This window comes from Panthera tigris, chromosome C2, assembly GCF_018350195.1.
Source record: "Panthera tigris isolate Pti1 chromosome C2, P.tigris_Pti1_mat1.1, whole genome shotgun sequence".
Lineage (NCBI taxonomy): Eukaryota > Metazoa > Chordata > Mammalia > Carnivora > Felidae > Panthera > Panthera tigris.
Window position 1 is genome coordinate 97724607 of NC_056668.1, and position 72089 is coordinate 97796695.

Genomic DNA, 72089 nt, shown 5'->3' on the forward strand with positions numbered 1-72089 from the left:
ATTATATGTTTGGTATGGTGCTAAGTACTAGAGACTAATATATATAATCCCTAATAGTATGAACATATAGTTATTGAATAATACAAGTAAATGCAAGAATGGTGCAAGCTGGGTATTAAGCATGATTTTTTTTTTCTAATGAAATTGAGCATAAAGGATCAAGTATAGTATACATTAAGAAAAATCACCTGTGATGGTAATGAAATGTGGTATTGTCCAGTGTCTTAGAAAAGATGAGTAGTGTCCTTGAGACAAGGGTTCTATCAGGGATGATATGGAAGTATGTATGAGGAAATACGAATTAAAATTAAACAGAGGAAAATTAGCGCTGAAGCATCATGTAATTATAAGAGCTATTCTAGGTGGTCAATAAAATTTGTGGCAAAATTTTTTTATGATTGGCATTGAAAGAAAGTATCTTCTTCAACAGAACAATTTTAAAAGGCTATATCTTATAGTAAAGATTTAGATTATTACAGAAATAGATATAAGAATACCGATACAAAGAATACACCTCTAGACAGAGTACAATGGGGCCAGAAGAGAGTAAGGGCACAGGACACACTCAAGAAGAATGCCAAAAGGAAGGAAAGCAAGAAGGAAGCAAGGGAAAGAAGAAAATCTACTGTGAGTAGAATAGAAATTTTCCTTAGCCACACTTAACTATACATTTGCATCACTTTCTTATAATTAATATGAGAACTGTATAGTACAATACAAGTGTTTTTTTTTTAATAATTATGCAGTTAGCTATGTAGAGTTACATAGAACTTGAATCCCATAATATTAATCTCAATTAAAATTTTATTGCATACAATTGAGTTAACAGATTAGGGTACCATTATGTATTAACTAGACCAGGTAGAGTTTCCTAATGAATACAGTAACTATTCTAGTGTGTGCTAGTGACAGCCTTGGTAAAAATAAAATACCTTTCTGGTATGTTGCCTTACATAGTCTTATTTCTGTCTTGAAGTGCCAGAAGGAATCTGGGTTTAATTTCCACTGGGAAATGGGAAACCAACGAAAGGCTTTAAGAATGTAAGTGGCATGGAAACATTCTATTTTAGAAATAAAATGGCTTTGGTAGTTTGTGGTAGTTGAAAGAAAAAAAAAAGCCTGGAGACAATTTTAGGAATAAGAAATTATGAAAACGCTAGAGCTAGGGGAGTAGATAGCTTTATAAGATACAAAATCTTAGTTCTTTAATTTGGTAAGGAAGGTTGTCTGTACTTTGCTCTAATCCTAATCTTTAACCATTCATTATTCTTCTGTTCATTCATTCATTCATTCAACAAAGAACATCTACTATATGCCAGATTCTGTATTAGGCAGTGGTGATATAGCAGGAGAAAAAAACAGGTAAAAATTCCTTCTATCAAAATGTTTACATTTCAACAGGGAAGAAAAAGACAATAAATATAATAAATAGTATGTATATTATGTCAAAGGTGATAAATTTTATGAAGAAATAAAGAGCAGGGAAGGGGATTAGGAAGTGCTGGGGAAGTAGAGTTTCAGATAGTTGGTAGGCAAGGTCTCATGGAGAAGAAGATGAGATATCGTCAGGGGACTTTTGAGCAGATGCCTGAAGCCTGGCGAAACTTGTTAGGGTGAGACATGTAGATATCTAGGGAAGTAGTATTACAGGAAAAAAAAATAACAAATGAAAAGACCCTAAGGTAGAAGGGGGCCTGGCATGATTGAAGAACAGCCACGAATCTACTTTGGTTAGAATGGAGTGGGCAGTTAGTCAGCTATTAGTCAACCAAGTCATATAAACAATAGGGAAACTAGAAAAATTCAGGACCCTATAGATTTTTGTAAGAATTTTGGTTTTTATTCCGAGTGTAATAGGAAAAAATTGGATTGTTTGAAGCAGAATAATAACATGATCTGGCTTAAGTTTTGAAAGGATCATTCTGGATACTAGTCTACAGAGCAGAGCAGTGAAGACAGGAACAGAGACACCACTTAGGAGCTTATGGTATAGGCGAAAGATGTCTTAGATCAGGATAGTAGCAATGGGGAAAGTTTTTGGAATATATATTTATATATAGTTATGAAATATATAAATACAATTATAAAATAACTAACACTTAGATATAATTTTTATATATCATATTAATATATATTAATAGTTTATACAGTATAGTTTGACCGTGGAGTTTAATAGCTGAATGAAGAGTTTGAGAGAAAGAGAAGAATCAAGAATAACTTCACTGTTTTTGGCTAAGCAACTGGAAAGATTATTTTACTTTTATTAAGATAGGAAACATTGGAGGAGGAAAAGGTCTGAATGAAAAAAATCAGAAGTCTTGTTCTGGACATGTTGACACTGAAATATTAGATGTTCATGTAAAAGTGTCAACATTTTGGCTATTAGGATTGTCGTGTTTGGATTAGTATTAAGAGCTTTGAAATTGGATAAAATTATCTGAAAAGTAAGCATACAGAGACAAGATAATGTATATGAGGACCATGTGCTAGGTGGGCATTTTGGCATCTAGACCTCAAGAACATGAGGATCAACCAGAAAAGACAATGAGAAGGATTAGACAGTGAGTGAGGAGAACACAGAATAATAGAAATTGAGACTATGAAGGTATTAACTTTGTTCTCTCATTAATGAGAGTGAGAAGCTAAGAAAAAGTTAAGAACTATTTTATTAGAAAGGAAGACATCAGTGAGCTCAGAACCCAGGATACTGAATATATAATCTGTGTGAATATTAGAATGACTAAGAATTGAGAATGAGAACTTTGCCAAATAAACCAACCGTGACATTGGAGCTAAAAATCTTTGTAGATGTGATCTAAGGTGTCCGTAGTGATTGCAACAGGGAGAGGTTGTAGCAATATGATGTTAAGACATTAGATTAAAAGCTTTTTTTCTTTTTTCTCCTCTCCTCTCCTCTCCTCTCCTCTCCTCTCCTCTCCTCTCCTCTCCTCTCCTCTCCTCTCCTCTCCTCTCCTCTCCTCTCCTCTCCTCTTTTTTCTTTTCTAAGCCAGAAGAAAATCTAGAAGTAGCATGGGAAATAAGTTTTGTTTATTTTTAATGGTTATTCATTTAATTTTTTTTAACATTTACTTATTTTTGAGAGACAGAGAAAGAGTACAAGTAGAGATGGGCAGAGAGAGAGGGAGACACAGAATCCAAAGCAGGCTCCAGACTCTGAGCTGTCAGCACAGAGCCTGATGCGGTGCTTGACCCCACAAACCATGAGATCATGACCTGAGCCAAAATTGGTCACTTAACCAACTGAGCCACCCAGGCACCCCTAATGGTTATTCATTTTTGAGAGAGAGTGAGAGAGTATGGGAGCATGTGAGTGGGGGAGAGACAGAGAGAGAGGGACAGATGATTCAAAGAGGGTTCTGCACTGGCAGCAAAGAGCCCAGTGTGGGGTTCAAACTCACAAACCATGAGATCATGACCTGAGCTGAAGTTGGACACTTAACCAACTGAGCCACCCAGGTACCCCAAGGTTGATTTCTATCTCATCTCTAAGCTCACTAGTATGAGTGATGAGGGAAGAAAATCAGAAACCACCTGAGAAGGTTTCTTTTTCTATGAAAAAGCCCGGTTTGTTACAGGAAGACTGTGAAGGAAACATTCAGGGAAGGTGAAGGGAATAGAAGGGATTTGGCTGTGAATTCCAGAGAGTGCAGCAGAAGGTCCAGGCAATGGGAAGTGGGAGTAAATGGGGTATAAGAGAGGTTTTTTCAGAACTTTGTTGGGGTAAGAGTCTGGGGTAAAACTTCACTGGTGGACCTAAATAGCTATAGAAATACTTTGCCATCTTGCAACATTCTGAAATAATTTCTACTTGAAACGCATTTTGCCGTTTTGCACCTAGACAAATGTTATCAATACTCTCTGTCTCTTCTTCTCTATGTGGTATTTTTTGGCTCCAATTCACATGACTATCTTCCTTTTTCTTTCTTTGCAGACCATATACAATTAACCCCACTCTTTTGGTTACATAATTTATGAATGTGCTCATTCAGAATCTTTACTGGGTATTTGTTATGTGTTAGGCACCCTGTAAAGAAGTAGTAAACAAAAAGTCATTAACTGTAGCCAATGGGGAGTGATTGTGTTTGTATAATTTATTCATTTATATTGTGTATTCTCAAATGGCAAAGATTGTATTTTGCGATTTTGCCCCTATGTAGTATACCTCTATAAAGCTGGCAAGTGTTTCATAACTGTTATGAAAAGATTAAATGAGTAGTTTTTGCCTTTCTTGAAATAGATACATAGCAAACATAGTATGCTTATAAAAGAATATGATCATAGAAATATCTGAAAATTTGCAAATCAGCCTTTTATGTCAGCATTCCCAAATTATTTTAGTGCTAATAAGGAAAAGTTTTATATACTGTACATTTTTATTATTTTTTTAAATAGTTATTGCCATCTTGAATACAAGGCCCGAGGAAAATGATAATAATAGAGGCACCGGAATCAGTTTAAGAAGATTCTTGTTTTGGAAAAAGAGTTAAGTAGGGAAAAATTGGAGGAATTAAAAAAAAGACATGTAAGAAAAGATACATTGTTAGGGATCAAGAAGATGTAACTGAAAAGATTATTTCATAAATTGTTTATATCAAGGTTTATTAACTTCTTAAACAATTAACTGATGAACCCATCCTTCGGAGAAAGCCTCAACAGGGGCATCTTGGAAAATGTAAGATATTAACATTTGAGTAGGACCTCAAATTCTGATATTTCTCAACCACGAAGATGAGGAAAAAGGAAGTTGGGCAAAGCCACATTCCTAATAAATATGAAGTGAACCAAATGTCTTTTAACACTGTTGGTTAGTTCTCTTGAAATGATTATTTTTTTTATGGCAAAGGTACTGAGATGAATAATGAGTGGAACGTCTTCAGAATTCATGAATGTCTTAACTTCTACTTTAGGATTAACTCAAGCACAGGCCTGTATTAAAGAATGATGGCAGTAGAAATGGAACCTTCTATCAGTAATAGAAGATGAAGGTAGAAAAAGATAAATGGAGATGGTGAGTCACAGCTGGGTTATAATTCCATCTCTGTTTTTAGGTATATTTGTTATTTCCCTGATAGGATGCTAAAGAATGTATTCCAGGGATCAGCTCAGGGAGCACCACCCAATTTCTCAGAACTGAAGTTTTGGGTTAAAATCACTATGTGAGCCATCACAGTCAACTAACTTGTCATCTTCCTGACAAGTACTATGAGGACACACTAGCAGTGGACAGAAGATAAATAGAATCAGATGTCATGGATGAAGAAATTAAGTTCACAAGGTAATGAGTAGAGATGAGCTTGACTGTCCTTTCTGGAACATATGGCATATGATTACTCTCCAGTGATCCATAAAAAGTGGCAACAACAGGGCGCTATTATTAATAACTTGCATTTTTTCATGTGCTTGGAATGTAAAGAGCTTTGATATAAATTGTCATAGTTGAGTCCCATATTTTTCCAGTGATATTGGCAGGAATATATTTTCAAAGAAGTAAACTGATAGTCATAACTATGGAAAGATTATTCAAGGTCATTAAGCTACTAAATGGCAAAGCTGGGAGTTGGACCACAATGTCCAGCCCTTCATCTCATGTCTTCTCTGGTAAATGTCACATTGACCTCAGTCTGACTCAGCTGCTGATCTGTTTTCAGACTTCATAAAGTACATCTAGTCTATCATAAACATGCCTCTTCAAATTCAATAAATTATTAAAAAACAAATCAATATTAAACACATATATACATAAATTAGTGGTTTGTAACTTGTGATCCTGTTTCCTGAAGTTTTCTAAAAAAATTAATATTACCTATGCATATTTTATACATGTTTTTTACAGCCACTAACTGCTGAATAGGCATATCAGGTAGGCATAGCTGAACATTATAACATAAATAATGTATCCAAGAAAACATATTTTAAGTACAAAATAGCAGGTGCTACACATTCATTTCCATAAGTAATGTGAAATATGGTGATCAAGACTTTAACATAAAAAAAAATATTCTCAACTGTATCCATGACTGTTGACTTTCTTTAAATGTTGCCTCTCACAATGTTGTGGGGTTGAAAATGATGAAGCACTCTGAAATGCATAAATGGCAGGTATTGCAATTAAAATTAATACTTATACTCAAGCTCATGTGATGTCCTTCAAAAAATTATGAGATTGGCAGCCAATTTGAATGAGTGAATAATAGCCTATTGATCTTAATGCTTAAATTAATGCTTCCTTCCTAATTATTTAAACCCACAACAGGCAACTTGGTGCACTGGCAGTGTTATGTCAGTTTGTGTGAATTTGTGACCTATGGTTTCTGTGTAAAATAAGCAACTTTAGGTAGTTGTTAAAAAAGTTTACTGAAATCCTCCCAAAGCAACTGGTATGTAAACCTTTCAAATGTTAGAAGAGTTCAGGGAACCAAAGTTGGTATTTTTATAGAATGTTTAAAGCCAGACATAAATATTTTAGTGAACTGAGCTGCTCAGTCATCTGAAGTTTATGACTTGGTTCAAAACCATTTATCTAGTCAGAAGCTAGTCCTAAAGTATAGTTTAATATTTCTCTTATACAATTGCAGCAATGAAGTATTACTGATTTTCAGTTTGAAGAGTTCTGTGTTGCTAAAATATAGTTAAAGAATGTAAAAAATGGTTTGAGGTGATTAATAAAACCAGTATAAACCAATAAAACCAATATAAACATATTCTTTTTACTGAAGAATAATCATTTACTTTTCAGAAGTCTCAAAATTATATGGATTTAAGTATTTTTTTCCCATGACCAAAATAAAGACCTTTGCTGAAACCTCATGAAACAAAGAAAGGAGGTAATAAATATTAACAGAGCTGTTTACATGGTTCTGTGGCTGAATTTATGCTTGCAATAATACAGGTACACTCTCCAAATTGCTAGCAAGGGGAAGAAATAGGCTTTATTAATGTCTACAATTTCCAAGTGTGCTCCAGATTTTACTCAGGAAATTATTGCTTAAAATCAGTGGAATGTGTAAGACTGTTTTCCGTTAGTTTCCATCCTGAAACTTATTTCTATTACTCTTTCATGTTGAAAATTTCAAGGTTAAGCAACTAGCTCCTTTGTGGTACCACACAATAAATTGAATGTGATGAAATTACATGAAAAAGTAAAGTTTTGGCTAAGATATTGGATAATGCCAAGGTATCAACGCAATCACTGTGCTACCGTAACAATGAAGAATCTGCAAAATGAAGTTACCATCTTCATGTCCTAGAAGAAAATTAAATGTGCTTTTTGTGACAGTGAGCCTTCTTGAGGACAAGAATACTGGTGTATCCCAAGGCCCCAAATGGTGCCTGGAACAAAATAGGTGCTTGAGAGAAACTTTTGAATGAATTAGTAATTAAAATAAATCCGCTGCAATCTGAATTTACACCATACAGAAGTATAAAACTGTGATATTTGCTTCACACTTTCATCAAGACACTATGCCAACACACCCAACTCAATATGTCTAAAACCCAACTTATTCTTCTATTCCACAATAACTTTATTACTGTCAATTCCCTATTCCGGTTAATATTACCATATATTTCTTGCAACTCTGTGTAAAGTCTCAGTCATATATCGCTCCATCTTTAAAGACCAATGTGTTACCTGTCTATTTTACCTCTACAATATTTTTTTTTTTTTTTTTTTTGTATTTAGGTAACAGTCTCTTATCTGGTATCCTTTCCTTCCATTTCTGTGCTTCTAAAATCACCCTGAGGTTATAGAAATTGTAAGAAATTGACTACGTAAGTTGTATAAGTTTGTTCTAGGTTGTGCTGAATGTATAGGAACAAAGAAACAAACAAGCACACAAAATAAAACAAAGGTAGTTTTTATTACTTGCACATGGAAGTAGTCCTGAGGAGGGAGGAGAAGAACATTGTGAATAGAGACTTGGATGGATTCTGTATTGCTGCTCTACTCTCCTTCATGAGCTACCCCATGATTCAAGATGGCTACTTGAGCTATACCGAACATGAATAGCACATTCCAGCCAACAATACTCAGAAAGAAAAGATGAGTGTACCCCCTGGAAGGATATTTCCCATAAATCACACATAATATTTCTGGTGAACTTTATTGTTTAGAACATAGGCGTGTGGCCAGAACTTCCTCTATAGAAGGCTGGGAAATATAGTTTGCCCAGGAGGAAATGGTTGCTATGGTAAATTGCAATCTCTGCCAAACCAAATGTTTTACAAAAATTATCATATTTAGCACTGACAACACGTTATATAAACCCGATGTTAATATTCTTATTTTTAGATGATGAAACAAACATTACTGGAGAGGTTATATAATTCTACAACTTTATTGTCCTCAGCCCACATTCGGTGCTTTCTGCTACTTCATGCCTGCTCTTGTACTACCATGCTGCTCCTTTCTGGAAAGGACTGGCTCTTAAGCTTTTTAGATGCTCAACAAAATCTTGATGCCTGGATGAATCATTAGTCAAGGGCTAGAGGCAGAGAGTTTAATTCTATCTGAAGATCTTGTGGTTCTAGCCTAGCACCAGGGAGTAACTAGTTTTCAGGAATATGTATCTCTTCATTCAACCATCGTTATCATGAAAAGAACACACTTGTCTCCACTGCCAAGTCAGAAACCAAAAGATTAGGATACAGGAGTATGACAAGGAAGAAAGGATTTTTATAGTATAAGACTTAGGCTCTTTAACCAAAAAAGGTTACTTTTTCAATCTCTTTGATCAACTGAACAGTTTGAGCTTTAAGAAAAGGGTAAAGTATTACTAGGCATGTGAAGAGGACCGAAGTACTCAAAACTGAAGAAGGATTAACTGAATAAGTGTCACTGAATGAAGGTCATGGATCAGATACATTCGTCCCTTGGAGTACTCAGAACAGTAGTATTCCTACTTGAACACTAATTACACTAATGTTGAAAACTTGGAAGAAAGGAAATTCGGTTGTAGCAAAAGCCATACAACTAAACTAGATCTAGTTGAAGATTTTTCAGTTTCCTGCACTGTCCACGTCCTGCCAGAATATATGTTAGCCTAAATTTTTTGGTGTTAATTTGTAGAAATCACTAGTTCAAGAAATTTTACCTAAAATTACTCATGTCTCAGTCCATGCTCCAGGTATTCCTGAGTATTACTTTGCTTATCCCAGAGGAAGCCGTTTTATCTTCTTCACTAATTAACTACTCACTTTCCTTGTCCAGAAGGAGTGATGCTTTACTGACTTACAGCCATATTTTTTCATATGAAAGAGATACATAATTGGTAACACTTAAGGACACAGGTAATTAAATAGCATGGTTGAATACCCAAGTTTCTTAATTTACTAGAAATCATTAATGTATGGCACTGCTTTAATTGGTTATATTTTAAAATGATAAAATTATGGCATTTAGAGTAATTGTTTCTGGTTTTTGTGATTACTCATTCCTCTGTGTATTTGTCTTTATATTTAATTGGCAGGAGAATAGTTTGTTCTTTTTAATAGGTAGCCAACTTATATTTGTGTACTTAATTTATTAACACTTCTATTAATTTATTCAACAATATTTATTGGTGAGGGAAGACTAGTTCATTTTGTAAGTATCTTTTGCAAGACACTATTTTAGACGGTTTAGAAAATGAAGAAGGCAAATTTCCTATTCATAGCTGGAGTGTTGGGGGAAAATCTAGGAATAATTATCTATGTACAACACGGTATATAGAATTAAGGGGATTTTTGACAAACTACTAAGGGACCACAGAGAAACAACGAACAGTACCTAAGACAATTATAACAAATAGATAAAATTTTATTTGATATGAGAGATGAGTAAACGTTTATCAGATACAGGATTTGGTTACAGCATTCTGTTTAGAGAGTGCTTAAAGGTAAGCCCATGATGCATTGGATAATTATCCAGATATATCCAGAATGTAGGGTGTGTAGCAGTAGAAACAGACCTCATCTATACTCTAGAATAATTTACCTTATATCATATCTTGTGATCCACAACAGCTATTTGAATAGCCAAATGCTTAATGTCACAAATGCTGCCATTCAATGCTCTTATGGAAAATGCCCGGATCCATTTCCTTTCCAGTGGTCCTGCAATATCTTTTCCACAGACATTACTGTTCTCAGTCCATGTCCAGGCTGGTTCTCCTACTATTGCCACCACAACCAAGAATGCCCATATTCTGCCCTTTGGTTTCAAGTCCTTGATCCCAGATTTGGAATTACATCCCTCCCTTAATTAATTGAGCTTTTTTTTGACCAACTACAAAGAATCTGGCATGTGAGTAAGTGGGAGAAAATCCCTTAAAAATTAAATTTTTCTACTCTAGTCTTTGTAACAGAACATGGGTATATGGCTTTAAGTGAATTTTCCCCAGGTAGTCAGTATTAAAATTAAAATTACTTCTTCAAATTGACTCAAGTAAGTGTCCCCAATAGGGCATGTCCCTTTGATCTCAAGCATGTTTCTTGTATTTCCGGACTTTCTATTCTCATAGTCCAACTGATACATTACTTGCTTTCTCCAAACTTGTTACATATATTGACTGCCAAAGAAGCAAACCTTTAATCAATATTTCTTTTTATTCTTTTGTCCCTACTTAGCTATGTGGTATCATTTACTAGGCACATTCATAACCCTTCTGTCTGTCCTCCTAATGGTATCTTCCTTGGTAGGTAGAGTGACATAATTTGGAATCAAATAGAACAGGACTTCAGTTTTGACCCTGCCATGCACTTTCTCTGTGATTTTGTGCAAATCATTTAACTCTCTGATGCTCAGTTTCCTCACCTGTGGAGATAGTGATTCTGCCTTGCAGTGCTTTTGTGAGGATTTGATAAACATAAAGCTCTTACCACAATGTTGGCCATCGGTAGACACTCAACAGTGTAGCTCCTGTTTTTGAAATTATGATTATTACTACTTGCCTTCTGCTCTACTTTCAAAATATATGCTGTCTTGATTTTTTCCATTAGTAATCTCTTCACAACCTCAATTTAACAATTAATTTGTTAAATCAGTTAAGAAATCAATGTAAAAAATCAATTTTAGCCAAAATTTGCAATCTAGCCTCTCCTCTACATCAGCTAGGATTCTGACAAGAAAATTAAAAGCTACACTGAACATTTTAACAAATGACTTTGATAGAAAGAGCTGTAGGAACATAGGTATGGAGGTTCTGAAAAAATGAAAAGGGACTTTTGGGTAATAACAGTAGAAAGCGGCCGTCACCCCAGGGAAGAGATTGGATTGCTCAGAACCTGGTATCTTGGGGCAGGGGCCCAATGAAACAGGAATTCAGACTTTTGAGGAAGGGTTTTGCCACTACTCCTCTGTTGGAAGGCATGCAGTGAGGCTGGCTCTGAGTCCAAAAGAGGCTGCAGGATGAAGTCAAGTGTTGCCATTGCCTTCACTTTTCCCTCTGGTACCCACCAGTTGACTGAAAGCTAGCAGTCCAAAGAAAAATATGATTGTCAGAGTCCCATCCCCAGACTAACAAAGCATAGTCTAGAGTGGTGGATTTAGAGCTGAGACATAAGAGGTTAATGAATAATATGGTCAAACATTGGTTACGGAACACCCATAATTATCCTTCTATAGATAGCTGAATTTCAGTATAACTGTAGTGATCACACTCAGTTCCTGCCTAGCAGGATGGAACTACCCTATGGCAAATGCAGATACTCTTACCCTCTCTCTCTAAAAAGGAGACACAGAGTCACAAAGTCATGGATCCCCATCGGATTTAGTAAAAACCAATAAGGTGGATCCATAATCACCATGTGCAGTCTGAATTAGAGAAGATGAAAAGTTCATAGGCCAGAGGTGATTTCTTTGAAGGGGATATTTAGGAGTAGAGGGTGCCTTGGGGAATGGTATGGGAACTTTTCCTGTACTCAGACCCAGGTCAGGGGATATAGAGATAGGCCCTCCAGTTCAGACCTGCTTCTTATTACCATCAATGCTGGACTAGAGATTTCTTAGAAGACCTTAATATGTGTAGTGGTAGTCTGAATTCCTTTGTCTGAGTCTTGCAGGCTGGTTGAAACAATCCTGCAATGGCATCCTGAAAAGAGAGGGCTCCCAGTGGACTTCTGTACCTGAAAGCTAACAATTGTGTTTACATTTGTAAATGGTTACATTTAAATGGTCATATAAGCACCTACATATATTTTTGATTTTCCCTTTCCAGCCTCAAAGCCTAAGATATTTACTACTCACCTTTTACGGAAAAAGTTTGCTGACCCCTGGTGGCCCTTTCTGAGAGTGAGTAACAAAGGATAAAGGTCTTCTGACTATCCATCCCACCTCCAAAAGTAAGTAAACCAATAGAACAATTATTCTTCTCTAATAATTAAAATAACAAAATGACCTCTGCAAATGAGCTGCAAATTGATACAAAGTGTTATTAAATATCATACCAAAAAAAAAAAAAGTGAATACAGTCTGATAAAAGAAATTTAGAAACCTTTTTAGAATGATCTGGGTTGGTCTCCAATGCTTTTGTACGGTCTAAAAATCAATAACATGCTTTAAATCAAGTAAATTATCTAGATGATAATATGTTTCTGGCCGAAACCTCTCAACTGACTTACATACGTAGGCTGGGGAAATAACGATTTTGATTGAGTTTTGATAATTTATATGCAAAATAGTTTTTATCTTCAGGGATAGTAAAAGGAAAGGAGATGGTTTTGATTTTGTTTCATATATCAAACACTTTAGGATTTATGTAAAATTGTAAAATGGATCTGATGATGCCTCTAGTTCCTGCACTTGTACTACTGGTAGATTTTTAAGTAAATATCAAAAATAATTACTTGCTCTGGAGAGATATTTAATATGCTGGGACAGCTGATGAATAATGAATCCCATTTCTTCCCTTCTCTCATGCAATATAAAAAGAGTTGTGGCGGGGGGGCGCCTGGATGGCTCAGTTGGTTGAATGACTGGGCTCTTGATTTCGACTCTGGTCATGATCTCATCGTTCCTGGGATTGAGCCCTGTGTCGGGCTCTGTGTTGATAGAGTGGAGCCTGCTTGGGATTCTTTCTCTCTCCGCCCCTCTGCTGCTCATGCCCCCCCCCCCGTCTCTCTCTCTCTCTCTCTCTCTCTCTTTCTCTCTCTTTCTCTCTCTCTCTCAAATGCACACTAAAAAAAAAAAAAAGACGCAAGGAAGTGAAGATTCTGTTTCTAGAAAGATAAACATTAGTCTTAGCTCCTTTTTCAGTCACTGCATATATTTAAAAACAAAAAACTCTTGAGGCTCCCGGGTAGCTCAGTCGATTAAGCCTCTGACTTTGGCTCAGGTCATGATCTCACCCTTTCCGAGTTGGAGTCCCACATCGGGCTCTGTGATGACAGCTCAGAGCCTGGAGTCTGTTTCAGATTCTGTGTCTCCCTCTCTCTCTCTACCCCTCCCCCACTTGCACACTGTCTCTCTCTCAAAAATAAATAAACATTAAAAAATTAAAAACAAAACCAAACCCTTTATTCTCAATGATTTTATGTCATCAATTGTAAAATTGATAATTTGTGGGAGGTAGCTCAACGGTTGGCCAATGAAGGGTTGGTCCACTCTGTTGAGTCTATTGTCAATATCAAATGAAATAATGCACATGAAATTATTTTTTCAAATATATACCACAGCAGCAGGTCAACATTACCTAAGAGGAATAAGAAAATTGGTTCAATTAAAATGATACATTTTTTAAAAAGGTACATATCAGGGTACCTGAGTGGCTCAGTTGGTTAAGCGTCCAACTCTTGGTTTTGGCCCAGGTCATGATCTCATGGTTTGTGGGTTCGAAACTGGCATCAGGCTTCATACTGACTGTGTGGAGCCTGCCAAGTTCTTTCTCTTTCCCTCTATCTTGCCTCTCTCACTCTCCCTCCATTTCAAAATAAATAAATAAACTAAAAAATAAATAAGTGACATGTGTGTCATGGTAAATGTGAAATTAAAAGATTTGATAGAAAGTTTTCACAAAAAAGTATAAAATATTTTATATAGGTAGCATATAAAAAAACCTTTATGGAGGATTAATTTTTTATCCTTCATTTTTCAAACAAAATGCAATTGCAGTTTCTTAAAATGAAATTCAAACTGTGAAAATAAGCCAAAACCTAAAATTTAATTCTGCTCAAAAGTAAATGACTATAATAAAGATGCTTTTATTTCGCACAAAAAGTGTTCGAAATTTTGGGTCAGTAAAATGATGAAAAGCATAGCTGAGCAGCATAATATATTGCATATAAGCTTCATACAATGTGTCCAAAAAAAGTAGAATTACAGTTTGCACAAAATAACAGAATAAAATGTATAAAACAGTGAAGAAATGGGTATCTCGGTTCAATCCTGATGGGTATCTTTTAGATAAAATAAAAATAAATGTCTCAAAGCATACGTTTTTATTTATCTTGAAATATTTATTTATCTTTAATTTGAATATTATATTTTAAATAAATATAATATGCCGCTACACATTTGGAAGAAAATCTAAGAGCTTTAGGGAAGGAAATCAAGTAGCTTCAAGGTTACTGTTATTAGGGGCTACAGGAGACTATACAGGTGTCAAACAGAAGACAAAGACAGCAAGCCATACTTCATTCTTTAACCATGTGTTGACAAGGATATAGACTTACAGATATCATTTGGGTATGGACTTTTAGAGCATCCTGAGGCAACATGGGGAGGGTAGGTGGCAGGGAAGATGTACCACTTTAAGGAAATAACAAGTGAAGAGAATGAGAAATGATTGAAATATGGTGTGTTTTTTTTTTTTTTTTTTTTTATCGTGGAAGTCTGCAAATTCAAGTTTGTGTATTTGAGAACTTCAGATTACTATAGTCCTATTGTGTCTCCCACTGGCTACTTTGCCGTTTCAGTGTAAATAAATCAGGATTTGCAATACTTTGCCTCTGTTATCACTGCAAATTAATTCCTAGATGAGATTAGGGAACTCACAGTCCTCAGAGGCACCAGGGAAGCCTGAAGCACCTGGGAAGGGGAAAGGTGAAGGAGAGTCGAGAATTATTGACCAATCTCTTATGTAACATTTTTGAAATCATATAAATTTTAGCTTTGTATTTTGATCATAGCACGTGCTAATGCAAAATCTTACACACATAGGAAAACAAACAGCTCCTAAATGTCACATTGCTAATTTTACTAGATGAAGAAAGTCTTGTGTTAGAACATTAGACTTTAACTCTTAGTCATGACTTTGTGTTGAACAATTTTCTTTGTAAGCTAGTGACGTCATGTTTGGAAAGGTTTCTTCTCTTATCTAGAGCAATAAGTAAATGACTGTAAATCCATATTTCAAGTTTAATTTTGTCTAGACATAAAATTTCTTCAGCATTTACAAGTTCTATAGATTTCCACTTGGGGACAAAGAGATACAGCTTTTGTTATTCTGCATATCAGCTAGCCAGAAACTCTTTTTTGAACTTTGGGAAGTTCACATAATTATCTACTTCCAGCATCTAACACAATGGAGCAGTGTGCCAAAAACCTTGTTATTTTTCAGTGTCTGATAGTTTCAGAAGAGACATGATTCAGTGACTTACCTTGAAATTAAGAATTTATAAAATATCTACTAAGAAAATGAATCTATGAATGAATCCCTATCTGTTGTTTTGAGTGTAGACTCTCCTTTCCTCTTTTTACCATAACATATCTGATCAAAGTTTAATGATATGGTTTTTTTTCGTGGTGAGGAAAAAAAAATAATGAAGACAAGATTTTGTGTAGGCCCTGCTTCCAATAAAGTCGAATCCATTCTAAGCAGGGGATAAATTTCTTTCAGGAATGTTGGCAGTCTTTGGTACCAAAGCATGGAATAGAGAAATAATGACGTATGAATCATTCTTCACCAACGCAGAGAAGCCAGATGTTGTCAAAAGAGCTTTATCTTCACAGAGAACTGGGATATTTTTTCCAGTTAAATTTGGCTGCTAAAACACACAAACAAAAAATTATAATTTCAAAGAAGTTGACAGTCCTTGAAATTTCAAAAAGGAGTTCTTAAAATAGGGAGGCTTTTGTGACATCATCAGCACATAATGCACTAAGCCAGGAAGTGGCTAGAAGGAGAGAAATCAGTAATTCCAAGTTACTGCCCACTGCAGGAGAGTGGCAGGGTCGATAGCTTCCTTGATACTTTGCTTCCATGCTGTGGATGAAACTTCGGAGGTATTTAAGCTGATGACATTATAATACAAGCTGTACCTTTTTTTCCTCTGCTCAAAGCTACAAACAGTTCAACCTTTCCTGGGATACATAAATCAGCATTGGCTGTTATTTCTTTTGTTTAATGATAGGATAAGCAATGTAATAGGACACTGCTGGGTGAATGCTTTTGTTTTTGGATAAATCAAGGAGTAAAGTTCCAGGCTGTTTAATGTGAGCTTTCTTCCTGTTCAGAATTTCATGGTATCTAATGCAGAGATGTGAAATTGTTCTTCATTTCCTTTATGCTTCATTGGCAAGGAACTTGACATTCAAAAAGTAGTTATAAAAATAAGGAAAATGGAAAAGGAAGGAACAACCAAGGAACTATAAAATGTTTATTATTTGAAGGAAATAGATTAATTGTTGTATTAAATACAAATGGTCTGAAGTCCTCTAGTGAAAGGCAGAGACTGACAGCTTGGGTTGAAAAAGAAAACACCTATGTGTTGCATACAAGAAATACACTTAGACAAAACAAACAAACAAAGTAAATGACCAAAAAAAATCTCTTAAAAGAAGCAATGAAGTCTCTGTGCCCTTTTAAGTTTATTGATTAAAGAAAAGCTGATAATACACAAGCTTCGTCCTACTTTTTTCTTCTGCAGTTGTATTTATTTTTATTGTCATTTACTTGATGTTTTCTAACTAAAGCTAAGTACAATGTCAAGCTATTTTTAAAAATGAATTCCCAGGAAGCAGAAATTCTTAAGTAGTAGAAATTGGTGAAAATAATGATTGCATATTATTACCATATATATGGCCACACATTTGTTTGGAGTAAAACAATAATTTTTTATAACATAATTTTACACAGATTTTAGAGTCACTTTTCTTAAAGCAGCAGAAAAAAGTTTAAGAAAAAAATGTTTATGATCACTTTTTGAATGACCTCCATGAGACCCATCATTTCCTGTTGTACTTGCTGATATTTTAATTATCTTTTTATGCATACTTTCACATGGCATGCTTTTAATAGTAGGTGCTAGAAAGCTTTTGAATGAGTGGACTGTAGTGGAATCTTATTTTAAGTTGGGATGTTTTGTTTCCTTAGCATGGGAAAATTGCTTTGTCCTTAGTATGGAGTAAGAATTCAACATATAATTTTTATTGATTAATTTGATTCAAACACGAAAAGCCAATTCACTGAACTTTGCTAAGAATCTAATTTTCTATATATTTTTGGAAACATGAAATATCGCCAATAATATTGGAAGCTTTCTAACAATAAATATTTTGATGTACTTTTCATCTTTCAGTATAGTTGCAAAAATAATACACAGAATTCTCATATAATTTTACCCAGTTTGTCCTTGTGTTAACGTCTTATTATAATCATAGAAAATTTATCAAAACTGGGAAATTAATCCTGGCACAATACTATTTTTTTATTAATTTAATTTAATTTTTTAAAATTTACATCCAAATTAGTTAGCATATAGTGCAACAATGATTTCAGGAGTATATTCCTTAATGTCCCTTACCCATTTAGCCTGCCCCCCTTCCCACAACCCCTCCAGTAACCCTCTGCTTGTTCTCCATATTTAAGAGTCTCTTATGTTTGGTTCCCCTCCCTGTTTTTATATTATTTTTGTTTCCCTTCCCTTAGGTTCATCTGTTTTGTCTCTTAAAGTCCTCATATGAGTGAAGTCATATGATTTTTGTCTTTCTCTGACTAATTTCACTTAGCATAATACCCTCCAGTTCCATCCACGTAGTTGCAAATGGCTAGATTTCATTCTTTTTGATTGACAAGTAATACTCCATTGTATATATATACCACATCTTCTTCATCTGTTCATCCATCGATGGACATTTGGGCTCTTGCCATATTTTGGCTATTGTTGATACTGCTGCTATAAACATTGGGGTACATGTGTCCCTTTGAAAAAGCATACCTGTATCCCTTGGATAAATACCTAGTGGTGCAATTTCTGGGTTGTAGGGTAGTTCTATTTTTAGTGTTTTGAGGAACCTCCATACTGTTTCCCAGAGTGGCTGCACCAGCTTGCATTGCCACCAACAGTGCAAAAGAGATCCTCTTTCTCCGCATCCTCGCCAACATCTGTTGTGCCTGAGTTGTTAATGTTAGCCATTCTGACAGGTGTAAGGTGGTATCTCATTGTGGTTTTGATTTGTATTTCCCTGATGATAAGTGATGTTGAGCATTTTTTCATGTGTCGGTTGGCCATCTGGATGTCTTCTTTGGAGAAGTGTCTATTCATGTCTTTTGCCCATTTATTCACTGGATTATTTTTTTTTGGGTGTTGACTCTGATAAGTTCTTTATTGATTTTGGATCCTAACCCTTTATCTGCTATGTCATTCGCAAATATCTTCTCCCATTCTGTCAGTTGCCTTTTAGTTTTGCTGATTATTTCCTTCACTGTGCAGAAGATTTTTATTTTGATGAGGTCCCAGTAGTTCATTTTTGCTTTTGTTTCCCTTACCTCTGGAGATGTGTTGAGTAAGAAGTTGCTGCGACCAAGATCAAAGAGGTTTTTGCCTGCTTTCTCCTCGAGGATTTTGATGGCTTCCTGTCTTACATTGAGATCTTTCATCCATTTTGAGTTTATTTTTGTGTATGGTGTAAGAAAGTAGTCTAGGTTCATCATTCTGCATGTCGCTGTCCAGTTTTCCCAGCACCACTTGCTGAAGAGACTGTCTTTATTCCATTGGATATTCTTTCCTGCTTTGTCAAAGATTAGTTGGCCATACGTTTGTGGGTCCATTTCTGAGTTCTGTATTATGTTCTATTGATTTGAGTGTCTGTTCTTGTGCTGGTACCATACTGTCTTGATGATTACAGCTTTGTAGTATAGCTTGAAGTCTAGGATTGTGATGCCTCCTGCTTTGGTTTTCTTTTTCAAGATTGCTTTGGCTATCCGGGGTCTTTTCTAGTTCCATAAAAATTTTAGGATTATTTGTTCTAGCCCTGTGAAGAATGCTGGTATTACTTTGATAGGGATTGCATTGCATATGTAGATTGTTTTGGGCAATATCGACATTTTAACAATATTTGTTCTTTCTATCCAGGAGCATGGAATCTTTTTCCATTTTTTTTTTTTTTGTGTCTTCAATTTCTTTCATCAGCTTTCTATAGTTTTCAGTGTATAGATTTTTCACCTCTTTGGTTAGATTTATTCGTAGGTATTTTATGGTTTTGGTGCAATTGTAAATGGGATCGATTCCTTGATTTCTCTTTCTCTTGCTTCATTGTTGGCGTATAGGAATGCAACCAATTTCTGTGTGTTGATTTTATATCCTGAAATTTTGCTGAATTCATAGATCAGTTCTAGCAGTTTTTTGGTGGAATCTTTAGGGTTTTCCATATAGAGTATCATGTCATCTGCGAAGAGTGAAAGTTTGACTCCCTCCGGGATGATTTGGATGCCTTTTATTTCTTTGTGTTGTTTGACTGCAGAGGCTAAAACTTCGAATGTTTATAATGAATAATAGTGGTGAGAGTGGACATCCCTGTCTTATTTCTGACCTTAGGGGGAAAGCTCTCAGTTTTTCCCCATTGAGGATGATGTTAGCATCGGGTTGTTCAAATATGGCTTTTATGATCTCGAGGTATGATCCTTCTGTCCCTACTTTCTTGAGGGTTTTTATCAAGAAAGGATGCTGTATTTTGTCAAATGCTTTCTCTGCATCTATTAAGAGGATCATATGGTTCTTGTTCTTTCTTTTATTGATGTGATGAATCATATTAATTGTTTTGTGGACATTGAACCAGTCCTGCATCCCAGGTATAAGTCCTGCTTGGTCATGGTGAATAATTTTTTTTAATGTATTGTTGGATCCAGTTGGCTAATATCTTGTTGAGGATTCTTGCATCCACATTCATCAGGGAAATTGGTTTATAGGTCTCCTTTTTAGTGGGGCTCTATCTGGTTTTGGAATCAAGGAAATGCTAGCTTCACAGAAAGTTTGGAATTTTGCTTCCATTTCTATTTTTTGGAAAAGCTTCAAGAGAATAGGTGTTAACTCTTAAATGTTTGGTAGAATTCCCCTGGAAAGCTATCTGGCCCTGGACTCTTGTTTTTTGGCAGATTTTTGATTACTAATTCGATTTCCTTACTGCTTATGGGTCTGTTTAAATTGTCTATTTCTTCCTGTGTCAGTTTTGGTAGTGTATATGTTTGTAGGAATTTGTCCATTTCTTCCAGATTGCCCATTTTATTGGCATATAATTGCTCATAGTATTCTCTTATTATTTGTATTTCTGCTGTGTTGGTTGTAAACTCTCCTCTCATTCTTGATTTTATTTATTTGTGTCCTTTCCTTTCTCCTTTTGATGAAACTGGCTAGTGGTTTGTCAGTTTTGTTAATTCTTTCAAAGAACCAGCCTCTGGTTTCATTGATTTCTTTTTTGTTTGTTTGTTTGTTTGTTTTGTTTCGTTTTTTTGTTTTTTTGTTTTGATAGCATTAATTGCTGCTCTGATCTTTATTATTTCCTGTCTTCTGCTGGTTTTGGGTTTTATTTGCTGTTCTTTTTCCAGCTCCTTAAGGCGTAAGGTTAGGTTGTGTATCTCAGATCTTTCTTCCTTATTTAGGAAGGCCTGGATTGCTATATACTTTCCTCTTATGACCGCCTTCACTGTGTCCCAGAGGTTTTGGGTTGTGTTATCATTTTCATTGGCTTCCATATACTTTTTAATATCCTCTTTAACTTCTTGGTTACCCCATTCATTGTTTAGTAGGATGTTCTTCGGCCTCCAAGTATTTGTTACATTTCCAAATTTTTTCTTATGGTTGATTTCGAGTTTCATAGTGTTGTGGTCTGAAAATATGCATGGTATGATCTCAGTCTTTTTGTAATTGCTGAGGGCTGATTTATGTCCCATTATGTGGTCTATTCTGGAGAACATTCCATGTGCACTGGAGAAGAATGTATATTCCGCTGCTTTAGGATGAAATGTTCTGAATATATCTGTTAAGTCCATCTGGTCCAGTGTGTCATTCAAAGCCATTGTTTCCTTGTTGATTTTTTGTTTAGATGATCTGTCCATTGCTGTGAGTGGGGTGTTGAAGTCTCCTACTATTATGGTATTACTATTGATGGCTTTCTTTATGTTTGTGATTAATTGATTTATATATTTGGGTTCTTCCCCATTTGGCACATAAATGTTTACAATTGTTAGGTCTTCTTGGTGGGTAGACCCCTTAATTATGATATAATGTCCTTCTTTATCTCTTGATACAGTCTTTATTTTAAAGTCTAGATTGTCTGATGTAAGTGTGGCTACTCTGGCTTTCTTTTGTTGACCATTAGCATAATGGTTCTCCATCCCCTTAGTTTCAATATGAAGGTGTCTTTAGGTCTAAAGTGGGTCTCTTGTAAACAGCGTGTAGATGGATCTTGTTTTCCTATCCATTGTGTTACCCTATGTCTTTTGATTGGAGCATTAAGTCCATTGACGTTTAGAGTGAGTATCAAAAGATATTAATTTATTGCCATTATGTTGCTTGTAGAGTTGGAGTTTCTGATGTTGTTCTTGGTCCTTTCTATTCTTTGTTGCCTTTGGTATTTATTTATTTATTCATTCATTCATTCATTCATTCATTCATTCATTCATTCATTCATTCATCTTTTCTCCCCTCAGAGAGTCTCCGTTAATCCTGGCACAATACTATTAACTAAAGTCCAGAACTTATTTAGATTTCACTCATCTTTCCCCTGATGTTCCTTTTCTGTATCAGGATCAGTTCAGGATCTGCATTTTATTGCTGTATCTCATCAGTCTGTTCCAATATATGACAGTTCCTCACTTTTTCTGTCTTTCATGACCTTGACACTTTTGAAGAATACTTGTAAGTTATTTTGTAGAATGTTTTTCAATTTAGATATTTTCTCATAGTTTGATTAAGTTTTGTATTATTAGGATTTTATGGAGGTGAGGTGTCTCAGTGTTTTATACCAGAAGGCATATGGTGTTGGAATATCTTTATGCTTATGATGCTACATTTCATCCTTTTGGCTAAGGTGGTGTCTACCAAGAGCCTATGCCATAAACTTATCAATTTTCTCTTTGGAATTACTAAATATATTGGGAGAGGTATTTGGCAACTATACAAATATTTTTTTTCTGGCTAAACTCTTGCCTACCCATTTTAGCATTTTCAGTGTTTATTGTTTTTGACAGTTATTCTGTGGATATTATTATTCTAATGGATATTTTTGGGATATCTGTGTCCCTTATTCCTTCTATGTTTATTAATTGAAATTCTTCTGTAGGGAAGGATTACCAATTGTTTTCCCTTTATTTGTCAGTTATTTGTATATATCAATATGGACTCATTCCTAAAAGTATGTCTTTGAGTTATATTTAATACCATATTTATTTAGTTGCTAAGTTGAAACTTTTGTTGCTAAGTTTGAAACACATTGTGGTGAATTCTTTCAGATTGGTTTTTATGCCCCTTTCTTCCTTTCTTTTTTTCATTTTAGAAATTTCTGATTTCCTAGTAAGATGTCCCAGGACCTGAGATCAACCAATTTCTCATTAGCTCTGATTCCCTTTTTTCGGAAAATGGTATTTAGAAACCAAGATCTAGTTGCAAGATCTGATTTAAAACTTAGAATGTTTTTTTTTTTAATTTAAAATTTAATTTAATTTTTTTTTAGAGAGAGAGAGCATACAAGACAGGGAGAGGGGCAGAGAGAGAATATTAAGCAAGTTCCATGGTAGTGTGGAGCCCCACAACCCTGAGTTCATGACCCTGAACCGAATTGGAAGCTCAACCGACTGAGCTACCCAGGCATCCTACTTTAAACTTTTAAAATTTATTTTATTGAGGTAAAGTTTATATACACTAAGATAATCCCATTTTAAATATGCTGTTCAATGAGTTTTGACAAATATTTATACTTTTTTAACCACTACTCAAATCTATATTTAGAACGTTTCCATTATTGCCTTCAAAAACACTTCTCCCCCCTCAAGATCAATTTCCCTACTCATAGCAAGTCCCTAGACAACTGTTTGCTTTCTGTCACTGTTGATTAGTTTGTATTTTCGAGACATTCATATACATAGAATAATACAGTATGTATTCTTTTGCATCTAGATTCTTTTAGCTCAATGGCTTTAGAATTTATTGTGTTAGAAGCATGTATTACTAATTTTTTTTTTTATTGTTGGGAGGTGTTCCATTGCAAGAGCAGTCCACAGTTTGCTTATTCATATACCTATCAATGCACATTGAGATTGTTCTTTATTGCAAGTAAAGATACTATGAATATTAGTGTACAAGTCTTAGTGTGGAGATAATTTTAGTTTTCTTTGATAAATTTTAGGGGTGAAATTTCTGGGTCATATGATAGGTATTTGTTTAACCCTTTAAAAAAACTTTAAAAATATTTTCCAGCATGGTTGTGGCATTTTATAATCCAACCAGAAAAATATGACAGTTATGAAAAAAAGATTGTTTTTATAAAAAATTCAATCACATTTTATCATGCAGGTAAGCTAACTTTTGGTGTTTTATAAAGAACAATAAACAAGTATTAGATTGCTTATTTATTACAATGTCTTATTGTTTGCTGTACTATATTCAGAAAATTTAATATCGATGCACGATGAGAGTGATTAATGAGGGTTGCTTTATATTTATTGTTGTTGTTTTAACAGACTCACATTCATATTCAGGCTTTTCTATCTTCACTGGAAATTAAGGTGTTATATCCTGACGCCATGGTTAAGAATATGGACAAAGCACAGAAAATAGAATTAACTATCTGATACACTTGTAGTAGTATCTGAAGTAGTATCTGATACTAACAAAGAGCATCTGATTTTTTACTTTAAGAAACCTCTCATCAATATTTCTGTTTTTTCTTTTATATACAGTAGAACTATCAATTTGTGGCGGTGGGGGGTGGGTTCTATGGGCTTTGACAAAGACATTGAGCTACATCTCCTCCGTCACAGCCATGCTGCAGAACAATTCCATCACCCCCAGATTTCCCCGTGTCCTTTGTAGTCAACTCCCCTTCCCACTCCCAGTTCCTGGTGATCCCTGTTCTGTTTTACAAAACCCATAGTTTTGTCTTGTCTATATTTCTTATCCATGATATTCCTTCTATATCCATATAAAATTATTTACATAAGCATTGGTAAATATTTTGTTTCTTAGGCTTTTGTTCTGAAGCTTTTAAAAATCATGATTTCTTAATATTCAAATTTCACTGGAATCATTTAAATGTAGAGTTCTCTGTATTTTTCATTTTATGACCTGTTGACCTTTACTGCTTGTAGGTACCAATGTGCTACAAAGTATTTATTGAATGCTATTAAACATACCCATAGAAGCTTGACTCATCATATTTGTGAACCAGAACTGAAACGTGCTTCTTCGACTACTGAGGTCCAGATGCTCTGATTGTTTTCAGAATGACCCAAATAGATTTGAATTTACTTCCTACTTTAAAAAATACGATAAATTAGGGGTTAGTCAAAATAAATATGCTGAATAGTTCTGGATTTTCAAAATATGTCTCTGGGGCATTTCAAAATAAATCTGTAATTCTGATGGTAGAGAAGAACCAGATCTATAAGAAATGGTAACTTTCTTTAGTGAGATTATTTTAGATGATATCAAACTGGTTGAAAATTTCCTTGTGGAAGACACTTTGAAGATTGTGTGTAAACAAACAAACAACAACAACAAAAAAAAACACTGTCCAAATGTTAGTTACTAGAATTGAGGCATCCACTATGTTTAATCAATCTGATTGTATATATTGCATTTAATATAACAGGTAGTATTTTAAAATATAGACTGATTTCAAGTTTATCAGTTCACAACTGATTTTTGAATTTAATTTAATGTGAGGCTTAGCCCACTATAACTCACATATACTTAAGATTCTCTTCTAGGTAATTTGACACTAATTTGAGCTCATAATTTCCTTCTTTATAATAATAGAAAGCATTGCATGTTCAGGAGTCAATTTTTTTCTGTTTTTGTAAACATATTAGGAAATTCTTTAATTTTTTAAATTAATTTGTTAATCTTTATTTATTTTTGAGAGACAGAGCACAAGTGGGGGGGGGGCAGAGAGAGAGAGAGAAGGAGACACAGAATCCAAAGCAGGCTCCAGGCTCTGAGCTGTCAGCACAGAGCCTGACCACGGGGCTCAAACCCACAAACCCTGAGATCATGACCTGAGCTGAAGTTGGACGCTTAATCAACTGAGCCACCCAGGCACTCCCATGTTAGGAAATTCTTAAACGTGTGTGTGCTGAGATGTTATCTTGTTAAAATAAGATAGCATATTTTTTTTGGAAAGAATAAATGGAAGAAAAAGAAAGTCATGCTTAGATTCTCTACATATTATCCTTTTGAAATAATTTAAACAAAATTTCTGAACTGTAGGATTACAACAGAAGTCAGTGTCAGTGTATAGATTTGAATTTTTATATTTAGTTTGAGAATCCTGGCATCCTCTGATTCAAAATACCAATTACTGGAAACTTGAGAAAACAAGTGTGTTTGTTTGTTTTCTGGAAAGGGAAGTTTTTCAGATATTTCAAGAGAGATATACAAAAGATAATCTAGTTTTGAAATACACAGATGTATGAGACTATAAAATCAGTTTGCTGCCCTAGTATTTATAATGAAGTATGAACAAGAGTCAGATTTTTGATTCCTTGCTGAACTGATAGAATTACTAATGCAATTGTACAAAAACCAGTTTCTGAGAGAGCAGGAAAGGAAAATAACAGCTGAAGAACAATTGATTCAGTGATTGTTTAGAGAGGTGGCCTACATTTTTTTTTTCCCATCTGTAGCCTCCACTTCTCATGGGCAATACAGTTCTATTGAATCTGTAAGTGTTGCATGAAAAAGAAGAAATGAGTTGGAGACTTGGCTGGGAATTGTTAAGATATTAATGCCAGTCAAATCTTCTTATCTTGACAAATTTTTCTTTTGTCAGTTTTTGTTTTAAACATGCTAATACCCTGTGTACCGGGAAACATCACTTTGTGTGTTTAAAAATAAAAGTTATTTTCATATCTAAATATTCTATTATCTCATTCCATTTCTACATCTGTATATTAATTGTTTGTTGATAAATACTAATATATAACAATAATTTTTCTCAAATTTCTATTTCTTCGTTTCCTTTGGTTCCTTTATAAATCCAGTATTGCACAAGACTTAGCTCAAATTCAAATTCCTGATGCTCTCTTTGCTAACCTTAGTCTGAACTGATAATTCCCTTCTGTAATTTCTTACCAGTATTTATCTGTACATTTCAAATGACATCTTTCCTACAGTTCTGAATGGTAAGTATTTTGTTGTTCAACCCCTATCATATTCCATGTTGTCTTAATGATGGATCATGTCTATATCTCAGTGATATCTGGCACAGTGCCTTGGCATGGTAAATGCTCTGTATATATTACCTGGTTTCATTTATCATTTTCTTGAGCATACGTCTCTGTGAGTTTCATAATGATATATTTAGTTGCTCGTTTCATTGGGTATTTACTTTGAAAATATTATAGATGTCTATGATTTAAAAATAACATCCCACTTATAGTTCTCTAAACTACTTTAGTGAAGAAAAAGTATTTTGCTATGGTAGTATTTATCTTCCTGTTAATAAATTTGGATGAACTAATTACCTGTCTACTTTTCTGTAGGACATTATATTTCTTGTAGTATGAAAATGACTACTCCATCTTTTTTTTCATATCTAGAAAACTTCTAGATGCTTGGGACAGTTAGAGGAGGGTTAGCATTAATTAAATTGTGGGTAAGTTTTCTGTCCAAAAGATTATGGACACTATGGGTTATACTAAAAGCATTCTTGATATCTAGCATAATTAAACTTACTATAGAGATTATAAAAGTATCTATAAAATGAAAGGGCAATTGAAATGAGCAAATTGAAGATGGTATATTATTTTTACTATACTTTGAATAAAATTTTAGAAAGCAAACACCATGGAAAAATGATTTCTTTTTATTTATATAGAGGGGAAATGATGATTAAAACTCCCTGTCTGATCTTTAGAACAAATGTTTACTGGCAAAATAGATCACACCTGGGACTGTATCTACCAAGACCAGACTTTTAGAATGAAAACTGGGGGAAGTGTAGAAGACTATTCAAACTTTTTGATATAGTAAAGAAAATAAAGATAAACATATTTAAAGATATGTACAGGGGCACCTGGGTGGCTCAGTTGGTTAAGCATCTGACTTTGGATCAGGTCATGATCTCACGGCTCATGAGTTTGAGCCCCCTGTCCAGCTCTGTGTTGACAGCTCAGAGCCTGGGGCCTACTTCAGATTCTGTGTCTCTGTCTCTTTCTCTCTCTGCCCGTCCTCTGCTTGTGCGTGCGCTCTCTCTCTCTCTCTCTCTCTCTCTCTCTCTGTATCTCTCTCTGTCTCAAAAATAAATAAACATTAAAAAATTTAAAAAATATGTGCATATTTCCAAGTTTCATGGGCATATAAATAAAACTATATTCCCTCAAGTATCCATATATAAAATATTCCTACCTACATATCATGTGCAGGATCCTATGACTTTACCCAACCTCCATAGCTAGTCACCTGGTTTTTTGCCTGGAAATTGATCAAGAGACATTTTAGGATAAATTAGAAGGACTCTGTGATATATATGAATAACTGGTAAAACCAATTTGGTGCTCTTAAAATAGGGATGACAGAAGAAGTAAATTGTATAAGAAAGAGAATGAATTCTATTTTAAATATGTAAAATTATATACTCATATTAATGTCCAACCTACAGTTAGTGGAAAGTGATACTGAAATTTGATAGAGTTCAAATATGCATGTATTCTACTTTTCTTGTTGATTTATAAATAACATCTTTGTTTCTTTCAATCATGATGGAAGTGGCAAAAAAGAACATTTAAACCAAACGATGGTTCCCCTTTTCCAAGTAAGTAATAAATCAAGCCAATATACATAGCTAATATAGCTTTGTTTTAAGATGGTCTTATTATCAGGCCAAAAGTTGATGCAACCATCTCCCAGCATGAAGTGTGTCATATTTTCAAGACTAAACCAAAGATTGTTGAGATAATTGTGAATTATATAATTTATAGTTATTTTGTTTTTGATATTATAAATCATCAGAATAAAAAAAACATGTAGTTATGAGAATAGTTTTCTATAAAGTGCATGCATAAATTATTTTCAAGGACTAACTGTGAGAATAGTTTTCTATAAAATACATGCATAAGTTATTTCAAGGTTTATTTGTGAAGCTATTCAAAGCAGTTAACACAGGTAACCTAAGAGTTGTATGTATGCAAATTGTATGTTACATATAGTAAGTCTTTAATGTAGTTAGAATTCAGTTTAGATCTTAATTTTTCTGCTGACTGTAAGGAATACAGTTAAATTTTATGGGAGGCATTCGTAATGGGGAGTATGTAAAAGTACCATGTTAAAAAATATATAAATATCTGTTAACTAAGTTTGATCTAAAGATAAAACCCATAATAGTGAAATCTGTGGATACCTATCTTTCTCTGTTTTATTGAGTATATCCTTAGTAGTAGAATGGCCAGGTCGTATAACAACTGGAAAGTCTACATATAACATTGTAAGAAACTGCTAAATTGTTTTTAAAAGTGTCTGTACCATTTTAAAATCACACCAGTGATGTATAAGAGTTCAGTTATTCCACATCTTTGCCAACACTTGTTTTTGTCTTTTTTATTTTAAACATCTTACTGGATATGATATGGTATCTCCTCATGGTGGAGACTTATTTTTACCTGATAACTAATGATGTCTGGCAATCTTTTTATATGCTTATTGGCCATTTGTATATCTTTGTTGGAGAGATGTCTGTTCAAATATATGTTAGCCATTGTGTCATCTTCTCATTGTATCTTCTCATTGTATTTCACTGTAAACAGGGAGAGAGCTCTCTGAGGTCCCTTTATAAGGGTACTAATCCCATTCATGAGGGTCTATCCCCATGGCCTAGTTACTTCCTAAAAGCTATATTTGGGGATTAGGATTTCAACATATGCATTGGGACACAATCGTTCAGTCCGTTGTAGTAGCCTTTTAGTTCAGTAATTGAATGTGTTCATACTGAAATTATTATATTTAGGAGATTTATCTATTCTCATCCTATTTATTTAGTTATTTAGTTATTTATATCAGCATGGGCTCATGGATATTTTCTATTTGAGATTATAATCCAATACTACTTTATTTTGTGGCTTAAATTCTTCCAGATTGGCTTTGGGAACTCTCTTAGTTGAATTATTTATTCCTTTGATATAACTCCATCATTGTGGGAATCTTTTAAGCACTTCTTTACTTTCCGTTACTACAGGATACTTCAGATTCATCTTTTGTATTTTCTGTTAAGTCTTAGAACCAGCCATTTCTCTAAGGAAACCTAATTTTTCTTATTGAAAAATGGTATTGGAAACAGGGTCTGGGCACTAGAGTTGCTCATTGTTTTTGGGTTGTAATAGCCTCTAGGCTCTCACAGTTAACAGAGCAAAGAAATATGTATGTCTATACTAACCCAATATCTATAAATATTTCTGTATTTATCTTAGGGCAAATGTGATTTGATATTAACGTGTTCAACTCTAATCCATTATTGCTTACATCATTATAGCCTCTACCTCTTGCTTATTTGTAAATTCCTACTCCCAACAATGAGAAACTATCCATTTACTTAATTTAATTCTAGTGTAAAAGTATGGCAGCATTTGAATTGTTAACCTATACACCATTGGGAGACAACTTTACTAGAATACAATGCTTATGTAGGTTTCTTTTGCATTTATATCTTAATTATGTCAATATCTTATTCCTCTCCATGTTCAGTGGTGTTATGCATTTTAATATCATTGGATTGTTTTTCCAGTTTCTGTATTCTATTATGGGATTTCCCTAATCTCTGAAATGATTTAAAAAATCTGTATACATCAAGATTCACTCTTCATGCTGTAAAGGTATGGGTTTTGACAAATGTGTAGTATTATGTATTCACCATTATAGCTTCATGTTTATCTAGTCATCTATTGAAGGACTTTTGGGTTTCTTTTAGTTTGGGACAATTATGAATAGAACTGCTATGAACTTTCACATTTTGATTTTGGTATGGACATCAGTTTTCAAATCAGTTGGCTAAATCTCTGGTGGTATGACTGCTTGATTATTTGATAAGACTATTTCCCAAAGTGGCTATTCGGTTTTGCATTCTCAATAACAGCAAATGAGATTTTCTGTTGCTATATTTCCTCAGCAGCAATTGGTATTGTCAGGTGTTTTGTTTTTTGTATTTTAGCCATTGTAATAGGTGTATAGGATATCTCATTTCAATTTGAAATTTCCTAGTGACAAATGATGTTGAGCATCTTTTAATATTCTTATTTGACATCTGTATATCTTCTTTGTGGGATGCTGTTTATATCCTATGCTCATTTTTTTAAATTGAGTTGTATAATTAGTAAGGATTTTTAGAGTTCTCTATCAAATATATGTTTTTCAGGTATTTTCTTCCCTGCTTTTTGGTCTGTGTTTTGCATCTCAGAACAGTGTCTGTCACAGAGCAGAAATGTTTAATTTAAATAAGATGTATTTTATCACAATTTCTTTCATGGATCATGTTTTTGGTGTGTCATCGAAACCACAGATCACCTAGATTTTCTTGTATATTTAGTCTTGTTATTTTATAGTTTTGTGCTCCACACTTAGATATATGATCCATTGCTAATTAATTTTTATGAAATGTATAAGATCTCTATCCAGGTTTATTTTTTAGTAAGTAGATATCTAATTCTTTGTTCCAGCACCATTTGTTGAAAAAAAAAGTCCTTTATCAATTGAATTATATTTATTATTTTGTCAAAAATCCAGTGACTATATGTGTGTGAGTCTATTTCTGGGTTTTAATCCTTTTTTTTTTTCATTGAGTTATATGTTTATTCTTGCACTAATACATTCTCTTTTGATTGTCATAGCTTTATACGTAGTAAGACCTGAAATCAGGTATGAATTCTCCAGCTTTCTTCTCCTTCTTCATATTGTGTTGGCTATTCTATGTCCTTTGATTTTCCATACACACACACAATCATTTTGAACACCCAAGAAGTCGATCTGAGGACTGAGAAAACAAAAATTACAACTAGAGGTGAAAAAACCACCACATCATGGAACGGAGGAGCTGTGGAGAGTTTATTCTGGGGAGAGAAGAGCTGTGGGTGCTGCGATAAGGAGGGATCCCTGATTGTGGAGAGAGGAGAAAGAGAGAAAGAAAGAGTAGGAAAGAGTGAAAGTGCACACAGGAAATTTCACAAGAAAAACTCTTCTGCAAAGCCATTGGCTGGGAAAAGGAGAGAGGCTGAATACTGCAACTTTTTATAAAAAGCGAGTTCAGAGTCTGAAATTTTGGCCAGTGTCACTCTTGGCAGGCTTAGTGGTACTCCAGTGGGGAAGGAGGGGGAGGGAGGGACCCTGGAGTGGGCAGCTGTGGTCTGAGGATCCCCTGGGTCACACAGAGAGAAGTGGTTCCCCTGCTTGGAGTGTATGTGGGAGGAGTTGCATTGATTTTCCAGGGGCACAAGACCAGGGAGGGGGTGGCTCCCATTGAGCTGCCCCATTCACTAACATAGGAATGGGGATGCTGGCTGAGGTCTGGAAGCCTTGGTGCTGGCTTTCTGTTGCGCTGTAAAAATCTGAGCCACACGTGGTGGCACAATGAATTTCTGGGAAAAGCTGGCACTGACCACAGCGCAGCAAGACCCTCACCCAGAGGATCAGTGCAAGTCTGTGCCATGTGGAATTCTAAAATTCTAAAATTTGGAGTTTTGGAACCCAGCCATGCCCCTGACATAAAATACAGGAGTGCTGTGCCGCTTGGCATTCAGATATCTCAGATACAGGCAGGGTGAAGGCAGGGATCTAACAGAAGCTGGACCCACAAGACAGGTGATTGTTCTTCTGTGACAATTTCCTGAAGAGTGGTGGGTGTGAGCTTCCACTCTGGGGACAAGAGAGCCGGGGACACCATCCCGCCCATGCCCATCAGCACTGACTGCCCTCAGTGAGCAACAGCATCACCAAGTGGAGGCTGGAGCTGCTTTCTCCAATCCCCGCCCCACTGTGTCCTGCAGGTGCTTCTCCACTGGGGTAAGTCTGTCTGAGAATCAGCACAGCAGGGCCCAGCTCCAGAAGACCAGCACAGACCCCTCAGAAGTACCAAGTCTATTGATCATAGAGTTTCCCAGAAAAACAAAAGCTAAAGGAGTTCATGGGAGCTAAACCAGCCCTGCAAGAAATATTAAAGGGGACTCTGGAGAAAAAAAAGACAAAAAGCGACAAAGACTGGAAACAGAGAACATTACCAGAAGCACCAAGGCGCTAAATTAATATCTATCAATAATCTGAGTGCAAATGGACTGAATGCTCCAATCAAAAGACATAGAGTATAAAAATGGATAAACAAGAATATCCGTCTGTATACTACCTACGAGAGATTCATTTTAGACCTAAAGACACCTGCAGACTGAAATTAAAAGGATAGAGGACCATCTTTCATGCTAATGGACATCAAAAGAAAGAGTGATGTTGAACATTTTTTCGTGTGTTGGTTGGCCATCTGGATGTCTTCTTGGGAGAAGTGTCTTTTCATGTCTTTTGCCCATTTCTTCACTGGATTATTTGTGTTTTGGGTGTTGAGTTTGATAACTTCTTTATAGATTTTGGATACTAACCCTTTATCAGGGAAATACAAATCAAAACCACAATGAGATACCACCTCACACCTGTCAGAATGGCTAACATTAACAACTCAGGTGACAATAGATGTTGGCAAGGATGCAGAGAAAGAGGATCTCTTTTGCATTGCTGGTGGGAATGCAAGCTGGTGCAGCCACTCTGCAGTGGAAAACAGTATGGAGGTTCCTCAAAAAATTAAAAATAGAACTACCCTAGGACCCAGCAATTGCACTACTAGGTATTTATCCAAGGGATACAGGTATGCTGTTTCGAAGGGATACATGCACCCCTATGTTTATAGCAGCACTATCAACAATAGCCAAAGTATGGAAAGAGCCCAAATGTCCATCGATGGATGAATGGATAAAGAAGATGTGGTCTATATCTATATCTGTATCCACAATGGAGTATTACTCGTCAATCAAAAAGAATGAAATCTTGCCATTTGCAACGATGTGAACGGAACTAGAGGGTATTATGTTAAGCAAAATTAGTCAGAGAAAGACAAATATCATATGACTTCACTCATATGAGGGCTTTAAGACACATAACAGATGAATGTAAGGTAAGAGAAGCAAAAATAATATAAAAACAGTGAAGGGGACAAAACATAAGAGATTCTTAAATATGGAGAACAAACAGAGAGTTACTGAAGGGGTTGTGTGAGGGGGGATGGGCTAAATGGGTAAGGAGAATTAGGGAATCTACTCCTGAAATCATTGTTGCACTATATGCTAACTAATTTAGATGCAAATTTAAAAAATACAATTAAAAAAAAGAAAGCCAGAGTAGCCATACTTATATCAGATAAACTAGATTTTAAAGCAAAGACTGTAACAATAGATGAAGAAGGGGACTGCATCAAAATTAAGGGGTCTATCCATCAAGAAGATCTAACAATTTTAACTATGTCACCAACTTAGGAGCAGCCAAATATATAAATCAATTAGCAAAAATAAAGAAACTCATTGATGATAATATAACAATAGTAGAAGAATTCAACATCCACTTACAGATAGATCATCCAAGCAGAAAATCAACAAGGAAACAATGGCTTTGAATGACACACTAGACTGGATGGGCTTAACATATAAGCAGAATATTTCATCCTAAAGCAGCAGAATACACATTCATTTCAAGTACACATGGAACATTCTCCAGAATAGATCACATACTGGGTCACAAATCAGCTCTCAACAAGTACAAAAAGATTCAGATCATACCATGAATATTTTCTCTCTTTTTTTAATGTTTATTTATTTTTGAGAGAGGGAGAGAGAGAGCACATAAGCAGGGAAGGGGCAGAGAGAGGGAGACACAGAATCTGAAGCAGGCTGCAGGCTCTGAGCTGTCAGCACAGAGCCCGATGTGGGGCTCAAACTCACTAACTGTGAGATCATGACCAGAGTAAAAGGCAGATGCTTAACAAATTGAGCCACCTAGGTGCCCCTATACCATGAATATTTTCTGACCACGATGCTATGAAACTTGAAGTCAACCACAAAAATATTTGGAAAGACCAAATACATAGAGGTTAAAGAACATCATACTGAAGAATAAATGGATTAACCAGTAACTTAAAGAAGAAATGAAAAAGTACACGGATGCAACATAAAATGAAAACATAATAATCCAAAATGTTTGGGATGCAGCAAAATCAGTCCTAAGAGGGAAGCATGTTGCAGTACAGGCCTACCTCAAAAAGCAAGAAAGTTCTCATGTATACAACCTAACCTTATACTGAAAGGAGCTAGAAAGAGAAAAAGCCTAAAGCCAGAAGAGGAACAGAAATAATAAAGATTGGAGCAGAAATAAAATAGAAACAAACAAACAAAAGCAGTAGAATAGATCAACAAAACCAGGAGCTAGTTCTTTAAAAGAATTAATAAAATTGATAAACCCCAGGCAGACTTATCAAAAAGAAAAAAGAAAGGACCCAAATTAATAAAATTATTAATGAAGGAGAGATCACAGCCAACACTACAGAAATGCAAATAATTAGAAATTATGAAAAATGATATGTCAACAAACTGGACAATCTGGAAGAAATGGACCAATTCCTAGAAATATACAAACTACCAAAAGTGAAACAGGATGAAACAGAAAATTTGAACAGACCCATAAGCTGCAACGAAATTTAATAAGTAATCAAAAAACTCCCAACATACTAAAATCCAGAGCTAGATGGCTTCTCAGGGGAATTCTACCAAACGTGTAAAGAAGAGTTAATACCTATTCTTCTAAAACTGTTCCAAAAAATATAAATGTAAGGTAGACTTCCAAACTTATTCTATGAGGCCAGCATTACCCTGATTACAAATCCAGACAAGACCCTACTAACAAGGAGAAACACAAGTCAATATCCCTGATGATCATGGATGCAAAAATATTCAACAAGATACTAGCAATGCAAATCCAAAAGTATGTTAAAAGAATTATTCACTATGATTAAGTGGGATTTATTCCTGGGCTTCAGGGATGGCTCAATTTTCACAAATCAATCAGTGTGATACACCACATAAATAAAAGAAAGGATAAGAACAATATAACTGAATAGATGCAGAAAAAGCAATTGACAAAAATACAGCATCCATTCTTGATAAAAACCTTCAACAAATTAGGAATAGAGGGAACATACTTCAACATCATAAAGGCCGTATACAAAAGACCCACAGCCAATATCATTATCAATGGGGAAAAACTAAGAGCTTTTGCGCTATGCTCAGGAACAAGACAGAGATGTCTAGTCTCACCATGGTTATTTAACACAGTACTTGAAGTCTTAGCCTCAGCAGTCATAAAACAAAACAAAAAATAAATAAAATAAAATGCATCCAAATTGGCAAGGAATACATCAAACTTTCATTATTTGCAGACAACATGATACTCTATGTAGAAAACCCAAAATACTCCACCAAAAAAAATTCTAGCATTCATGCATGAATTCAACAAAATTGCTGATATAAAATCAATGTACAGAAAACTGGTGCATTTCTATATACCAACAATGAAGCAGCAGAAAAAGAAATCAAGGAATTGATCTCACAGTGCACCAAAAACCATAAGATAACTAGGAATAAACCTAACCAAAGAGGTAAAAAATCTATCCTCTGAAAAATATAGAACGCTTATGAAGGAAACTGAAGAGGACACAAGGAAATGGAAGAACATTTCATGCTCATGGTTTGGATGAACAAACATCATTAAAATGTTTATATACCCAAAGCAATCTACACATTTAATTCAGTCCCTATAAAATATCACCAGCATTTTTCATAGAGCTGGAACAAATAATCCTGAAATTTGTATGGAACCACAAAAACTCTGAATAGCCAAAGTAAACCTGAAAAAGAAAAGCAAAGCTGGAGGTATAATTCCAGACTTCAAGCTGTATTACAAAGCTGTAGTCATCAAGACAGTATGGTACTATACAAAAATGGGCACGTAGATCAATGGAACAGAATAGAAAACCCAGAAATGGACCCACAGGTGTATGGCCAACTCATCTTCAACAAAGCAGGAGAGAATACCCAATGGAAATGACAACAACAGGCTCTTCAATAAATTGTGAATAGAAATTGGACTGCTTTCTTACACCATATGCCAAAATAAACTCAAAATTGATGAAAGACCTAAATGTGTATTACTCTCATCTTCAGAGTAATACAAATCAAAACCACCATGAGACACCACCTCACACCTGTTAGAATCACTAAAATTAACACAAGAAACAACAACTGAGAATGCCAAAAATAGGGAGCCCTCTTGCACTGTTGGTGGGAACGCAAACGGGTACTGCCACTTGGAAAACAGTACGGAGGTTCCTCAAAAAGTTAAAAACAGAACTACCCAATGATCCAGCAATTGCGCTACTAGGTATTTACCCGGATGATACAAAAATACAGATTTGAAGGGGTACATGTGCCCTGATGTTTACAGCTGTGTTATCATCAATAGCCAAACTACAGAGATAGCCCAAATGTCCATCGACTGATTAATGGATAAAGATGTGGTATATGGGGCGCCAGAGTGGCTCAGTCCATTAAGAGTCCGACTCTTGATACTGGTTCAGGTCATGATTTCATAGTTCATGAAATCAAGCCCCATATTGGGCTCTGCACTGACACCATGGAGCCTACTTGGGATTCTCCCTCCCTCTCTCTCTTCCCTTCCCTCTCTTCCCCTCCCTCCACCTCTCTCTCTTTTCCTCTAAATAAATAAACATTAGAAAATTAAGATGGTACACATACACACACACACACACATTCACACACAGTGGAATATTAGCCATCGAAAGGAATGAAATCTTGCCATTTACAACAATGTGGATGGAGCTAGAATGCTTTATGAGTCAGACAGAGAAATAAAAATACTGTATGATTTCACTCATATACATATATAGACAATCTTATTACCTATTTTCCTTTATAGTGCATAGAGTTATTTTCTTTCACTGTGTTTTCATAGTAGGTAGGACTAGTAAAACTGTGAAAGAAGGGCGAATTCTTGCTGTCTTCTTGAGCTGAGTTCAGGTTCTCCTGCCCTTGGATATCAAATCTCCTGGTTCTTGGGCCATTGGACTCAGACTTAAGTAAATGTTTGTTTTTCTGGTTCTTCAGATAGCTGATGGCATACCTCAACCTCCATAATCACCAGGAGCCAGTTCCCATATAAATCTTCTCATATGTCTATATAGATCCTACAAGTTCTATGTTTCTGGAGAACCCTGACTGATACACAATGTGTTTGTAAACAGAAGACTGAGACAGCTGGCAGGCCAGCTCTTCTATTTAATACATACATAACTAGGGAATTCATCTCTGGAAACATCTGGAAAGGTTTTTTTGGGGAATGGAGATATATATTCAAGGAATAGGAAATATATATGAAAAATCTGTCAAAATAATTAACTGTAAACATTTAAAACAGTAGAATTCTGATGATATGTACCAGATCATTATTGTGAATTCTTTCACCTTTTGGTGATGGCTTTTGGTGATGGGGACTGTGCCTTCATGCCCACAAATACACATAGGAGCAATTAATGCGGATTTTTGGTGGAGAGAAATTAATTTTTGCATTGGAAGGTTTGCAGTTATTTCCTGATGGACACTAAATTGAGATATGATCTCCGTGAAAAGCCCAGTTTGTTTACTTGGTAATTCCTATAATAGCTGAGGTAAGTACTTCTGTTCTGAGGTCTTTCCTCATTCAGCCTGGGAGATATGCCAGTGTCGCTCACCTCCACAGAAAGAGAATTAAGACACTTGAATTAGCAAAGGCCTATTTTGGTTCTGTTTCTGAAAAACAAACCAACATACAAACAAAAATCCCCCACAATGCATATGCACACATTTCACGCTACCTGCAGCCAGGGTTGTGCTGGCTCTTTTGTTGTCAGGCTTCATAGTCAACCAGTCACTCAGGATGTGGCACCCATGGTATCTCTAATGCAATAGGTGAAGACTGTGTGATAGGAGCAATTTTTATTGACCTCTCTAAGGCTTTTTCTTGAGCGAGCCATAAATTACCCCTAGAAAACTTCAGGGATTTGGGGCCTTGTAGTGACTGCATAAAGTGGTTTGCGTTAACTTGAGGAATTGTACAGGAAAGAAAGCCGTGTGAGCATAGATTCAGGGGAATTACAAATGGGACGCCTGAGGGCGTATTTTATTTTCTCTGCTTGACGATTATCTTACAGTCTAATGTGTTTTCTCCCCTGTGCACATGTATGCTGATGATATAGTATGATTTTACAGAACAACACTGATGCCCTGGGGTAGCCCCAGCAGCCGGTAGTCCAACTTACCGAGCTGTTTTTTCCTCCAGAAAGTTGATACAAATGAAACTTGATGCCAAAATCTTAGTCTTCTGTTTCACTTCAAGGTTTCATAAATTTAGTGTCTCATTAATGATTAACCACTGGGTAACATTTCAGAACAGGCTGAGTAAGCCTTATTTCTGGATCCTGACCTAGCCTTGCTTCAGATTTTTAAAAAGCACGCTTTTCTATGTTTTCAGTGCCTGTAAAGATGTCTGGATGGGAAAGGGCCCTATTACTTAAATGTGATCACATTAGCCTTTTTTTTTTTTTTTTTAAAGGGTGGAGAACGAATTGGCTCCATGCCAGTCTAGATATTTCTTGAGCAATTGCTGTCCCACTGCACCTGGTTTGACAGGTGTCTAAGTGTCTCTTAGAGCCTCTTAGGAGCTTGCATTATCCAGCAGCTGCAGAAGCTGATAAAGCCATTGTGAAGTGAAAATCTAGGATCCTCACAGGCAGAACGCTTTCTAACCTCAGCGGCTGGCATGAGCGTGCTGGTGCATTATCCCAAGCCAGAAGGGGAGGACCGAGCAATGTATTCACACCAAAATGTGCACTTGCAAATCTAGTCTCTGATCATTACTTTAATTATCATATTTTTAAATGGCACAATCTGGTACTCAACGGAGCAACTGAGACTGTAATTTTTCATAGAAGGAAGGTAAAATGTAGACATTTGAAATCATGGCATGATACATGGAATGGTTCATTTAAATAGTATTACTTTTTTTTTTCAAGTAGGAAACCTGAGGCTCAGGAAATTTCCATAATATTCCAAGGTCGTAGAGCTATTTTTAAGTAACTCATTTGATATCAGAGAGATAGCATTCTATCTGGTAGGAAACATATCTAACAAGAATATAAGACAAAGCATGAAATGGGACTGGGTTTGAATATTTTTTAAAACAGTGCCTAGTCAATTACCAATTATTTTTCTGTTGTTTTTTGAAAATATTGCATTCACTGTTAGCGTCAAGGCAGACCATCTTTTTTTTTTAATGTTTACTTATTTATTTAAATACAATTTATTGTCAAGTTGCTAACATACAGTGCATACAGTGTTCTCTTGGTTTTGGGGGTAGATTCTCATGATTCATCACTTATGTACACCATCCGGTGCTGAAATACGGCAGGGGAGAGGGGAAGACAGACCATCTTTGTCTTACTGATTTAAATGTAGTACAGTAAATAAGTATGGAAAATTCTGGCTCTTCATTGAAACTTAAGCTGCCTGCTGGTTTGTGTTGTATTTATCAAGCTCTGCTCAATTTTAAGGCTAAAGTTAATGGTAACAGAGATTATGTGTGTGTGTGTGTGTGTGTGTGTGTGAGAGAGAGAGAGAGAGAGAGAGAGAGAGTGAGAGGGAGAGAGAGAGAGTGAGTAAATAATCTGCTGGAAATAAAATTTTTGAGTCTAGAAGATTAGACATAAGAGCTTCTAAAACCTGAGCTAATAAGAGGGAATAGTTGTTTTAATTCATGCTATTTAGGTCATTATCTCTTATTTCCAATCTAGATCAAATTCCTATTTCCAAAAACAAAAAAATGACTGTTAAGACCACTTTCACCAAGATGATCAATACTACAGAAAGTGTTCTGTTCAGAAGTATTTTCATCAGAGAAAAAAAGAATCATCACTTCTGAAATTTCAGAAATCTGTCTGTTGCTGAGGACTGTATCTTGTAGAGAAGTTTAGCGTGTGTGTGTGTCGTATGCCCTGTTTTTCAAAAACATGGCATGATTGTCGGAGTATTTCCTGCAGTCAAGCCCAGTCCCACTTGAAAAGCAAGAAGGAAATGCTAAACAATAGAATGAAGGATACTTGTGGAAGATGTGTTTTTGCCTTCTCATGCTTCAGCCATCCCGTGATATTAGCCCTTCTCTCTCCTTTTCCTGTTTTAGGATTTTGGCCCTCTGAATTTTCAGCCTCCTTCCAATCCAGCTATAATTCTGGCTGTTTCTCAAATACTTCTCTCTGAATTGGCTGAAAATATTTCATTTGTCAGGAATTTCTTCTTATTCATGGGTTCTTATGGAAATCTCATCCTTTAAAAGATCTAGCACTTTCTGTTTGAAGGGTCTCGCAATTACACTGCACAGGAAAGTGTTTCCCATCATTTAAATCTTCATAGTTATTTATTTGCATTGATTACAAAGCAATTATATTGTCTGGTAAGATAATTTTCATATGTCTTATTTCTTCTATTAGATTGTGATTGTATTGAAGAATGGGCAGGGGGCTGTATATTTTTAACTCATGCAGAATTTTTTAACAATGCTTTACACATAGTGGCCACTCAAACCTCAAAGTAAATGACACTGATTCAACATGAAGATGTCATTCAACTTCAGACTCTGAAGACAGTAGCATTTTCTGACTTTATAAATATTAAAATCCTATATAGAATGCACATCAACTTCTGTGTTGTCACATTGTGATGGAGAATATATATTTGATCTTCGCTTATATTTGTAAAAAAATAAAAGTAACAAATTCTATCTTCCATAATGGCAAACAAACTTGGCATTGTCAGGGTATGATTTAATAGGTGATATCTCCAATTATAATTGCTACTTTATATTGTGAATGCCAATTTGAACTAAACTGTTGTTAATGTCAGCTAAAATATATGATAGTATCTAGAAAATCATAATGTTGAGCAATTAAGCCCTTAGAAGAGTCTAAGTTTATGTTTATAGTTTCCGTCTATATTTTTGTTGTTGTTAAGCTAAGATGCAGTGCAAAGATTATATTCATCCTTGAAGTACATGGGATTTCTAGAAGATTTTGGCAGCTCCAATTTGTCTTGTAAAATTTCAATGACAGCTAAGTGTTTTGATTTTGGTGGGTGACATGTTCCTGTAACTTCCTTTGAAATGTATCCAAAATGTTTTTTAGTGATCTTAGCATTTGTTGAAACTTTATATGTTTGGTATCTCTCTCTCTCTCTCTCTCTTTCTGTGTGTGTGTGTGTGTGTGTGTGTGTGTGTGTGTGTGTGTTCCCTTCTTCCTAGGGATTGTATTGGTCAACTGATCGAGTAGTTTATGTTCTTGGATCATATTGTTTGTTTTCTATAAGGTACCACATGGCCAGGTGGGGATTTGGGGACTGAATCTATTCCAATGGAATAGAACAAAGCTTAATGAGTTCTCCTAACAGTTGAACCACTGCCTTGAATATATTCACAGGTTACTCCACTTAAAAATTATGAACAGATATGTCTTATATTATGTTGTGTACCCTAGGAGTTCTTAAAAATATTTGACAGAGTGAATGAAAAAAATGGAAATAATGATAATAGTCATTCTTACAATTCTTACAAACCTATAAAGTAATAGTGAATCTTACAATTCTTACAATTCTTACAACCCTATAAAGTAATAATTAATCTGTAGCTACAAAGTGATTAAACTCTATGAGAATATAGGCTTGTTGGACTCTTAAAACATAGTGAAGAGTAAATGTATTTCTGAATGGATGTTTATCCTTCCAGTTTCAATCTAACCAGAATCTGAGGATGTTTCTTAGTATATATTTTCACTCATACGTGGATCCTGAGAAACTTAACAGAAGACCATGGGGGAGGAGAAGGGAAAAAAAAAAGGTACAGAGAGGGAGAGAGGCAAACCATAAGAGGCTCTTAAATACTGAGAACAAACTGAGGGTTGATGGGGGGTGGGGGAGAGGGGAAAGTGGGTGATGGGAATTGAGGGCACCTGTTGGGATGAGCACTGGGTGTTGTATGGAAACCAATTTGACAATAAATTATATTTAATATAAAAAATAAAATAAATTTACTTAAAAAAAACCCAAAAAACCCGAACGTTTTGGATGCACTTTGTTTGGGATTCTGGAAGTTGGAATGGATAGGTAGGTATATGGTGTAGTTTTTAATGTAGAGCTAGAATCCGGGATCAACACAGTGAGAAAAGTTATGTGAGAAGGGATAAAGATTGAGGGTTGGGATGATCATTCTTAAGGGTATAAAATTCTTTCAGTAGAGATTCATTACTCTAATGAACTACTTATATTGTGCTACAGAATGATTCACTCTCATGATACAGTATTTTCTTACACATCATATGTTCTTTCCCCATATTCCTCACCAAGACTCGTCTGTTACAATCAGCCAGTATCCCATGATTCGAATTTTCTTTAGCTTGTTATTTAGATCATTGTTGAACTCTATATTTTCATAATGTTTTCTGTCTCTATAAAAATGATTGAACATTCTGAAAGCTATGAAAATACATTAAGAAAAATTATGTTCCATCATATGGTTAATCTATTATATGGGTTAAATTGTGTCCCCTCCTCACCTTCAATTCATATGTCAAAGCTCTAACCTCCAGTACCTCAGAATGTGACCTTGTTTGGAAATAGGATCTTTACAAAGTAATCAGGGTAGAATGAGGTCATCAGAATGGGCCTTAATTAAACATGACTAGTGTCATAAGGGGGGAATTTGGAGACAGACACTCCTACAAAGAGAATGTCATGTAAACATAGTCATCTAGAAGCCAAGGAGAGCATCCCTGAACAGATCTTCCTCTCACACCCCTTAGAAGAAATCAACTTTGCCAACATCTTGATTTCAAACTTCCAGCCTCTAGAACTGTGAGAGAACCAATTTGTGTTTTGAAGCCGCTCACTTTATGGTGTCTTGTTATGATGTCTGAGTTAACTAATACACATACTGTTAATATATTTTGGTGTACTTCCTTTGAGTCTATTTGTATACACACCCCATGAGCACATACACACACATACACAAAATTTTACGTCCTGCTACCTTTATTAACATTATATATCACCATTTCCATGTCATTTAAATAGCATTTCATATTATGATTTTCATCTAAAATGTGAAAGGGTCTTTGTAGGGTTGACTATAGAACGGTGCCACTACCCCTCCAAATTCCTATCTTTGGATTGGAAACGAAGTTTAAGAAAGTCTTTCTGGGACTCACTCCTACTTTGTACCCATAAATGGATTACTGTGTCCATCCTATCTCAATTCCTCTACATGGACTGGCCATGATCATACCTCTTAGGTGTATACAGCATCCAGTTGACTTTATAGAATGTGCTACCCATAAAGTGGCTCAGGGCCCCACTGTTTCTCAGGATCCTTCTAGGACTCCATGCTTGCTTTAGTACTCTGCTATCTGCTTTGAATTATTTAACAGGTTCTGAACAAGGATCCCTGCATTTTTACTTTCCATGGGGAAGCACAGATAATGTAGTCAGTCTGCCCATTTCCCTATCCTAGTATTCTAGCATCCACCGTGTTCTACCTACTGTGGAATTCTCAAGTTCCACTTCATTATTCCTCATTGTTATTGGCTTCCCTGAGCTTCCTAGGGTTTTCTTCTTTAGAGAATGCTTCAGAAATTCCTATATTGGGTGACTTATTTTGAATAATTTTTTTTCTGTCCCAGGATTGGCATCTGCCTTGTTCTAGTTTTCATATTCGGATTTCATAAAATGCTATCATAGATATGTTTGTATTAATTTAGCTGTCATAATAGGAGAGGAGACATAGACATAATGTTTGGATAATGAATTTAGAGAAGCAGGTGATTGCTCATCCTTACTCCCATTATGCTGAGAATGGTTGACCTTTGAAATTTTTGTAATCCAAGGAAGTATTGTAAATTGGAAATACAGGTTGTCCCTGCTAGAATGTTTCCAGCTACAAGTACTAGAAAATCTAACTAACAATGGCATGTTTATGCACTTTCTATGACTCACAAGAACTAGTCCATTTATGTTCTTACATGATAATAAAAGTACAGGTAAGAAATATCCAAGGTTGGTTAACTTAGCAGTTCAAGGACCTCATCCAGGATGCAGGTGCTGGCCCTACTCATAGACCACCCCCTGACTTGTTCAGCATGTCAGTGAGCTTTCCCTCATAGTTACCTGATAGGTGCAACACTTCTAGGAATCACGTACCAACCTGATGATTTATATATGGGAACATGTTCCTCCTCTGCATTTCATTTTCTTAACCAGTAAACCTTTCCAAAAAGTTACACAGAATTTTGCTCAGTGTCCATTGACCAGAGTTGGGTTGAATGCCCATGACTCAACTACTCACAAGGTAAATGAAGTCCCTGTGATTGGCATAGGCCAAATTCTTGTCCTGGGTCGTGGGAGTCCTTGAACTCTATAAGGTCATGAGTACTTGATAGCAGAAGAGAGTTTGAGTCTGTTAGGGAGAAAATTGGCAAAAAAAAAGTTTATATATATAAGTAGGGGCCATAAAAGGAACAGAAGTCTCTCTCTCTCTCTCTCAGTCTCTCTCTCTCTCTCTCTCTCTCTATATATATATATATATACACACACACACATATAGTCACCTATATCTACATTATATGTATACCTATGTGTGTGTATACATATATATTTCCAGTGAGTGTATACATATATATTTCCAGTGAGTTTTTTTCACCCCCTCCATTAAAATGACTAAACTATTTTAGAGTTGACATGGTGGATTAGAGCACACAGTCTTGTAATCATATAGTGAATAAACAGCTGGCAGTGTGTGGGATGTTCATACTTATTTCTGGATGTGATTCCTGTCCTGAGGCACTACTAATGCACTGGGTAATGGTTGCTGAATGGCCGTTCATCCAAAGGAACAAATAATATGTGAATCTGCCTGGGGACACAACCAGCTAAAATTGGTTGGAGTCATGCAATATGCATCGAGCTTGGTCAAGGGAGGAAGTTGGTCATAAGCTCAGGCAGAGTGTAATTGGCTCAGGACAAAAGAATGGATAACTCTAGGTCATGGTAAAGGATCTGGATAATATCCCCAACTCAGCCGATGTTTGTTCATTCTTAGCCAGTGTGCATTATCTGACAGATACTTCCTTTGTTGACACGATGTAGTGGTCCCATTGGTGGTGTAACAAGATGATCCTATAATAAAAATAAAATAAAAATAACAAAGGAAAAAAAATGAGAATGGTGAGAGCAAGGGGAACTTCAGGTGCCAGGAATTTTATTTTCTAGGTGTGCATTTTAATGCAAGCGCTGGGATGCATTATGATCCCCTAGTGGCAGGAAACTAGGATGTCCACACTAGCTGACAAAATGTGAGGACTGTAAGATACCTTAATTAAAGTCAGAAGCAAGATTTACAATCAGGAATTTATGAGAATTGGGGTGACAAGAAGTCTCTCTATTTCTGTCTTTATATCTGGCTCTCCCTTTTTCAAAACCACAGGGTAGGAACAGAAAGTATTATTAAAAAGAAAAATGTCTAATTGCAATACATTCATGACATACTAACATGCATAAATTTCTACGGTAGGTGATGAATACTTTGTGAGGGAATATTGCTAGTCAGTAGTCAGTGAAATAGGTTTAAATATTAGGCCTTTGAGCAAAGTATGTAGAAAATGCCCCTTTTCCTATTGTGAATATAATAACTATAATACAGAAGGCCCTCCTTTCGGTGGTGTGGGAGGCAGCGGCTTGGGTAGCAATTTTACCTTCTGACTTGGTTCTAATTCCTGTACTGTATTTTAGGGCCAACTAGCCAACTGAGCAAACATTATTAAACTTCCTTGAAATAGGGGACATACGAGGAACAGAAGTGTTTAAACCTTGGCGTAAGGTTTGCCAAGACAGTAGAGTGGAGAACGTAGAGCAGTAGAGCAAAAGTATCACTCACCCCCGAGGCTAGCCTTTTCTGGGATCCTCACTGAGACTGTATGATAAATCACCCACATGACACTAACTGTTTCTGCTGATGATTCTCTGGAAAATAATGTGCCTATGATGTTGATGTTATTATATGTATCAGAAATTATTGTCAATTCTGGTTTTAGAATGAGCTGTTGCCAGTGGCTGATAATTTGTTGCCAATATCAGATGTGTGATCTATGAGAATTTAGTTTTAGCTTTCTGCGCGATTGCATTCTTTACCTTGTTTGTTATCTTTCTGTGAGTGCAGAGATCATACCTTAATCCTGTATTTGTTTATTCTTTTGTATACTCCACCTAATTCAGAAAAGATTTAAGAAAGCTAACATAATCTTTTTTTTTTAATTTTTTTTAACGTTTTATTTATTTTTGAGACAGAGAGAGACAGAGCATGAACAGGGGAGGGCCAGCGAGAGGGAGACACAGAATCTGAAACAGGCTCCAGGCTCTGAGCTGTCAGCACAGAGCCCGACGCGGGGCTTGAACTCATGGACCGCGAGATCATGATCTGAGCCGAAGTCGGCCGCCCAACCCACTGAGCCACCCAGGCGCCCCAAGAAAGCTAACATAATCTTAAAAAGGGGAGTGGTGCGGTGTGTGTGGCTCATTGCTTAAGAGTCCAACTCTTGATTTCAGCTCAGGTCATGATCTTGCATTTTGTGAGTTTGAACCCCCTGTTGGGGCTCCATGCTGACAGTGCAGAGCCTGTGTGGGATTCTCTCTCTCTGTCTCCGCCCCTCCCTTGCCCTCTCTCTCTCTCTCTCACAAAATAAATAAGCTTAAAAAAGAAGAAAAAAAGCTAACATAATAGGTTTACCTAATCCAAATACTACACCTTCTTTCTTATGACTTAGGTTTGTGATTTTTCAGAAAAGTAAAATATGTCATATCACTTACTGGAAATTTTTTCATTTCTTTTCCATTTTTTTTTAGATTGTACATTTTCTAATTTTGGGGTTTGTACTGTTTTGTAAAAGCAACAGATAAAATATTAATGTTTACACAACATCAGTCAAAGAGGTTGTAGGTCAGCTGTTCACACGTTTTTAAAGAAGAATTTGCCTGAAGTTATGGGAAAACTAGAAATTTTCAAAAATGAGACTGTGCATTTTCCACATTGTGGGAAAACGAAGAAGGCTGCGATGGTGGTAATTCTTTGTACATGCTTCTGTTTATGCTCTGATCATACCACACTGCAATGGTCTGTTTATATAGATGCTTACTCTAGTGGTCTGTGAGCTGAGGGAGGGTCATTATGATATTAATTGTGTATTACAGAAGTCCTAATCATGGAATCACAGTGCCTGAGGTCGTTTAATAAGCATATATTGGGTGAATGAAAAAGCGAAGGGAGACCATTTTTCTTTTCGGTCCCCAGGAGGAGAGGCATTCACTAGAAAGGAACCATCTCCTTTAGCGGACACCCACAGCCTGAAGCTAGAGGCTGAGATGATGATAGAATGGTCTTTGCCTAGAGTATTTCCCACTGCAGTGAAGCAGAGCTTGTGGGCCTGTGGGGGCCTCCTTATCATACTCCATACGCCAGACTCCTGGGTAGTTTACCCCTGACTTTCAGTCCAAAGAGGATGCTCAATTGGGAGTGAAGCTGAGACTTGGTTCTACTTTATCCACTGGCTGCCCAGACCGCTCAGTGTGTTGTAACAACTGTCACAGGCAGCAGCTATTTTGTTGAACTTGCTCTCAGTGCTCTGCCAGCATTTACATTGCAACCCAAAGTCATAGTCCCACACTCTGTTCTCATAAGAGAAATCCCTCAGGTAAAGGGCCCAATTAAATACACATGGGTCTGCCTTCTGCCAAAGGACAATCAAATACCACTTCCTTCACATTTGCTTAAGGACAAGAGTATTTCAGTTTCAAAAGAAATTTTGTTCTAAAATAAAATATGGCACCTATGAAATCATGTAAGATGTAATTTAAGGAAAACCAGCTCAGTATTATAACAGGATTTTCTTATCAAGCTCTCTCCAGATGCTGCAGCTGTCACTTAGGCCATGCCAGTGTCTGGTGTCATGCCAGTTTGATGCAAGTTGGTTCCACTTGTCACCCCTTCAATTTCCCGGCTGCCTCGATTTTAAAGGGCATATTAGCATTATCATAGCAATCTTAAAGATGTGTCTTGGCTTGACTTTAAGCCCGTTTTGTTTCTAAGTCACAAAGTATAATGAAATACCGCTGAGATAAAAAGGATTTTATTGTCTATATATGACATCAAATGCTCTAATCTCTGACCAAAGAAATTGAAGGTTTATAAAAAGGTTGTTCTGTGAGACATGCTGCAGAGAAGCATCAAAGAGAATGAGAGGTGCTTTAGAACATGCTGGTTTAAATAACCGATACGAGAGTGCTTTCTCTTACACGTTTTCTTTTTTTATTGAAGTATAAATGACATAAAGTATCCTATTTTCAGGTGTTCATCATAGTGATTCAACATTTTTATATATTACAAAATGATTCCCGTGATAACTCTAGTTACCATCTGTCACCATAAAAAGTTATTACAATACTATTGATTATATTTCCCTCTGCTGTATATCACATTCCCATGACTTATTTATTTTATAACTGGATGTTTCTACCTCTTAATCCCTTTACCTCTTGCTTTCACCCCTGACCTCTCCCCATCTGGCAACCTACAGTTCATTTGTTGTTTGTATGAGTCTGTTTCTATTCTGTTTTGTTTGTTCGTTTGGTGTTTAGACTGCACGTATAGGTGAAATGCTATGATATTTGTCTTTCTTAGTCTGATTTATCTCACTTAGCATCATACCCCCCCAGGTCCATCCATGTTGTTGCAAATGGCAAGATTTCATTCTTTTTTATGGCTGAGTAGTATTCCAATGTGTGTGTGTATGTCTTCACATGAAGACACTTAGGTTGTCTTAAGATATCACATGGTGGGCACTCAGGTTGCTTCCATATGTCAGCCATTGTAAATAATGCTGCAATGAACATAAGGGTGTGTATGTCTCTTAAAATTGGCATTTTGTTTTCTTTGGATAAATACATAGAAGTAGAGTGCTGGACTATGTGGTATCTCTGTTTTTAATTTTTTGAGCAATCTCCGTACTGTTTTTCATAGTGGCTACACCAACTTATATTGCCACTAACAGGGTACGATGGTTCCCTTTTCTCCATATCCTGGCCAACACTTGGTATTTTTTGTCTTTTTAATTATAGCCAGTCTTACAGGTGTGTGTGCAGTGGTATCTCATTTTGGTTTTGGTTTGCATTTCCTGATGATTGGTGAGATTGAATATCTTCATGTGCCTGTTAGCCATCTGTATGGCTTCTTTGGAGAAATAAAATTTGCCCATTTTTAATTCAGGTTGTTTGTTAAGTTATATAGGTTCTTTATATATTTTTTATATGAACTCCTTATTGGCTGAATGATTTGCAAATATCTTCTTCCATTCAGTAGGTTGCTTTTTTCATTTTGTTGCCGGGTTTCTTTGCTGTGCAAAAGCTTTTAGTTTGATGTCATCCCATATGTTTATTTAAGTTTTTGTTGCTCTTGCTTGAGAAGACTGGTCCAAAAAATAGTGCTAAGACTGATGTCAAAGAACATACTGCCTATATTTTCTTTTAGGAGTTTTATTGTTTCTGGTTTTACATTTAAGTCTTTAATACATTTTACATTTATTTTATCTGTGGTGTAAGATAGTTGTCCAGTTTCATTCTTTTGCATGTAGCTTTCCAGTTTTCTCACTACCATTTATTAAAGATACTGTTTATCCCCCTTGTATATTCTTGCCTCCTCTGTCATAGATTAATTAACCATATATGAGTGGGTTTATTTCTGGGTTCCCTACCCTGTTCCATTGATCTCTGTGTCTGTTTTCATGTTCGTACCATACTGTTTTGATTGCTGTAGCTTGGTAGTATAGTTTGAAATCAGGGAGTGTGAAACCTGCAGTTTTGTTCTTTTTCAGAATTACTCTGGCAATTAGGGGTCCTTTGTTTCATACAAATTCTAGGATTTTTGTTCTAATTTTGTGAAAAATGCCATTGGTGTTCTGGTGGGGATGGAGTTGAATCTGTAGATTGCTTTAAGTACTGTAAAAATTTTGACAGTATTCTTTGAATCCATGAGCACGGTGTATCTTCTGTTTACTTGTTTCTTCTTCGATGTCAGCAAATTGGCCAACGTGGGGCTCAAACTCATGAACCATGAGATCATGACCTGAGCCAAAGTGGAATGCTTCACCCAGGCGCCCCCCCCCACCTTTAATATGTTCTTAAATTCAGTTTGCTAGTATTTTGTGGAGGATTTTTGCATCTTTGTTCATCAGGGATATTGGCCTGTACTTTTCTTGTTTGTGGTATTTTTGTTTGGTTTTGGTAGCAAGGTAATGCTGGCCTTGTAAAGCAGTTGGGAAGCATTTTTTCTTCCTAAAAGTTTTTGGAATAATTTTAGAAAACTAGGCACTAACTCTTTTTTAAATGTTTGGTAGAATTTACCTGTGAAGCTCTCTGGCTCTAAACTTTTGCTTTTGAGGAGTTTTAAAATTACTGATTCAACTTTTTTACTTATGTTCCATGTATTCAGATTTTCTATGTCTTCATGTTTCACTCTTGGAAGATTGTGTTTCTCAGGATTTATCCGTTTCTTCTAGGTTTTCCAATTTTTTGGTGGATAATTGTCCATAATAGTATCTTATGATCCTTTGTATTTCTGTGGTGTCAGTTGTAATTTCTCTTTAAATTTGTCCCTTGAACATTTTGAAAAGCCCCATGCCTATCACATAAAAGAAATGTATTTTTTTTAATTTTTATTTTGTAATATTTATTTATTTTTGAGAGAGAGAGTGCGAGTTGGGGAGGAACAGAGAGAGAGAGACACAGAATCTGAAGCAGGCTCCAGGCTCTGAGCCGTCAGCACAAAATCCAACTCAGGGCAGAAACTCACGAACAGTGAGATCATGACCTGAGCCAAAGTTGGATGCTTAACCAACTGAGCCACCCAGGTGCCCCTAAAAGAAATAGTTTTTAAGAGTGAAGAACTGTGTGACAAAGTAGTAAAATCTGAAAATGTTTCCCTCAGCATCTTCGGGTCTCTTGGGTTGGGATTTTGTATTTTTTTAAAGGTAGGATCCATGGCCAATGTGGGGCTTGAACTCATGACCCTGAGATCAAGAGTCACATGCTCCACCCACTGAACCCTCCAGGCCCCCCTGAATGTTGTGTTGCTACCTTAAAATGGCACTATTAAACTTAAATTTTGTGTTAGATGCTCTTGCTTTAAGATGAATGGAAGTCTCAGACTGTTAGTTGCTAACAATATCACTGACACCTTCCAGTCATCACTAAGTAATCTGTGTACAATTTAAATATAAAAACTATCAAGGTTGTTTCAACCTGTGGCATGTATCTTTTCTTAATTATTTTTTTTATTAGAGTATAGTTGATATACAATGTTACATTAGTTTCAGGTACAAAATAGAGATTCTGCTTCTTTAGAGTCACCAAAGCTGCCGGCCCCGCCCCCCGAGATCCTGCTTCTTTAAACAGGCACCACAAGTGTGGCTACCATCATACAACGATATTGCCTTATCATTGATTATATTCCCCACCATGTGCCATTTATTGTCATGACTTATTCATTCCATAACTGGAAGCCTATGTCTCCCATTCTCTTTCACCTGTTTTTTTCCCCCTATTTTCCCTACTCCCTTCCCTCTGGCAACCATCAGTTTTTTTCTCTGTATTTATAGATCTGACTCAGCATGTATCATTTTTATCTTCTTTGTTATCGCAGATACGCAGAGCTTTATTTATTTATTTTTTTAATTTTCAAAATAGGGATAATGATACCTATTCCATTGAGTTGATGTCAAGGCACAGAAAAGGTAGAGCTTTAGCAGAGTGCTAGGAATGCAGTCACAACTCCATAGTTACTAGACTCTTTCTGGAGTACACCTACAAGTACACACACACATGCACAGAAACACACACACCCTTTATGATAATCTGCAACAGGAAAACTTACCTGCAACTAGTTGTAGGAGTCTGGATAATTTTTTTTTTTGAGACAGAGTGAGTATGCAGGCGCATGCACATGAGTTTAAGTGAGAGTGGGGGACAGGTGTGTGTGTGTGTGTGTGTGTGTGTGTGTGTGTGTGTGAGAGAGAGAGAGAGAGAGAGAGAGAGAGAGAGAGAGAATATGAATCACAAGTAGGTTCCATGCTAAGCATGGAGCCTGATGCAAGGCTCAATATCAGGACTGTGAGATCATGACCTGAGCCAAAATGAAGAGTTGGACAATTAACCAACTGAGCCACCCAGGAACCCCAGATCTGGTTAATTTTGAGAGTGAAATTAAATTTATTTAAAAATCATTAGGATCCTGAATTACATTATGTAGAAACAGCAAACCTTTGTCCTGGTAGAGGAAATAGGAGGGCTATATGTTTTTCTTTGAGACACCATCAAAGTGAAATTTTAGAGCTGAGGTATGTTCGGATATGTAAGTCCACAGCTCAGCAATGGAACAAAATGGTTCCTGAATCTGTTAGGCCCGTGATTATCTAATGTGCTCATGTCATACTGGAGCAGTGATTAGTACCACATATCAAAGGGATGGAGCAGGTAGAGGGATATCTGGATAGGTTTTAAAGAGATTTTTTACATACTCAAGAATTAATGAAGAGTCATTGAATTGCTGTTGTATGATATATGTTTAGATCTGTGTCTGAGAAAGATGACTTCCTTGGCTGCATCATGGAAGCACTGAAGTAAGGGGAAATCAATACCAAAAAAGAATCAGAAAGGCAGTTAGGAGACTATTTTGTTGACATGTGCTAATCACACTCGCTATATAGAAATTAATAGAGGGTAGCGGTTGAAGACTCTATTCCTGAAGACTGGGTCTGAATCCTGGTTCCACCATTACCAGCTGTTGGTACCTGGGCAAATTTCCTAATTTTTCTGTGATTGTGCCTTAGTTTCTTTGTGTGTAAAGCATTAGTAGCTCTATCATAACATTGTTATAATAACTAAGTACATTCATAGACATAGGAGTTGTGCCTGGCATATTGCATATACTCTATTGTAAATTTCACGAGGAATACACTAGAAACTTCAAGTGATTGATGGTATATGCCATGTGTGGTGAAGAGGTGGGTAGTTTATATCTTAAATAGGCGGGACTCTAGGTTGCTTGAGCATCCTTACACACTGTATCCTTTTTCTGTTTGCACTCTGTGTGTAAATCATATAACATTACAAATTAATGAACCTTCAGATTCTGAACTATGGCAGCCCCAATGGCATGAGTTCATTGGAAACTTAAAGGGAAAGCCACTTAGTCGTGAGGGGAAGACACTTCATGTCTCTGTGTGATAATGCTGATCTCCTACAATTATTCTGAGAAGTGACTGGAATATTGTGTGTGAAAGTGCCTAAGAAATTGGAAGTACTTAATTCACTGTAGTGGAATATGAATTTGATCTTCATTTAAGGGAAGAAAAGGCAAAATGTTTACGTTAACACTTTATACCTAATTTGAGACAAATGCACTTTTCAAACATAATAATCCCAAACTGTTCTGTCTAGGCAAGTTATGTTTGGTCTGGTTCAAGTCTCATGGGTCCTTTTCTCCCATTGGATGTGACTTTTTTTCCCCCCAGCACAAGCAGTTCTAGAGTTGGATCACATTTTTGTCAGTTTTGACTTGGCATCTAACCAGCAGTGAAACCTTGGGAAGACTCTTTCAGCTTCCTCATTTAGAAGCATGTAGATAATAGTGCCTCTCTTATCGTATTCCTAGGGTTATTGTGGGGAGTGAACGTTGCTTCATAAAGCTCTACAAATATGTGAGATTTTCTTCCTGGTGTCAGTAGTTCACCACGAGAGACCCCAGTGACAGTAAAATGGTCTTCCTGCCTCATGGGAAGAGAACTGCATGATTCAAGGCAAAAGCAGTGACTTGGTACCAGACCTCAGCTGAACTTCTGGACCCTCTTCTTTCCCAGCTGTGTGGCTTTAGGCACATCAGTTATCTTCCGTCTCACTTAGACCATCTGGAAAATGGGGATAATGATATTTATCTTGTGAGGAGAATATGGTGAATTGCCCTCATTCAAGTGTCAAGTTATGAAAGTGATAGCTTGGAGGACTGATTTTTCTGTCACGCCTAATTTCACAGATGGCGATGTTCCAAACACAACATCCTGTTTAGGATGTCATTGGTGGGTTTAGTGGAGGTGTTGATAGCATTAGAATGTAAGTACTGTGAACCCTGAGAGGGCTGTTGTCCACAGCTGTGAATAGTTGAATGCGTTGATGTGTCTGGTTACCTTGATAAGCTGCTTTATATTTAAATTTTATTTATGTATTTTTAACCTATTCAGAATGCTAAAAAGTAAACAACAACAAAAAAAAATGACACAGTAGTTCATATAAAGAAAAACTGTGGTTCTCTCATAGCCCAGTTTTCGTTGACAACCATCTGTAAATTTTACAGTTATTACTCCTTTATAACATTATTATTCTTAAAAATAACTATGCCATTCTCATTTTTTTCAGTTTTAGATATTTTTCTTCTCATTATTTAGGAGTTAAAATTGAGAATTTAGCTCTCTTTGTTATTTTTCACACGCAAGCATACATCCCCTCCTTCTATCCCTGAAATATAGCTGTAACTCACTTTTGGCTAATTCCATATTGATGGGTTTCATCATCAAAAAGATATAGCTTTTTCGTTTTTTTTTATTGCTGAACCAAACAGTATACCATAGGTTTATTTCCTTTCCTGAAGAAATTTGTATTTTTATTTCCTGTGCTTGGCATTCCTCTTGTGTTACTTTCCCATAAAGTCAAACCTGTCTGATAATCTAGCAATCTTAACTTTTCTTTTTCCTGATATCTCAGAAATACTTCTTTACTTATCTGGCCCGCCACTATCTGGTCTGAAACCAAATTGTCATCTGGGTTTTCCTTTTGTGCTCTTCGTGGTTCTCTTTATCTGCCTCCTGTGTTTGGTGTCTGGTCCTGGGATCCCATGCCTTCCTCGTTCTTGTTATGTTCTGACTCCGCTTATTGCCAAGTGCACTTTCAGTGTTCTTCTTCCTTTGTCCAGCATCCCATCCTTAAGCCCAATAAGTCACTTGTTGTAACAGCTCCTGTATGTGCCAGTTAGATCATTTGCATGCAAACTGGGAATCAGAGGTAGATATGTCTGTTACAGATACAATATCTTTCTTGCAATAGAGTATCGATCTGATAATGATAGTGAATGAAATATTCATTTGAGTCTTCAGATTGTGCCAGATTGTACCTGCTCAGTGGAGCAGGCCCCGTCTCAAAAGTCTGTAGCTTAAATTCATGATAATTTTGCTTTTTGACTTCATGGCTGCCATGTTCTAGGTTATTTGAAATTCTTGTTGGTTAGTTAAGAGGAGCTCTTGAATTTTTGTGTGATCATGTGTTATAGGGATAGATACAAAGAAGACATTTAATAAATAAATCTAACAAGCAAAAATAACATATTGAAACCTATATTTTTGAATGCCCCCGATGCTATAAAACTCCAAATTTAAAATGAAAGTTCTTTTAATAGTCAGAAAAAGAAAGGTTTTGGTTAAAAGCGGTAACAGACCTATATATAATTTAAAAGATAAAATTTGGTAAAAACCTAAAATAATAAATATCAGCAGAATTTTATTACTTCTAAAATATAACTCTTGGCATTTTGAAAATATGAGAAGCTGAGAAGAATAAATGTATAAGCAACTAATAGTTTAGGATTGCTTCTTAAATATGATAAACTTCTAGTAATTTCATTCAAGGGTATCACCTACCAAATTACTGTAGTGGGTTGTAGAAGCAGTCTTGCAAAAACATTCTGAATATTTACTTTGTATAGGTTTTTTGTGTGTTTGTCTGTTGTTTGTTTGTTTTACTCTAGTACAATTCAGAAGGGTCAGCCATAGGTAAAGGAATGGATTCAGAATGTTTCAGTATTTCAGTGGATATTGTTGCAGTAGATAATATTTCATAGATATTGTTGCTTCCACTAGGCAAAGGAGCAAGGAAATCCTGCTGATATTCTCAGATAAAATAGAAAAGAGAGTTGGTCAATTCATGAATCTCACAGCCTGAGACTTTCATCGGTGCAGTTTAATAAATATTTGTTGAGGATCTACTTTATATAAAGCCCTGTGGTTGACAGCAAGGGCCACCAAGATGATAAAAGTTTTCCACACTTAAGATGCTTAAAACTTAATGGGGCTAAGTAACATACACAAGTAGCTATGACACCAAATAGAAGGTGAAGTACCAGAGGAGAGAATTTAGCTGAGTACTGTCAGCGTATAAAGAAGAACCGATTCCATTCTGACCAGGTTGCTTCATAAAAGTTTCAAAGAGGAGATAGATTCTGTGTTTTGAATGAAAGCTGTGTAATTCACAAGGGAAAGAAATTAAGATTATATGACATATTTATTCTGATTTACAGCCTACAGAATTCTTACAGAGGTGTTTTATCAATATGATGATGATGATGATGATGATGATGATGATGATGATTTATCCACTTTGTAGATGAATGTGAAATGCTAAAAAGCCTAAGTGACTTTCTTAAATTCATAATTGTTAAAAGTGGTTAGGGGTGGCACAGTTGAAAAATGCCTCTGAAATCCAATCTGATGACGGTTTTAAGTATAATCCACTCTTATGATGTTATGGTTGGCAGAGACCTAGAAATGTCAGTCTCACCAAATGTGATTTTATGTACAGGAACAGAGTATTTCTTTGATTCTAATTTATCCCTGCAATGATTCTGAAAAATATTTGCCACAGTGAATATAGATGTCTACAAAAGTGCTTCCAAGACTTCCCCATCTTCAGAATGACCCAGAAAAATATTTTAAGAACACACATTCTAGCTCCCATCACCACTAAATCTATTTTATCAAAAAACAAAACAAAACAAAACAAAACAAAACAAAACAAAACTGGGACTAGCACTAACAGATCAGTGTTTTTAATTGCTCCTTAGGTAACTAGAATTATCAGCTAAAAGTGGAGCATACAGTTCAAAGAAGAAAATGAGAAATGAGGATTTTCCCCAAGTCATCATCTTTTTCCAATATAAAACTTTATATTACATCACCTTTATATATAACTAATGACATTTCTTTTGGTGTAACAAGGAACACTGATGTGAAATCATAGATGACAATGCCATATGATTAAAAATTGAACATGTCTGATTACCTAGTCATTTCAGCCAAGCATGAGCACACATTTCTCCCAAGAATTCTGAAGAACCCCATGAAGCCCAGAATTTCTTTACTGAGTCGTGTCAAGGTATAACCGATGTTGCTACTATTATAATACTCAGGAAGATTCTATTTGTATACACTTGACTTTTGTACTTACAGGAAATGCAATTACAATGAGGTTTATGTGATGCATATTTTTTAAAAACAAATTATCTTTGTTCTCAGTAGTTTGAGTGGTTTTCTCACCTCTGCAGACTATAGAATCTGTCATCCAAAGAACCATTGCAGTCATTTGGAATAAGAAGAATATGGACTAAAAGATCCTAGAATAGACTGTAAAAGACACTAGTAAACAACTGACCAATAACCATAAGACTTCACTCTGCCTTTAAATGTATCAGGCTTGTAGTAAAGTTCTGGGCTGGGAACTGGCTCTACCAATCATAACTCTTATATGGCCTGACTCAAGTCATTTACTTTCCATCATAACTTTTATATGGCTTTACTCATTTCATTTCCTTTCTCTGATTTTCAGTTTCCCATCAGAGTTCTTGGGTGGTTCAAGTGAAGAAGTATACATTATATAACTTCCCAAACTGCAATGTGTGATTTAAATATGATAACGTGAGGTGGTGATGGCAATAATCATTTATCCTGAAGATGATGCGGAGTGCCTAAACAAAAGAAAAAAAAAACGTACTAAAACAATAACCTTTTTTTGATGGACAGGCACACAAGAGTATACAGAAATGGTTTATAAAAATGATTTATATGAATAAGTGCCTTACTTCTGTATTTTGCTTGTGATTTCTAAGACATTAGTGGTTGACGTTTATTCATGTTGAATGATTAATTAATTTATTTAAAGAAACTAATTAAAAAAAAACCTGGTCACACTTTGGGTTATTGGGGAGACATGCCTGAAGACATTCCAGACTATGGTGAAAGAAATTTGCTCAAATCTAATCTTTGTCACTAATTTTTGTGGTTTTGGCAAATTATTTTAAATTCTAAAACCTTAAGTTTATCATCTATACTAACTAAAGTAGTAGATTTGTTAGGATTTTTAGCCAACAAATGGAGAAAAATGACTCATAGCACTGGGCCCAAAGCAAGATACTCAAACAAGTGTTGAGTCATGTCTTTCCTTTCTTGGTTCTCAAATTTATCTTTATTAAATATCATTTTGGGTATAGGCATTTTTATGGTGATGCACAATCTCACATGAGAAGATAATTCTTCCTTACTGTTATGGACTGAAGTGTATACTTCCCCAAAACACAAATGTTGAATTCTTCACCCCCAGTACCTCAGAATGAGATTTTATTTGGAGACAGGATCTTTATAGAGGTAGTTCAGTTAAAATGAAGTCACGAGGGTACCCTAAACCAATACGACTGGTGTCCTAATAAGACAAAGAAATTTGGACACCAGCACAGAAGGAAGACCATGTGAGGACACAGGGAGAAGACAGCCATCAATAAGTCGCAGAGAGAAACCTGGAACATATCTTTTCCTCATAGTCATCAGGAGAAACCAACCCTCCTGACACCTTGATCTCAGACTTTTACCCTCCTGAACTGTGAGAAAATACATTTTTGTTCCTTGTGCCATGCATTCTGTGGTACTTTGTTATGGCAGCTCTGGAAAACTAATATACTCACCTGTGGGTACATTAAAGAAAATGTTTTAATGGCAACATCAAGTTTTGTAAGGCCTCACCTAGAGATTGTCACAGACTCTGCCCTTATCCTTGTCCTTCACCCTCGTAGTGCTGCTGCCTGGCAGACCATGTCCCTCAGGTTCACACAACAGGAGGGAAGTGCAAGTGCACGGTCACTCCCTAGGGCAAAGGATATATGGTGGACACAAAGGGAGGTGGCTTTCTGCTCACAGAGATGCTCCAGGGATGCACCTGGGTATGAGGAGGCCCAGAACTCAACTCAGGACAATCATTTTACCTACTCTCTGTCACAGTGATTAGTTGAAGGGATGTGTACCCCTTCACCCAAGCTGACAAGACATTTTCAGATAGGTCTTCACTTCTTTGGTTGTGGAGTTGTGAGAATTTAGCCTAGGCCAGAATCTCCAGTTGAGCTTTACACAGAGATGGGTCAGTCTCAAATGGAAGACAAGCAACGAGAGATGGGGAGGCAGAGACACCTGCTTTCAGTCCTCCACAAAGTAAGCTCTAATCCTATTATTCTTGGGTTGGTTTTTCATTGCAAGCAGGTAAGTTTTGACTGATACAGGATGTAAACAGCATTTTTGGAAAGAGAAGAGAAAAACTAACAAATATGTTTTCCAAAAAAATAGGAAGATGCTTTCTCCTAATATGAATGGTAGTTAACATTTACTTTTTATTTCTACATGTATTATTAAATTCAGATAAGTAACATACATTTATTTTAAAAGGAATTCAAAGAAGAACCCTGAAGTAAAAAAAAAAAATGATGCTTCTTTCCTCATACCTCCTCTCATTTCCTGGGATTAGTATGATTGACCATTCTTACACATTCTTACAGTGTGTAACTGTAAGAAAATTTTAATATATGTCTATATTTGTATATATTATTGCATACATATAAAACTATGTAATGTTTTAATTATATATTTTTCATGCCACATTTTTTCCCCATAAAAATGGAAAATTTTTGATCATACTGTTTCAAGTAGGATGCTTTCATCTACAAGTAATAAAATATCCAACCTAAAATGCCTTCAACATTTTACTAGTTCATGTAAGAAAAATCTGGATGAGACATTTTCCAGTAGTCTGGAGGTTAGTGAGTAGCTTAGGTTAGGTTAGTTACTGGTTAGTGAGTGGTTAGTTAATGATGCCTATAATACCATGCTTTCTCTAGCATGTTTTGATGTCCCCCTCGTGTCTACAAGATGATTAAAGCAGTTCCAAGGGTCACAAACAGACATTACAGTATCCAGCAAGGAAAGGAAAGGCAGTTCTTCTCATGTGCCTTTTTTCTTTTTTCTTTTTCTTTTTTTCTTTTTCTTTTTCTTTTTTTTCTTCTTTTTTTTCTTTTCTTTCTTTTTCTTCCTTTCTCTCTCTCTCTCTCTCTCTCTCTCTCTCTCTCTCTCTCTCTCTCTCTCTCTCTCTAACTAGAAGTTGTAAGCAGACTCACTGTTTCAATCTTTACTAAGGGGAACATCTATAACTCAATTATCAATCCTATCCCCCTATCCTCCTCCCCTAGACTCCAGTGGGGAGTGTCTTAACTGAGCACTCCTGAAGGTGAAACCCTAACAAAATTCTTGTCAGCAAGGAAAACTGAAGGGTGTGAGGATTGGTGTTTAGTAGCTGGGATATAACACAAAGTGTCTGTGCATAAGAGATATACATAAAAGATACATAGCTCATTTTAACTCAACCATATATACTGTCTATATAAAGTTACCTCATTGTTTCAAATGGAAAGAAATAAAATATTTTATGTACTTTTCAAAATTGAGATTAAATTCACATAAAATATTTTATGTTGAACAATTCAGTGGCAATTAGTATATCACAATGTTGTGCAACCACCACCAATAGCTAGTTCCAAAATACTCTCTGTATCTTAATGATGGCCCAATTTCCCAATGTAAAAACTCACTGCTTAATTTTATAACTAGGAAAAAGTCATGCTGCCACCTTTTTTTCTCAGGAGGCTTTCTGTATTTAGGAAGAAAGTAAACTCAATTAGAAATAGAATAGAAGAATAGAATAGAAAGAATAGAATAATACTTTTTTTAATTGCCTTGGTTTCAGGAAATTAAATTGTTATGCTAGGAACTCACTCTGGCATATTTCTATCGTTACATGATCTTTTAAATTCCAGGACTTTATTCCAGTTTTTAAAATTTTTACTGGTAGGTTTATTCTTCAATCTGAAGTGTATTTAATTTAATTTTAATTTTGAGATTGTTTGATTTTATATGGTAAATACCAAGGGACTCATCCTTCCATTAGAAACTTGATAGACATGAAGACTTTTATACTTTTACTTCAGTTAGCTAAATGAAATTCAGGAGTTGGGTTGGAGGGCCAAGTAGGGAAAAAACATGCTGCATATCATATTTTAAAAAGGCAACCAGATGTAATTCATCTGGTTATTTAGGTTGACTATGCTTTCAGAATTTGATCATTATCATTTAATATCATTTTGCGATGTTTTCAAATCTGCTGTGCCAGGCACAGAGTGTTCTCTTTGAACTTGATGTATGTCAAAAGAACTTTGTAGTTAAATATAGACTTGGGACTTCATGGCTAAAGTATGTCTGCTAGAAAAAAAAAAAGTTTTCAGAGACAAATCGTTTTCCTTTCAGAGTTTGGAAACACCAGGTTTTTATTAGTGTGAACTTCTATCTCTGTCTTGCTCTGGTTTTTAAAATTGTATAACACACTGGGGCACCTAGGTGGCTCAGTCGGGTAAGTGTCCAACTTCAGCTCAGGTCATGACCTCGCGGTTTGTGAGTTTGAGCCCCGCATCGGGCTCTGTGCTGACAGCTCAGAGCCTGGAGCCTGTTTCAGATTTTGTGTCTCTCCCCCTCTTACCCCTCCCATGCTCATGCTCTTTTTCTCTGTCTCTCAATAATAAATAAACGTTAACATTGTATAACACATTGTCGATTTAGCTTTTTGCGCTGCATACAATGCAATGACATTACAGAATGTGAGAAATTAATTGATGCAGTATCTCTGAAACTTGCTGCTTAAATGTGTGGGGACATTTATTATGGAAAAGATGAAACTGAAATTATTGAAAGTTGGTATTAAGATCGCCTTAAGTAAAGCAATTCCAATTTAGTGGATGCTTTCTTACAACACCCTGTCACTAAAGGATGCCAGTCTGTCAATAACATTGTGGTTTATTATGAAATAGGGAAAGTGACTAAAGTTATTTTAGAGTTGAGAAAAATCACATGTGCGGAATTACTTGATTTCTAATTCATTGGGGGAAAATTAAAGGGGAAGAATTCAGTAAGACTACATTCCCATGTACTGTTAAAAAGAATGTTGAACCCACTCTGACCACATCTTTGAGTCAAATGGACAAACATGTCTTAGGATGGGTGGCACTCTGAGATAATTAAACGAGTGTTAAGGATATCTGGATCTTAATATTTTCTCTGATGTTTATAGAGTATGTCACCTTGAACAAACTATTGCAATTCCCTAAGATTCAATTATGTTACCTGATGAAGAGATTTTATACTCTTACCTCCTTTTTTCCCCAGATAGTATTAAATAAAATATTTGTGGATAAGAGATAAGTAAATTACTTAGGGCAGTGCCAGGCCAAGTTAAGTACTCTAAATTCTAGCTATATTATTATTTTTATCTATACAGCATTCTGGTAGTTAGAGTCATTTAGATGGTTTTGCCGTAGTTATATATTATGCTATCTTTAAACGAAACAAAAATGTTTTGGAAAGATGATCTGGATCTATAGCTCTCAATGTATTGTTTTACTCTGACGTGCCCGAGGGATAGATAACTGTTTACTATGACAGTGATTCCTAAAGTCTCTAGGGCACCTGTGTGTACGTGTGCACACATGCAAAATTCCCAAGTGACTCTAATATCCCTACTCCCCCCCACCCCATCTTCTCCACTAGTTGCAATTAATCGCTACCTTTAAGCATATAAATAAGGGCATTTCAATTTCACCCTCATTTGATCTCATGTAGAATTTATTTCAAGGTTCAAGTTTTAAAAGGTGAAGAAGGCATCATTTCACATTCAATTAATCTTTGAAATGGAAATTATACAAAATTTTGGAGATTCATTATCATCACCAAAATAACATCTGTTACCTAGGTTGACACCTGTAAAACAGTGTTAATCTCGGAGCACCTGAGTAGCTCAGTCAGTTAAGCATCGCACTCTTGGTTTTGGCTCAGGTCATGATCTCAGGGTTCCTGAATTTGAGCCTGCATCAGGCTGTTAGTGCAGAGCTTGCTTGGGATTCTCTCTCTTCCTCTAACTTTGCCGCTCCCTCCCTCTGTCTTTTTCTCAAAATAAATACATTTTTAAAAAAAGATGCTGATCTCTCAGAGTAACAACTCATTTTTTTTCGGTTACCTTTTTTGAGAAACCTGCATTATGTTTCCTAATCACTTCTTAAAGGAATTTAGGTATGCATGCTGTGATGCTTTTTCTTACTGTCTCTGATAGCTGGTTTCCTGTATTTTTTTTTTTGTTTGTTTGTTTTGAACACGTGGCAAACACGAGGGTGTCAAAGAGGTGAATTTTCAAGGAAAGGGTGATGTTGAGGTTTTAAGAAAGAACTCTTGTTGTTTTTGTTTCTCCTTGCTTCCTTCCCTCCTCCTTGGTACCAGCCTTTCAAAGCTACTATGTCATGAGGGTGTGGGCCCAACTAAGATAGCTAACATTCTAGGTACTTCTGTTCGGTCCAGTTGACTCCCACTGAGTAAGGTGATTTTAGGGAGGGTCATTTTCTGAGAATTTGTCAGGATAATCAAATTTGATAAATATATCAATTCGACAATTTTTGGCTAGCCTGACCTGTAAAAGTCACAGAGAAGAAACAGACTGCTGTTGAAAATACCCCAATAGGTATTGAAGGCAACCCAAGGTCTCTCAAAATTGAGGTTCCTCCAGTGTTTAAAAAAGTTTGTCTAACAATCTTCTCATCCTCTTCGTATCTCCACGCTTGTTCACATTCCAACTGCCTATATATCAGAAAAAAAAAATAGCCAAAATACAATCTCCAGTATAGGAAAATAGCAGCACCTAGTAAACAACTATTTATAGGGAAATTTTGTTTGCAAAACATTCTCAGTATTTTGATGTCTTTTCCCACTTTTACATTTTTGTTTATTATGGGATTCTTTTTAGCTGGGTTTAGGCACCAATAGAATCTTATTATAGGGTAACTATGTGATGGAAGCATTTTTAAATAACATTTTGTGCTTTTAATCTACATTTTCTCCTTTTGTATTGTTTATGTGTTGCTAAGAAACGTTTTAAGACACATATTGAAAATGTTCCTAGGTAGAACAGAATAGTCCAATTTAAGGCTTTGTTTGGATAGTTTTGTAAAACAAGATCTGTTTCCACACTCTAAATACATTAGTGTGGGTACACACACACACACACACACACACTCACTCTTAGTGTTTATTTTTGACAGAGAGAACACAAATACAGGAGGGGCAGAGAGAGACAGAGACACAGAATCCAAAGCAGGCTCCAGGCTCTGAGCTCTCAGCTCAGAGCCCGATGTGGGTCTTGAACTCACGAACCATGAGATCATGACTTGAACCAAAGTGGGATGCTTCATTGACTGAGCCACCCAGGTGCCCCAATATACCTTAGTTCAAACTATGGAATAAGGTTGACATAGGTTTCATTTTTAAGAGGTCCACTGCAGAGAAAAGTAGGAGTTCCCCCTCTAGCCCCTATCTCTTTTTGACATATCTATTACCCATGGTCAACCGTGATCTGTAAACAGATGATTCTCCCTCTGAGGTATCATCAGAAGGTCAGTAGTGGCCCAAGACTACATCACAGTGCTGACGTCATTCACCTCACTTCATCTTATCACATAAGCATTTTTTTCATCTCACATAATCACAACAAGAAGAGTACAATAGAAGATTTTTTGAGGGAGAGAGACTGTAGTCACATAATTTTTATTACAGTATATTGTTATAATTGTTTTACTTTATTATTAGTTATTGGTGTTCTCTGTGATTAATTTATGAATTAAACTTTATCAAAGGTATGTTGTTTAGGAAAAAACATAGTGAATATGGGGATATATAAGGTTCAGTACTATCTGTGATTTCAGACATCCCCTGGGGATCTTTGAACCTATCCCCACATATTAGAGGGACTACTGCATCTCAGTGTCTTATTCTGACATTGAGGCATGGGAGAATTGCAGTAACATAGAAGGTTAGACCCAGAAAGGACCTCACACATATTCTTGCCCACTAATTTATAGACCAAGAAACCTTTACAGAGAAGTGGAATGACATGCCCACTTCAGAGAAAAAGCTCAAGATTAGATCAAGATAATATTTATTGCAGATCCATTAAATGCCAGGAACTGCACTTATTCTGCATTTTAAATCCTACAGTGATTTTGTAAAATTGGTATTTTTATCCCTGTTTTTTAGATAAGGGAGATTTGAAGACATGAAGTGGTTTCCTGTATAACCGTTAGTTAGCAGGTGGTTAATTAGGATTGAACCTAATTATCTTTTTGGTACATATTGGAAACTCAATAAATATTTTTTGAGTAAATGAATAAATGAATAGACTTACAAAGATGATGTCAGTGTATCACTGTTGCACAACAGAACATTGGAGCTTCAGTATATAATTATTTGTTTTAGTTTATCCCATTCACAGAAGTTTAATTGACTTGTATAACCTTAGCTCAGCACTTTCACTAATATTAATACAATTATAATGGCACATGTCTTTGCTGATAAAAAAAATGACCTACAATTATTCATTATTAAATTTATATGTGCAAATTCCAGACCCATCAAAATATGATGCCTTGGCTTAATTAACTTTGATTTATGATCTAACTAGCAAATGACTATGAGTGGGCAGACATTTAAGTTGTTATGCCCTTTTACATTATCCTGAAATGGAAATAAGTATGCATTTAATTGATCACAAATGCAGCTTCTCTTATCTGGGTTTTATATGTTAGTGATGAATCACTAAATTCTACCATCGAAACCATTATTACACTATATGTTAACTAACTTAGATTTAAATAATATTTATAAAAAGGAACTGGACCACTTTCTTACACCATACACAAAAATAAAATCAGAATGAATGAAAGACCTAAATGTGAGACAGGAAACCATCAAAATCCTGGAGGAGAAAATAGGCAGCAACCTCTTTGACCTTGGCTGCAGTGACTTAGTAGACATGTCTCTGGAGATAAGTGAAAGAAAAACAAAAATGAACTATTGGAACCTCATTAAGATAAAAGCTACTGCACAGCGAAGGAAACAGTCACCAAAACTAAAATGCAACCGATGGAATGGGAAAAGATATTTTCAGATGACATATCAGATAAAGGGTTAGTATCCAAAATCTATAAAGAACTTACCAAACTTGACACCCAAAAAACAAATACCCCAGTGAGGAAATGAGCAGAAGACATAAATAGATACTTTTCCAAAGAAGACATTCAGATGGCTAACAGACACATGAAAAGATGCTCAACATCACTCCTCATCAGGGAAATACAAATCAAAACCACAATGAGATACCCCTCACACCTGTCAGAATGGCTAAGATGAACAACTGAGGTAACATGAGATGTTGGTAAGGATAAGGAAAAAGGGGAACCCTTTTACACTGTTGGTGGGAATGAAAACTGGTGCAGCCACTATGGAAAACAGTATGAACGTTCCTTAAAAATTAAAAATAGAACTACCCTATGACTGACTAATTGCACTACTAGGTTTTTATCCAAAGGATACAAAAATGCTGATTTGAAAAGGCACATGCACCCCAACGTTTATAGCAGTGCTATCAACAATAGCCAAAGTATGGAAAGAGCCCAAATGTCCATTGACTGACGAATGGATAAAGAAGACGTGGTATATATATATGATGGAATACTACTTGGTGATCAAAAAGAATGAAATCTTGCCATTCGCCACTATGTGGATATGCTAAGCGAAATAAGTCCATCAGAAGAAGACAGATATGTGATTTCACTCATGTGGAATTTAAATAAAACAGATGAACTAGGGGAAAGGAAGGAAAAATAAGATAAAAACAGAGAGGGAAGCAAACCATGCGACTCTTAAATACAGAACACCAACTGGGGTTGCTGGAGGGAAGATGGGTGGGGGAATGGGCTAAATGGGTGATGGGCATAAAGCGGCGCACTTGTTGGGATGAGCACTGTGTGTTATATGTAAGTGATGAATCGCTAAATTCTACTCCTGAAACCAATACTACACTATATGTTGACTAACTTGAATTTAAATAAATAAAACAAAAAACAAATGTGGCTTCTCTTCTGTTGTAAAAGTGAGAATATTGGGACACGATTGAAACAATTTTTGATAGTTTGCAACCTAAAGCACCAGTAGACAAACACAGTCAAATACATTTCTCATTACATAATTTAATAGAGTTTGACCAATTATTAAATGAGGTAAATGATCACTGGTGATTTCTGGGTATAATATGAATTATAGGTATTTTTAAAAATCAAAGTATTTTAACTATCTTAATTATGTTGAGATTACCAGTTCTACCTAGTAATTAAATCTCTGTGCCTACAGGAATATTTAAATCTGCTTGTAGATGCATATGTAGTTTTCAAAATCTGTAACAATTATCCTTCATTCATTTATAGAGTAGGTATGAAAGCCTACTACATCTTCCTTGTAAGTGGTGTTTCTAAAAGGAGAAATGGTAACAAAAATGGAAAGAGGTAATAATATAACCCCACAAAGAGTAAATAGCTGTCATATGACAAATCCTTTATGTTATCAACAATTTTTCTTTCTTGTTTTTATTTTTGTTTTGTTTTTAAGAATAACCTCTGTTTTTTTTTCAATAACACTAGTTAAATCTTTGTTAAAACGTTGTCAGAATGCTTTTACAAATATGACAAGTTTTTCCCTTGTATTTTGCTTACTAAATTTTAAGGGCTATAATCCAAGATAGAGTAGTTTGCATGGACCTGATTTTATAGCAACGCATTGTAATAAAGTTCCAGTGTATGCAATACAAGAAGGTAAACGTTTATATCAGAGGCCAAGTGTTCTGGGTTTTAATGCTAGCTAGCATTACTACTTACTAGCTGTACTTTTCTCTCTCTCTGACCCTCATTTTTTTCTATCTATAAGATGGAGATATAGGTAATATGCATATTACACAGTTATTGTAAGAAACAAAAAGCAAACTAACATTTACTTGGCATTTACTATATGCGTAGTAGGCATTTTCACACGAATCATCATTCTTTTAGCCCTTACAACAACACTGTGCAATAAGAATTATAATCCATACCATTTTCAACATATAAAATAGTAACTTTCTTATGTTTATATGGCTCAAGTGATAAGGAAGAAAACTCTCTTGATTCAAATTCAGGACTACTTGTTTTAAAAGTCCATGCCCTTTGCACTATACCAAAATGTTAACATTGCACGAAGAAATACCTAGTGCATTGTTCACGCTCACCAATAGTTGCGTATAAATGGGTGCAGGAGTTTTCTTACAACCAATGTAGTATTTATCCTCTGTTTTAAATCTGTTATTTTTCCTTTAGTTTCAACTCGAAAGGAAAACCAAGGGATACAGTGTGTGTGTGTGTGTGTGTGTGTGTGTGTGTGTGTGCGCGCGCGCATGTGTCCATGGGTGTGTGTGCATGTGTGCGCATGTGTAGGTATATATCGGTATTTTGCAGTTTATGACCTAAACCAGATTAAAGTGAAAAAGCATTGGCCATTTTTCTTTGGGCTCAAAATAACTTGTCAATTTAATTCTCGAGTAACTAACCAATAGGGGGCATTAGAGCACTACTGCTAACTGTAGCTAGTGGATGTCCAGTTAACAACAGCTCTTATCTGGCATTCTTGAGACGCTTAAAATATCATTATGACTGGCCTTAGTATTTGCAATTGCTGTAGGAGAACTAGTTGCTGAAATTTAGTGTATTGATAAAGTGCTGTAACTCTTAGTAATGTTAATGAATCAAGCATTTTGATTAGCAAGGCATGTGTAGGGGGAAAAGTTAAGATTGGGTATTCAAATGAAAGTAATTAAAATGAACACAGCTGAAAATGAAAATGTGACGCACATAAATGGCCCTATTATCACAAGATAACAGAATGCTGTTCAGGCAATTTTCCTGTAGCTGAGCAGACCACTAGTTAATTGGCCCTTCCCTCTCACACTTTCCACTAGAAAGACTTTTGTGTTTGCTATTATAATAGAAAAAGTTTAGAGAGGAGAGTTTGAAAAAGTTTGGAAATGAATCCTTAGAATAAATCACCATGCAAAGACATCTAATGGTATACCACTTGTTTTTATTCATGTAAGGTCACATAGGGAATTATCTGTCCTGTAATTTTCCATCAAATGTTGTTGCCAACGCGTGTGTCTGGAGGGGAGGAGGGGACTAGAACTTGGCCTGTTCCCTGCCTCTTACAAAGATATTCATGAGTCCTTAGGACATTCAGGCAAACTGTAGAGCTTTGTTAGTATAAGTCGTATATTGGGGTTTTCCTAAAAACCTGCCAGACAGACCTTGTTTCTCTTAAGAGTGGAAGGACAAGAGATGTATATTATTTCCCTTGTGAGCAAAGTGGGGTGGGATGAGGTGAGGAACCAGACTTGTGGGTTAAAAGGGGAAATGATGAATTCAAACACTACTGTGTAGTTGCTTTTGTCTTGTACAGAATCCACTCCTCCACACAGAGGCGACTTGTGCACTGGTCATACTCCAGATTTCTTTATCAGCTGTGCCAATTGGATGAGGATTTGCCAAGCAAGCTAATTTATATCCACCTCTTTCATTTTTCCTTAGGAGTATCATAAAAAAGAATTCTAGACACATTGGTCTATTATAATAGAACTTCTCTTGCATGTTACACATAGCACTCAGTTATAGGATATGTGTCTGCCTTTAAGGTGCAGAGATAAAGAGAAATTGCAACTATGGAGATGCCTTTGGAATCTTATATAATTGGTTAAAGCCAACATTTGTCTATGATGTTACCTTCACGTGATTGAAAATGGATCTAACTCTAAGGGGGATTAGAGCCCAATCATAAAACTGAGTAGGTCTGTCTAGAAACTAGGTCTGCCTTAGACCCAGTAAGTGATGCAGCAACGGCCTGTCCTTTCTCTGCTGTGAACCCTAAAGACTATTTCTCTCTCTTGCTTTTCTCTCTCAGACATTTGATTCACCTTAGTTAAAATCCATGTTCTCAGCTCTATTACAACTTAGATGTCTGAGAACTCAGTTAAAGAAGAACCCTAATAGGGTTATCAATCAAACTTCTGATTTGGTAAAGAACATTAATTACAATGTTCAGAAAGTCTAAATTTTTGTCTGAAATTTCAGAATTTCATAAACATTTCCTCAGTTTTAAATAATTAAAATGAAGTCCATACAGCAATCCAGCCCTCACAGTGGTGCTTTGAGTTTGTTCTGACAGTCATAATAATAGATTTTCTCTAATCCATCCTGTCTTGTCTGGTTCCTCTTGTGACCAATAGAACTCATTTGGTGAGTAGCCATGGAATTGAGTGAAGCTAACTGGTCCATATGGCAATTGAACTTGCAATCTTGACTTCATTAACACCACGCTCCAACCAGCTGAGCTAACAAGCCAAGAAAATCAAATTAGACACTATACAGAGTTCCTGGTTAATTGCATTTTCCTCTTTTGGGCTCTTCATTATAGCCACTTTCACCAATTACCAGCTTCTGAAGGGTGAGGATTAAGTCTATGTAGCTCTTGTTCATTTTGTCCCTTATGTTGAAATTGTAGAAGGGAATATACTATATAAGTTCAGGCAGCAAAGTCATGAGCATATACCCACAAAACTGTAGTACCTAATGTTCTTTGGCAGAGGCTGAAGTAACATATTTAAAACATCCCAAGAGGAAAACTGCTACATTTGTGGACAAAGGGGTGATGAAAAATTTTTGGCAGCTCTCTGGTCCATTTTCTCTGTGCCTCCTTTCCAGTTTCTGAATCTTATTTCTGCCTTCGGTTCCTATCTTACTCCATGCTAGAATATACATTTGTGCTTTCATGCGAACTCTGTTTTACAGACGAAACTTGACCTCCAATTATGTATAATGACCTGGTGCCCCAACATTATATCTTGAAGTTCACGTCTATTGTGCCTGGAAATCTGACTTCTAAGTGGCAGGTCCAAATAACAACAATATGTTTGTAATTTTGTGAATTAATCCAGTGTTCTACTCATTAGGCAGTAGTGTGAACAGGACCTAATTTTTTCTTTGCCTAAATTGCCAGGCATGGATAATAATAGTTTTGCTAAATTTAATTCATTTTAATTAATTGACATTTTGACACGTAGGCATTTGTAAACTCCCAAGGCATTTACTAGATTAATGTTTTATGATGAACCATCATGTCAACAAATATTGTGGCTGAAATGTTTAATAGGCCCAATCTTTGAATACATTATTGGCATTACTTTATGATGTATTATTTAAGATGTGGGTCTTTGAGGTTGAGAGGAATTGATGATTATAGGCTCATTGAGTGTGTCTTAATATAACCTTTAAGTTGT

The 72089-nt window shown here is 35.9% G+C and overlaps 1 long non-coding RNA gene across 1 annotated transcript; it reads left to right on the top strand.

Moving 5' to 3' along the window:
- Positions 1-16144: 16144 nt before the first annotated feature.
- On the top strand, positions 16145-58468 carry LOC122230646. The gene is made up of 3 exons (XR_006207666.1): positions 16145-16219; positions 28138-28183; positions 58329-58468. It is a non-coding gene; the product is annotated as an uncharacterized LOC122230646 (long non-coding RNA).
- Positions 58469-72089: the final 13621 nt, after the last annotated feature.